Genomic DNA, 52,404 nt, shown 5'->3' on the forward strand with positions numbered 1-52,404 from the left:
GACGGGATGTACCCCCACAGACAGTGGTCTGAAAAGGGGTAAGTTATAAACAGCATGTTTTAGGGTGGCCAAGATTTACTCATGCCAGAGAACACGAAGGCTATGGAGTCTAATACGGTCCCACAGAAGGACTACTGTGACTCAAACTGCACATAATTTTAACACTATTAATGGAGGAACGTGTCACAATGTGTCACTGCATCAAATCTTTCTGTGTATGTGGCTAGGTGTTCACAGGTCAGTCAAAGTGCTCATGCTTACTTCTATCCACTGTTGGAAGCACCTATAATGGTCACACAGGCATGAGAACTGGACATCGGAGCAATGAAAGAAATGTGACTTGTCAAATGAATCTGTCTTCCCCAAGATCATGTGAACCGCTGGACACATGTGCACCTTTACCAGTGGAAGAAATGGAACAAGCATGCACTGTAGGTTGATCCACCTTGCAATGGAAAAATGTTAAAGGATTTGCTGGTAATGTCCTGGTACCCGATATTACAGGACTCGGATGTTTCTCTGATATTTTGGTATCTGAACCCAGCATATTTATTGTCATATTTATTGTCTCATATTTATTGTCACTCTCTAAACCCAGCATGGTTCAAATATATACACCGATCAGCCATAACATTAAAACCACCTCCTTGTTTCTACACTCACTGTCCATTTTATCAGCTCCACTTACCATATAGGAGCACTTTGTAGTTCTACAATTACTGTAGTCCATCTGTTTCTCTGATTGCTTTGTTAGCATCCTTTTATGCTGTTCTTCAATTGTCAGGACCCCACAGGACCACTACAGAGCAGGTATTATTTGGGTGTTGGATCATTCTCAGCACTGCAGTGACACTGACATGGTGGTGGTGTGTTAGTGTGTGTTGTGCTGGTATGAGTGGATTAGACACAGCAATGCTGATGGAGTTTTAAACACCTCACTGTCACTGCTGGACTGAGAATTGGCCACCAACCAAAAACATCCAGCCAACAGCACCCCGTGGGCAGCGTACTGTGACCACTGATGAAGGTCTAGAAGATGACCAACTCAAACAGCAGCAACAGATGAGCGATCGTCTCTGACTTTACATCTACAAGGTGGACCAACTAGGTAGGAGTGTCTAATAGAGTGGACAGTGGGTGGACAGCAGTGCTGCTGTGTCTGATCCACTCATACCAGCACAACACACACTAACATTGTCAGTGTCACTGCAGTGCTGAGAATCATTCACCCAAATAGTACCAGCTTTGTGGTGGTCCTGTGGGGGTCCTGACCATTGAGGAACAGCATGAAAGGGGGCTAACAAAGCATGTAGAGAAATAGGTGGACTACAGTCAGTAATTGTAGAACTACAAAGTGCTCCTATATGGTAAGTGGAGCTGATAAAATGGACAGTGTGTGTAGAAACCAGGAGATGGTTTTAATGTTATGGCTGATCGGTGTATTTTTGGATATATATTCGGATATAGTTCGGATCTCAGTGGTGCTATTGGCCCGCTGGATATCTACACTGGACATGATTGGCTATGTCTGAGAGGGGTGGTCACAGCCCTGCAATAGATTGGCACCCTGTCCAGGGTATCTCTGCCTTGCGTCCAGAGTTTCTTGGTGAATTTTGACCCGCCGTGACCCTGACCAGGATAAAGCAAGCAGTTGTAGCAGGAAATCTAAATGAATTATCTTTTTTAATTTGATGATATTTTGATGATATTTTACTCAACTCGTATTTTACATTTTTAACTACAGTTTCTGTTTTTGTACCCTGAGGTCAGTTTTCCTGCCCGAGGTTAAGGAATGAAGTCGAGACATGCTGTGCCAACAATGCTGCTCCTGCCGGATGTAACGGGACCTGGCACATTTGCACCAAGAATGTCAAGATCTTACTACAGATTTTATTACAGACTGGACTGAATAATAACTCTGTTATTATTTATTTATTCATTTATTGCTAGTTATAACTTTTGATTTGTGTAAATCTTATTCATTTAAAATATCCTCCAGAACACCCAAGAAGGATGGGTCCTGGAAACTGATTATTTTTCATGTGAGTCATTGGAAACCTACTGTGATAAAAAATTACTGCCTGCTGATCTGTAATTAAATAGCCTTTAAGCATATTTTGATGTTATGGAAATACTGTAAGTACACATGCAATCAAATCTCCTTTCAAGAGTGAATGATGACAGGTACTTGAAATCCAAAAAATATATTTAGAGTAATAGCACCCTGGATGTTTTCTTGCATATGAATTGGCATATGCTGTGATTGGCTAATATCACTTATGGAAAGGGATAGGGGATAGGGAGTGATAGGGAAGAGATTGCTGCCATCTAACTCACTCAGACAGCAGGGTCAGCTATTCTCTGCCCAATTTCTGGACATGAATGACTGTGGAATTATTGGAACTAGAACTCACAGCAGACAATAAAAGATTTTTTATCAACCCCAAATCAGAAAAAGTTGGGACAGTATGGAAAAAGCAAATAATAATAATAAAAAAAAACAGGGTTTTTTACATTTACTTTGACTTTTATTTGATTGCAGACAGGATGAACCTGAGATATTTCATGTTTTATCTGCTCAACTTCATTTCATTTATTAATAAAAATCATTTCCTGCATTTCAGACCTGCAACACATTCTAAAAACAGTTGGGACGGTAAAGCATTTACCACTTTGTAATGTTGCCATTCCTTTTCACCACACTTAAAAGACGTTTAGGCACTGAGGGACCAAGTGATTTAGTGTTTCAGCTTTTATTTTGTCTTATTCTTCCTACAAACACGTCTTAAGATTTGCAACAGTACGAGGTTGTCATTGTCGCATTTTTCCTTTTAAAATTCAGAACTGCAGGCAGGCCAGTCCAGTACCCGTACCCTCTTCTTCCGCACCCATGCCTTTGTAATGTGTGCAGCATGTGGTTTTGCATTGTCTTGTTGAAAAATGCATGGACGTCCCTGGAAAAGATGACGTCTTGAAGGCAGCACATGTTGCTCTATGATTTCAATGTACTTTTCTGCATTAATGCTGCCAGCACAGAAGTGTTAATGATCTTTGCCAAGGGCACTGACACGACCCCATACCATGACAGTCCCTGGCTTTTGGACTTGCTGATAACAGTCTGGATGGTCCTTTTTTTCCAAAAAAAATTCCACCTGGAATGCTGATTCATCTGACCACAATACACGTTTCCACTGTGTGACGGTCCATCCTAGATGCCTCAGGGCCCAGAGATGTCGACGCCGCTTCTGGACATGGTTAACATAAGGCTTCTTTTTTGCACAGTAAAGTTTTAAGTTGCATTTGTGCATGTAACTCTGTATTGTAGTGCCTGACAAAGGTTTGCCAAAGTAATCCCTCACCCATGTGGTTATATCAGCTATTGTTGAGTGGCGGTTCTTGATGCAGTGCCGTCTGAGGGATCAAAGATCACGGATGTTCAGCTTAAGCTTGCACCCTTGGCCTTTATGCACTGAAATTCCTCCTGATTCCTTGAATGGTTTAATGATATTATGTTCTATAGAGAGAGAAATATGCAAAACCCTTCAAATCTTTCTTTGAGGTTCATTGTTTTTAAACATTTCAATCATTTTCTCACACATTTGTTGACAAACTGGAGATCTGATCATCTTTGCTCATCAAAGACTCATCCTTTCCTGGATGCTGCTTTTGTACCAAACCATGATTATAATCACCTGTTTAAAATCGCATTAATATTTAGTTTTTTCACCTCCTTACTAGCCCTAAATTGCCTCCGTCCTAACTTTTTTTGGAATGTGTTGCAGGCCTGAATGGATGTTTATTAATAAATGAAATGAAGTTGAGCAGATAAAACATTAAATATCTTGGGTTCGTCCTGCCTGCAATCAAATAAAAGTCAAAGTAAATGTAAAGAACACTGCATTTTTATTTTATTTGCATTTTCCATACTGTCCCAACTTTTTCTGATTTGGGGTTGTAGATTTTTTAAATCATAAAACAAGCTGAATAGAGATCAGAGTGATTTTAATTTCAACTTTTAATCTCAGTTAACATGCTTAATATTTTCTTTATCAATGATAGACCTTTTTCTTACACGAATAAATAAAGACAGGTACTTGATATCCAAGGTACTTTGAAATGGAACACTTAATACTGTCTAGCATGTCAGACTTTGATGTCACTGTACCCAGTATTTTACATCCAGCCTCATTGTTTCCTTGCTGAATTCTTAAATTAGACATCAGCAGCTTGACAGGTTCTGCTGCTCTAGTAGAACGTAAATGGGACTGTGATATCCTATCACACTGAATTTTTGGGTACTCATGCTCAAGAGATGAGCTCTTTGTATCTGGAATAAGAGCCACCCTTTAACCAACACTGAACAAAATGACACACCGCCGCACAATGGCTGAAAATGAAAATCCACACGAGTGAATAAATACTCAGCTTAGCTATTTTAACTTGTCATAATGTAATATATAAGGGCTTTTTTCTTTCACCTTCTCCTTTTTCTCTCTCTATATGATTATGTTGGACTCTTTCATTCTGTGAGACAGATCTACCAGTAAAAGAACTGTGCTTGACATAGCACTAATGTTTTTCCTGAGGCATACAGAGGACATTCTGTTAACCTCTTAAAAGTCCAAAATGAAGAACATTTTTGTTTAGACATCAGATTGCACATACAGTCAAGCTGGAAAGTCTGCACACCCTTTTCACCGTCTCCTTGTTTTATTACCTTACAGACTCATTCTACTGTATAATAGATTATTACTTCATTTTTTGTCAAAATTTCTACACAAAAGAGCCCACAATGACAAAGTAAAAGCAGGTTTATAGACATTTGTGCTAATTTATTAAAAATCTAAATGTAAAATATCATATGTACACAAGTATGCACACCCTTTGATATGACACCCAAAAGTGAGCTGAGGTGCATTTTGTTTTCACTGATACTGTTGAGATGTTTCTACAATTTAATTGGAGTCCACCTGTGCTAAATTCAATTGATTGGACATGATTGGGGATTGCCAACACCTGCCTAAATAAGGTCCCACAGGTGACAGTGCATATTAGAGCAAACTCCAAGCCATGGAGTCAAACGAATGATCTGCAGACCTCAGAAACAGGATTGTGTCAAGGCATAGATCTGGAGAAGGGTACAGAAAAATTGCTGCAACTTTACAGCTCCCAAAGAGCTTCCTAGACCTGGCCGCCTGGCCAAACTGAGCGATCGGGGAAGACAAGCCTTGGCCAGGGAGGTGAGCAGGAACCCGAGGGTCACTCTGACAGAGCTCCAGCATATCCATGTGGAGATGGGAGAATCTATCAGAAGATCAACCATTCAGGCAGAACTCCACAAATCACAAATCACGCCTTTATGGTTGAGTGGCCAGTGTTTTATTAAGTGCATGTCTCCATTTTAAATTTATACATATAATGTATACAAATATGAATAAAGGCAGGTCATCCATGCTGGCTGATTGGCACCCCATACTAGCTGTAATGTGGTCTAGCTGCTGTGAGGCACGGTATATAATCATGTCCAACAGATGGGACACAGGGATGCGAATGATTGATGGTCGATGCCGATGTTAAGCGTTAATTTGCTCCAGGTGAAAAAGTTTCTATTGATCATGGTTTCTCTCTCACAGAGTTGCTGACTGCTTTTTCTCTGGAAGTGTAATGTCAGGCTTTCTGCTGGCATGAGAAGTCAGCATACTTTTTATTTTTTCTGGGAACTCAGCCAGTTGATTGAGTGGAAGTGTGGCTCATATTTCACTGTCCCCGGTTCATTTTAGGGTTCCTTATATTCCTCTTCCTCCAAGAAGTGGTTTGTCACAGAAAGCTGGAGAAGCCTGCAATATTGTCAACCAGTTCTTGGTTCTTCACGATTGGTACTTTTCTGTTCACTTTATCTGTTTCGGGCTGTGAATGCTATTTTGTATTTATGTAATTTGTAATTTTATGTACATTGTCCTTGGTCAATTCTTGCAGGTGCAGGCCTTCACCTCAAGCTTCAGTAGCGAGGCATGACCCACCCAGTTATACTAGCACATGTTCTCTCTGTCATGTCTAAAGCCATAAGGCTCTTCTTTACATCAGCCAGTGGCAGATTCATACATGAAGCCATAACAATCATGGAGAAACATACTATACTCTCGAGTATTTCTCCACCACTCGTACCAGCAGCTCAGCCAGACAGACAGTAGGAGTCAGCGTTGCAGCAGCAGTGAGGTAAAACCCCATCTGACCTTCTCTTCCTTAGACAGAGCAAAATTTGTGGAGTGGCGGGCTGGTGGGCTAGTGTAATAGACTGCCCCAACACCAAAGACAAAAGCCATGTGTGTGAATTTAAAATTGATATATGCACAGAAAGTAAGTTAAATAACAAAAACGAAAACAAAGGTGGTTTATTAATTAATACCCTTTTTACTTTCTCATATACCTGCGGAATCTGAGGAATGTAGTTTGTTACTATAAGGTCAGATGATAAAGATGTCTGTTTTAGGAGTATTTTTGTACAATACATTTCATTTGTAAAATTTGGTGGTGGAGGGTGTGAAGTGGGGGGGAAGAGTATTTAAGTGCTATTACCTTAAATAACAATAGATTAATTCTAATTTCTGCAGCTGAAGAAAGACCCTTGTGCATTTACTCACCTTCTCAAAAAATATTTTTTCAAAATTAATAATTAGTTAATAAGTATTATATTATTTAATGAATGTGTTAATTATTATTAAATAATAAAACCGACATAAAATAAATTATTAAAAAAAATAAAAATGTACTTATTATATTATTTAGAAATATATTTACATTATATTAATATTATATAAAAAAATAAATAAAAAAATCAACGGCACCCAGGTGGTGCAGCGGGATATTCCGCTAGCACACCAGTGCTGAGATTCTGAACTCCTCGGTTCCAAACTCGGTGTTGCCACCGATCGGCTGGGCGCCATCTAGCGGGCATATGTGAATATGTGGGTGGGGTCTTTAAAAGCTGTTTAAGGGCCCTGATTGGCAGATAAAGAGGCACCTGTGCAGAGTGCATAGGTGAAAAAGGGTTCCGTTAAGGGCTGCGCGCGGGTCGGAGGAGGCATGAGCAGAAATATACCCTCCCCAACTGCAAAAAATCAGGGATCCCCCAGCAGCGGAAGACAAACTGACTACGCTACATTGGGAGAAATTGCATAAAATAAAATAGAAAAAAAATTATTATATTAATTAATGAATTTATTAAGTATTATTAATTAATATATTTACATTATATTAATATAATATAATATAACATTTAAACATTTTAAATCGATTGTTTTTAATAACATTTTACTATTAATTGTTTCTAAATAGATGATTAATAACTAACAACATTGACATGAAAAAATAAATTATAAAAATAATAAAGTATTCTTATTTTCCTTATATTCATTAATTCATTAATTCTATTAATACAGTATAATAGGTTATTTAATTTTTTTGTGATTTTGATTGTTTTTTAATAACATTTTACTATTATGTTTCTAAATAGATTATTCATGATTTATAAAATTGACATAAAACAATAAATTATTAAGATAAAAATATTTTCTTAATTTTTTTATTATATTTATATAACAGGTCATTTTAAATGTTTATTACAATTTTTTATTGTTTTTTTGAAAATAACATTTTACTAATATTTTTTTTCTAATTCATTCATGTTTATTTGGCAGAAAGGTGTAAAATGCATGTTCTCTGTGCTGTATGTGATCTACTGTATAATGTGCCCTCAACACAAACTAACATACAGCTTATTGTGTGTAGCACTACTCGTAATCGTAATACTTATGTTTTGTAAATTTAAATTCTGAGCACTCCCTGTCCACATAAATCAACTTCTGATGCTTAAACTGCATTTTGTTTTCCACTTAAAGGAAATAATTGTGCTGCCAAAGTAACATATGAGAGTGAGAACTCCATACCAAAGCAATTAAAGCAGATAGACAGTTTTGACAGTGTGAAAAGCAAATACATTTACATTCATCAGTTATCTGTCATGCAGACATTATATTAAATAAAAGGTTGGAGTTGTAGGAGTTGAAGTGCCACACTCACCCAGGTGCTGAGGTCGGAATTCCCTGTTGTAGCAGTACCACCTCTTTTCCAATCACTAGTTTATGCCCAGCACTCTCTCTTCCTATTATCTGCACTTTTCACTTGTGTATTTGACCATCACTCAGGCATCCTCTGTCTCAGTCCTCTCAGCCTCTCACAACACACTTCTGTTCTGATACTTCTGTGAGCTGTGAGAGACTCTACGTTCTCTCCTTACTCGCTTCCTACCTCCTCTACCTGTCTCATTCTATTTCTCTCTCTCCCACTCTTGTCCATCTCCTGCTTTATATCTTACTTTTCATCCCCCATAAACTGCTCCTGGCTGCTTTTTTCCAGACGTTCACCTCTAATGGAAACCTTGAGTACAATTTGGCAGGAAATGGACCTGTACTACTCATACAATGTCAAGGACGATTTGTACCTGCGTTGTTAATTTTATGAGGATGCAATCTCTGTCCTTTTTTAAAAAGATTGTTTAATTAATTGTGTAATTGTGTAATGACATGATGTTATGGACGAGCAATTAGGCAGTGGCCCCTGGAGCTGCATTGATTAAATCTCCATAGCCCACTCATCATTTAGCAAGAATAGAGTTAAAGTGACCATGGAGCGACTATGATTGCTCCTCATATGAGGATTTGGGGTGATGAGTTTTGGTAATATACTCAGCAGGTATTTTATTATGCATTGTGCAATTACTGTCATTGGGAATTATATACTGTCTTTACCATATTGGTGGGGTAGTTACCTCCTTTCACTCCATCAAAAGTGCACAAATGGTAGAGTGGGCGCATTCAGCAACTTGAGATCTAGGTTTGAGCCTTATTACTTGTCGCTGTTGTTTTGCACATGTCCACATGGATTTCGTCTGGTTACTCTGGTGTGTGTAACGTTTGGTGATTTGTGAAAATAAATGAACTATTCTCAGCACTGCACTGAAACTGCTATGGTAGTAATATGGTGGTCAGAAGTGTAGTGGTGGTCAGATCTAACTTTCTTGATATACACGAAACAGCCAAAAGTACAACCCCAAATCAGAAAAAGTTGGAGTTTCTTACATTTACTTTGACTTTTATTTGATTGCAGACAGGATGATCCTGAGATATTTAATGTTTTGTCTGCTCAACTTTTACCACTTCGTAATGTAATGATGACATTCCTTTTCACCACACTTAAAAGACGTTTTGGCACTGAGGATACCAAGCGATTTAGTATTTCAGATTTTATTTGATCTCATTCTTCCTGCAAACACGTCTTAAGATGTGCAATAGTACGGGGTCATTGTCGCATTTTTCATTTCAAAATTCTCCACACATTCTCTATTGGGGACAGGTCAGGACTGCAGGCAGGCCAGTCCAGTACCCGTACCGTCTTCCTCCACAGCCGTGCCTTTGTAATGTGCAATACGTGGTTTTGCATTGTCTTGTTGAAGAATGCATGGATCTCAAGATCTCAATGTACTTTTCTGCATTAATGCTGCCATCACAGAAGTGTTAATGACCTTTGCCAAGGGCACTGACACAACCCCATACCATGTTAGACCATGGCTTTTGGACTTGTTACTGATAACAGTTTGGATGGTCCTTTTCGTCTTTGGTCCGGAGCACATGTGCTGTTATCCCAGTGACTAAACGTTTCAGTAAAGTGTTCTTTAAACTAAAGCTGATCAAAACCCAGCTCAGAAATAATTTAGAGAAAGAAGACTCTGCTGCTGCGGATATTGAGTGGGACATCCCAACTGACCATAATGAGGTCACTGACATTTACAGTGGATATAGAAAGTCTACACAACAAGTTAAAATGTCAGCTTTTTGTGATGTAAATAAATCAGAACATGATGAATAATTTAAGAACTTTTCCATCTTTAATGTGACCTATCATCTGGGGAGAAGATAAAAAGACTTACAATAATGTGGTTGCATAATTATGTACACCCTTAAACTAATACTTTGTTAAAGCACCTTTTGATTTTATGGCATTTATTTTGGGTAGGATTCTATCAGCATAATCTTTACCCACTCTTCCTTGCATAAGAGCTCCAAATCTGTCATATCGTGAGGGCATCTCCTGTGCACAGCCCTCTTCAGGTCACCCCAGGTTTTCAACTGGATTCAGGTCTGAGCTCTGGGTGGGCCATTCCAAAACTTTGATCTTCTTCTGGTGAATCTATTTTTGTTGATGTAGAGGTATGCTTTGGGTTGTCATGCTGAGAAGAGAAATTGTTTATTCATAATAACAATAAACAAGACACACTAACACATTAACTATGCTAACCGCTATGCTAAATGCTAATCGAAACACATGAAACATGACTCTAAACTATCCTAAACCCTAAGCTAAGCTATACTTTGCAAGCTAACACAAAACATGAACTAGGCCAGGGTTTTTCAAAATGAGGCACAGAAAAAAATAAGAAGAAATAAACTAATTTTAAAAGGTACATAAAAACAAAATAAGCTTGTACACGACCGCCCCCTTGTGAAGGCTTTAAGTTACATCGTTTAAACCACAGTGGGACCAGATTGCCACCATTTTCTTTAATTAAGTATATTTTGTTTTGTGTTTTGTATTGATACATTGTTTGTGTAGCCTAATTTGAGGTAAAAAAATAATAAAGAAAACATGGTTTGCTTAAAAAATGTTTTGAAAATCCTGAACTAGGCTACAACATTAGACAAGGCATGATTCTCTAAATAAAGCCAAGATACCTAATGTAAACTACAATGCATGATTTTTAAAGCAAGATACCAAACATCATAACTACCAAGTATCATTAACCACATGAACAGAGTAACAGTCAAAATAGCCACTCCTGAATGACCCACAGCACCTTCCGTAAATGCCTTGAGCATTTATCCTGCAATGAGGTTCAGCTGTGCATCGTCAGCTGTTGTCCAGTAATCATGAGGGGCGTCAACTTGAAACTATGAACAAAAGCTGCGTCCGAAATCGCATACTTCCATACTCAATAGTACGCGAAATGAGGATGCGAGAGCAGTTAGCATGTCCGAATACATAGTATACACAAAGAGGTACGCGAGAAGTACCCAGATGACCTACTTATTGGGCAGCCATGTTTGAGTATGCAAACGATGCACACTTGCGGTCCACTAATGTATCCCATAATGCAACTGGAGCTGCGTAGGTGTTCGAAGCGTAATAAGAAACAAGAAAGATAGCGGCCCTCTGATTCCTCTGTTTACAAGTGTAAGTAAGATAAATAAAATTAAATTTTTAAAGACGAATAAATAACAAAAAGACGATAAATATCCAAAATTTTGGAGAGTGGTGTTTGTAATGAGTCTGTAACTAGGGTGATATTACATCATCACGTCCCCACGTCATCATTTGACATTGGAAAGATGGCGGATGTAGTACATAGCGGTGTTGTGTGCATACTGCATACTTCTGTACTGAAAGTATGTACTTTTTTACCGGCAGAGTAGTGCATACTTCCTCCAATCTAGTACGTACTCTCTAAGTATGCGATTTCGGACGCAGCTAAAGTCTTCCCAATCATGTCCTCCCAGAAACAGGGACATGGCACAAACATGAAACATGAGCTCCGGAATTCTCTTATGAAGTTTGGTTATGACAGTTCAGTAATGAAGATGGTGAAGTGGTGAACCATGATCCATTTTTGCTTGTGTAGGCTGAGCCTTACCCAATTGTGATACCCTCCCTACCAATTCACCTGCCTAATGTGGAATGTAACTAGTATATGAACTTTTTACTTTTATTTTGTGCCTGTCCAAACTTTTTTGTTTGGCAGGAATCACATTTAAAATGTACAAAGAAGTGATCATTAATTAATTACCAGACACACACACCCATTTACCTATAGGGCAGTTCAGTGTCTCCAATTAACCTGACTCCCAAAGGAAACCCACGAAGACACGGGGAGAACATACAAACTCTGCACAGAAAAGACCCAGACCACCCCACCTGGGGATCGAACCCAGGACCTTCTTGCTGTGAGGTGACAGTGCTACCCACTGAGCCACTGATACAAGTGACGGGAAATCCAAAGCTGGCCAGTTAGACAAACTGCTATGTGGTCACTACCTGATGTATAATGTTGTTTGGCTAGAATTATAAACATTAATAATGGTTTAAAATAGATACATTAGGGACAGTTCTGGCTCAGCTGTTAAGACACTTGATTGACTTCACAAAGCTGCAACTGTTGAGCCCTCAGGAAAGGCCCCACTATCAACTAAATCAACTAAATATAAATGTCATTATGACTTCAATGTATTGTTATGTGTTGGATGCGCTAAAAGGGAGAAAAAGGGGATAAAATGCATTGGTTTGTTTATGCATTTTATCCCCTTTTTCTCCCTTTTAGCGCGTCCAATTGCCCGACTGCGTCATGCTTTCTCTCTACCAATGCCGATCCCCGCTCTGATTGGGGAGAACAAAGCTAACCCATACCCCCTCCGACACATGGGCAGCATGCCGTATGCATCTTATGACACACCCTGACAGCACTTTTTTCTCATCTCTGTGCAGGCGCCATCAATCAGCCAGCAGAGCTCGTAATTGCATTAGTTATGACAGAGTCCCTATCTGGCTTTTTAATATCCCACCCCATCTGAAAAACAGGCCAAACGTTGTACATGTGGCTGCTCAGCCCAGCTGGCAGGCACAGCTGAGACTCAATACAATGTATTCGAGATCCCAGCTCTGGTTCTAGTGTGTGTTTTTACCACTGCGCCACCCGAGCGGCCGACTTCAATGTATTCTAAATGGAGAGGTTTAACTTGCAGTCTGTGGACTATTTATAGCTTGCGGCATATGCAGATGCAGCCCCCACTTCTCTACTTGTGGGCTATTATGTATTTACTTACATAATTGTGTGAGTTTTGGCCCACTGTTGTGTCTTAACTGACAAAAAGTTTGTAAACCCCATTTTGGGTAATCCTAAATAAATTGCAGATCATTTTATGGAACACAAGACTCAATTATGACCTTTAGCTAGAGATAAAGGCATCAAGCAATTATTCTACACAGATTATTTTAATGGTGTAAAATTAACACCTTAGACACACTTCAGAACTGTAGGAAAGTCGAAACTCAAAGACATAGAAGAATTTTGCATTAACCTTACTGCACTGAAGCTGTGTGTGGTCTCAGAATGCACATTAGATTATTAATATTATTAATGGTTTCTGTTTAGTTGATGAGCTATTTGGGTGTCTATAGATAAGTGGTATTTGTTGCCAGCTCTCAGCCCCACTTCACTGCACACTAAATTGTTTTTACCCTATATCGCAATTGAGTCTACTTATCCACATATTACCAAACCCTCAGCGAGCTCCCTGAGATTACATTAACAAATCAAGAGGTTCACTTGAGATTTTTGTATGCAGGACTGGTAGCACTGTTGCTACAATAATACTGAAGGGAAGTGTTATTAAGTCCAGTTCACTTCACTAAACAAATGACTAAAGTTTATTGGATTTATTGCATGATATAATAATAATAATAATAATAAAATTTTATTTGAAAAGTGCCTTTCATGACACCCAAGGACACTGCACAATATAAATAAAGAACATCTAAGAAAAATTATAAATAAAATACACATTTACAAATATAGAAACATTAAACATGTGGCACAGTTCTGGGTCACCCAAAAGCCAGCTGGAAAAGATGGGTTTTGAGACTGGTTTTGAACATGGCTGCAGATGAGCAGGCACGTAGCTCAAGAGGGAGACTATTCCACAACTTGGAGCCAGCGACACTGAATGCCCTGTCACCAAATGTATGCTCCCAGGATCTAGTATGGGTTAGTATGGGTCCTCGCAGCTGAATTTTGCACATACTGCAGCCTGATATACGTATATATTTCTAGCTAATACTCTGTTAAAGAGTTTATATTGTGTCTTCACCTTGCTTTAAATAGCCAGAGCAACGAAACAAACATGAGTATTTTGCAATTCCTATTTAAGAAAAATCCATTTGTCAAACTTCACCAGACTTCAAACCTCATGAGACGGTATAATTTGCAGTAATTATGTTCTGTAATTGCAAAACAAATTATATTTGGGTCTGAAATGATCATTTCAAACCTATGTAGAGCAAAAACGGGCTAGAAAAATATCTACATCTTTCCCCTTAGAGTGCTGGTTAGCTGACGGTCATAATTTTAATATTTTTAATATTAATATTTTAATAATGCTGATCGTCCCCTCCGGCACGTACAGTCAGTACAGACTGCATTTTTCACCTGCACGAGTCGAGTTCATACACCGACGGGCACTGTGTACGGAGGGCCACACCCCCATCAGCATTATTCCTCAGTCCTGTGCAGGCGCCATCAGTCAGCCAGCAGGGGCCACAGTTGCACCAGTCATGAGGACCTATGATCCGACTTTTTACCCCTAACCCTATAAACAACAGCCAATCGTTGTTCATGCAGCCGCCCAGCCCAGTCGGAAGGCAGAGCTGAGACACAACTCTGGTGTGCTAGCGTACTTTACCGCTGCACCACCTGAGCAGCCTATTTCCTAAGAATTTATACATTAGTAGGCAAAATGTCACAATTATCAAAGATGTTCATAATTTTAGTGGTACTTTAAAATGAAATTGAATACATTAACATTATGTTTTACTCTTTTTTTCTTTTTCTCTCAAGCAATTTAAGAAGTGAAAAATCTTTAATCAGGGCTGTGCAGTTGTGAATTAATTAAAAGCTTTGCCTAGGGGCTCAAGAGAGTTTATTATTATGCTTCTTAATTAATCATGGAGATGCTTGATCTTAGAATACTGTATTCTGTTCAGTAAAGGCGCATTCACATGAGAAGCGGCACAATAGCTTTTGCACTGACTGTGCCGTTATTTCCCATATGGAGAGTCTAATAATTAAGAGAGGTTTAGTGTTCCTGTGTCGTTCTTTTAATACATTGGGTCCCGTTAAGCTAAATGTGTGTTTATATAAAGCATATGATACAAACCACCATTAATATCTTTGCTTTATTAAGTCAGTAACACAAGATACTCGTTTTTAATAACAATACAATTTACAAACTCAACATTTAAAAGACAACTAAGACATTAAATAAAGGAACATACACTGATCAGCCATAACATTGAAACCACCTCCTTGTTTCTACACTCACTGTCCATTTTATCAGCTCCACTTACCATATAGGAGCACTTCGTAGTTCTACAATTACTGACTGTCCCTATCCGGCTCCCACCCTGTATGAACATCTGTTTCTCTGCATACTTTTTTTTAGCCGGTATCACCCTGTTCTTCAAAGGTCAGGACTCTCCACAGAGCAGGTATTATTTGGGTGGTGGATCATTCTCAGCACTGCAGTGACACTGACATGGTGGTGGTGTGTTAGTGTGTGTTGTGCTGGTATGAATGGATAAGACACAGCAGCGCTGATGGAGTTTTTAAACACCTCACTGTCACTGCTGGACTGAGAATAGTTCACCAACCAAAAACATCCAGCCAACAGTGCTTCATGGGTAGCGTCCTGTGACCACTGATGAAGATCTCAAAGATGTCCAACTCAAACAGCAGCAATAAATGAGTGATCTTCTCTGACTTTACATCTACAAGGTGGACCAACTGGGTAGGAGTGTCTGATAGAATGGACAGTAAGTGGACACGGTATTTAAAAACTCCAGCAGCATTGCTGTGTCTGATCCACTTATACCAGCACAACACAAACTAACACACCACCACCATGTCAGTCTCACTGCAGTGCTGAGAATTATCCACCACCTAAATAATACCTGCTCTGTGGTGGTCCTGTGGGGGTCCTGATCACTACAGAACAGGGTGATACCAGCTAACAAAGCATGCAGAGAAACAGATGGACTACAGTCAGTAATTGTAGAACTACAAAGTGCTTCTATATGGTAAGTGGAGCTGATAAAATGGACAGTGAGTGTAGAAACAAGGAGGTGGTTTTAATGTTAAAAGTATATACAGTAGTATAATATGTATTAAACACATACAAAACTGACTTCTTCAATTCTTTGACAAGAGACTTAATAAAAAGAGCTGCCCTAAAGCTTATAATTAAATATTACAACAGAATTATTTAAATTAACAACACACTCAAACACATACACAATTAAAGGGGTTCTTTAATATGACCTGCACCTACCCTTTGATATTCAGCTTGCAACAGTTTGCAAAGCAGCTTTTCATACTGCTGCTTTTAAGATAAAACATTCCATCATCTCTGAGTAAGCTGTCTGCTCAGATTCATTAGGTTCATTAATATTCTGTATACCCTCACAAGGAAGCATATGTCATTAAAAGTAAATTTTAAAAGCATTTAACAACAACTTGACTTCTTTTACTTCTCATTTTCTACTTTTATCCCCTTAATTTAGTCATATCTTTTGATTGAAATATTTCTCCTGTTGATGTAGCCCCTCACACCCAATCAAATAGGGCCAGTGACTGTCGTGCACCCCATCTGTCAGCCTACGATTGCTTTTTTTCACCTGACATAGCCAGGGTCTCACAGAGTGCAGGATCGTGCTTGGTGAGCCATCTGCGATTACCCACCCCCTGTACAGACGCCTCGACCTGCCAACAGAGGCCGTACTTGCAGTAGTAATAAAGAACCCCTGCTTGACCAATTACCTTTCTCCTTACAGACAAACAAACAACTGAATCTGTATAGACAACTGTACAGTACATCTGTACATAGTACAACTGTGTCTGTATAGACTCCTAGCCAGTCAAAAGCACAGCTGAGACCAAGATGTGCCACCTAGATGTGCCACTGGAGCACCCGCCTGTTTCCTTTTAACATTTTAACATTCTTCGTCTTAAATTGCCCTAGTTCCAACTTTTTGGAATGTGTTTCAGGCATTAATTTCAGAGTAAGTGTATATTTACTAAGTTAACACAATAAAAGTCGTGTCCTTGTACTGTTTTTGTTTGAATACAAAGTGGATTTGCAAATCATTGCCTTCTGTTCTTGTTTCTACCTATATGCTGAATTTGTATGTCTGAATTGGAAGTACTGATGTGCATTAATTTTTTACAATCCAATTCAACTCGACTCTGTACAGGTCACCTGACAGTTATCCATCTTATCTGGCATAAACAAACAAAAAACACAGCACAGCAGTATTAGAAAGAAGCTTGACAGACTTGACAGAAGAATGCCGAATGCGAGCACCGTGGTCCCGTAAACCACAGAGAGGTCAGCCAGGCTGCAGACAAAGTCACATTGAAGGTCTAGGTGCTTCAGATGTGCGACTCCCCTGTATTTTGGATGCTCTTGGAAGCCTGCGGATCCAGCAAAAACACTTGTTATTCAAAGCACCATGCAGGTCATTCAGTTCTGTAGAACATCTTTCACTACAAGAATTTGCTCATTTATTATTTGTCATTTTGAAACTGAACACGCATTAGATGGAACTGTTAAGGAATTCATAATTGAGTCTTGATTGATAAGCTGTCAAAGCTGAAAGATAATATCAAGTAATAGCTAGCTATAAAATGAAATTGTCATTTTAAACTGGTTATTAGACTACATTTTATTACAGCCATACTTAAGGATCAGCTGTTGGACAAATGGGGAGACCTAAGGGGGAATTGTAAATTAGGGGAGAAGATTGGACAATAAATACATAAATGCAGGCCATTTGGGGGATTTATTATGACTGTCCGGATTTAGAAGCACTATTAAATAAAACATAAAGTGCCCTGCTTTGACCTGTTGAATATAACTGATGGAACAGTGGGGCCAAAAAGTATTTAGTCAGCCACTGATTGTGCAAGTTCTCCTACTTAGAAAGATGAGAGAGGTCTGTAATTTTCATCATAGGTACACTTCAACTATGAGAGACAAAATGAGAAAATAAAATCCAGGAAATCCCATTGTAGGATTTTTAAAGAATTTATTTGTAAATTATGGTGGAAAATAAGTATTTGGTCATTTATTAACCAACAGGCACATAGGGGCCATGGAGCACAACCAGTCTAACTACTGGATAATTTGGGTGTTGGGAGGAAACTAGATTACCTGAATTCAACCAACAAAAGGACCTAAAGAACATAAACTCTTCCTAACCAGAGACTGCACTTGGAGTTTGAACCCAGATCTGTGTCAGAAGCCCCATGAATCTGTGACACCTTTGCTACCTGATGCTCCATCATGCTCTCATTAATTAATTCATCTATTACAATCATTCATTTACCTTCAATATTGACTGTATATAATCAAGTATGGTTGATCCTAAGCTTATGCCACACAAGGAGTAAAAACACCCAAAATGCAAATGAGTATAAATTAGGGCTGTTGTTAATCGTGTTAATTAATGCGATTAATGCATTACAATTTTAAGTGTGATTAAAAAAATAATCGATTTAATCAAACGATTTTTATTGGACTATTTTTGTGCCACTTTAAACATACGTCACTGTGGTAATTTGCGCTGCTTTAACACAGCAACATTGTGTTAATACTGTATAGCGATAACACAGGTCTTTCTCCAGTTTGCGGTCGTGAGTTACAAATTACTGGAGCTGCTGCTGCTGCTGCTACATATTGGGAAATACAGGTTATTTTAAATAATCATTTTTGTTTTCACATGGACTGTACACATCGTGGGAACATTACAAACACTAGTGTTAAATGGATCACAATGGACTGTAGACACTTTAACATAGTTAACAATGTGGGTCGCCATGACGTTATACGTGTTGCATCTAGAAATGGTTCATTGTTGTTCACTGAGTGCCTGTTTCCAATGAACAGACTTGTCATTTTAAATAACTGGCTGAAAGATGGGTAGCTGTTAACAACTCTGTGAAGGCATTGGCTGGCTTTCTAAAAATAATTTAGATTTAATACATTTATCATAATTTTTTTTATTGGTAAACATGTTCTTGCAATAAAAATGTGCATAACTTCAAATTTTGCTTAGTTATTTTTGCAGTCGATTAATCACGATTAAAATTTTTAATTTTAATCTTTAATCTACCTAGTATAAATCCATCACAGTGACTGGAGATATGTTTTAACCCAGATTAGCAGCACTAGCAGAGCAGACTGCCATGCTTTCATTTATTTTTTATTTATTTTTATTTCATATATATATATATTTTCTCCCCTTTTTCTCACGACTTTAAGCACATCCAATTACCCAATTGCATTATGCTTCCTCTCTACTGATGCCGATCACTGCCCTGATTGAGGAGAGCGAGACTGACACACACACCCTACGACACGTGTGCAGTAGCCGACTGCATCTTTTACCTGCACGAGGCGAGTTCATATGTGGATCAGCCTTGTGTACAGAGAGCCACACCCGATCAACACATGATCCCACGACTCTGTGCAGGTGCCATCAATCAGCCAGCAGAGGTCGTAATTGCCTAAGTTATGAGAAGTCCCTATCCGGCTCCCACCCTGTATGAAAAACAGCCAATAGCTGTCCATGTAGCCACCCAGCCCAGTTCGAAATGTCAGCTCTGGTGTGCTAGCGTGTTTTACCACTGTGCCACCTGAGCGCCATTTATTTGTTTATTTATTTATTTCTGGTAGCATTTTATTTGGTCAGGTAACACCATGAACACGACTTAAAATTAATCACATGGGTCATTTAAACATTTACTTTTAGGCCAATTTGGAATAGCCAGTCAACTTACTGGCACACAAGTACCCACTTGGAAGTAGATACATGGAAACTGTGCCAAACTTCACACAGACTGCACAGAGCCAACGGGAAGAAAAAAATCGAAATCCCAGAGCTGTTGGACACCAATACTGTTTGCTTTACCACTGACTTTAGATTAGACATAACTAAGGCCCTACCTAATTCATGGACCGTGAAATGAGACAATTCCCAATTAACATGCAATTTGCTGTGAAGTTCAAACTTTAAGGTTTGTGTTTAGTGATTTAACATTTTTCATTTGTGTAGCATTAAAGTGCCTCATGTTTACTGGTTAATCTGAGGTGGTCCTAGCAATCCTACGGCACTTCAGTTAGCAAATGCTTCATCAAAAAGTCTAAAGCAGCTAAAAACACTACTCTGGTTACTGAGTTTGGAAAACTCCCAACCAGGTCTGTGAACCTGTGAACCAGGTCTGGGATGGGGGTGTCAAGACACGGACGAGTGTTTTTGAGACGAAATGGATTTACAGTCAATCGTTCTAGGTTTACAGTCAACCATTAAGGTAGGCTGTGCTAGAATCTATTGATTCTATCATTCAATTTATGAGTGTAATTTAATGACGGTCTGTGAAATTAAGCATATTTTCCCGTGAATTTAGTAGGGCCCTAGACATAACCAAAGCCGTAGTACCCATACAGAAATGTCCATAGACTGCAGGCATACAGCATCAAACAGTGAAAAAACATGCAATTGGACATGTACCAATAAACTAAAGCACTATTTTATCAAAAGCCATGTTTATATCATATCACCTTCTTCTGAACCTGTAGCATAAAACACTGGAAGGGTATCAACTGACATAAATGCTGATTTTACCTGAGATTTGCTGGACTGGTTCGTGCTGAACTCAGAGTATTTCCTCTTCTGTGGTGTACACATGCTGCACAGGAAACGTGAATACTCTTCTCTCACCTGAAGGGAAAATTATATCACGACAGTTGTGAGAATTGTGTTGTAGCAGTCAGTAAAATGAAAGTAGAACCCTAACCATGAGCTTGTTAGACATCCCATTTCAAAACCATGAGTGTTAATATGGAGTTCCACTGCCATTGCAACTATAACAGCCTCCACTCTTCCAAAAAAGACTTTTACAAGAGTTTAGTGTCTGTTCAGACATTTAGAACCAATCAGTCAAAAGTGCATCAGTCAAACAGTGATGTTAGAGGAGAAGGCACGGATGACTGACACCTTTATCTCCAGAGACCCCACATAGGAATCCACACTGGACACAAGCTGAGTTAGTTGGTGGAGTCACTATTTCGCTTTCTCTACACTTTTCTAGCCAGTTCCATCTCCTTATTTATTTATTTATTTAGAGAACTTGTTACACACTGGTGGATCGAGCAGGCGTATACACTATATTGCCAAAAGTATTTGCTCGTCTGCCTTCACACGTATATGAGATTGAGTGACATAATATGATGTTGGCCCACCCTTTGCAGCTATAACAGCCTTTTGTCTTGAGTCCAAAGGCACTGCATCTGACACTTGGCATTGTGCTTGGTGATGTAAGGCTTGCATGCAGATAATTAAATGAAAGCACCCACAGACTGATGAGCAGCTAAAGTCTCATATTAAGCAAGAAAGCAGGAAAATTTCACTTGCAAAGCACTTGCAACAATTAGTGTCCTTAGTTCCCAAACGATAAGTCTCATTAATAGAAAAGCTAATGGAACACAGTACTGATTACACCTCCCATTTTTTCCCCCAGGAATACAATAAAATACAATAAATTTGATCAGTAAAAGATTTGATTTAACAGATCACAGAATCTTCTTGTGTTTTACAAAACGTCCCAACTTTTCTAGAAATGGGGTATTTCCAAATTGCATATTTAATTGTATTAAGACAGCCTGGTCTATTAAGTTTAAATGCGTATAGCGGGTCTCATGACATTGTATTAGTTTATCTAGCACAAATCTAAACTATGCAAATCTGCGTGCAGGTTTACTTGTATCAACTGTAGACGTTCAGCTATAACTAGGGATGTCCCGATCACGTTTTTTTGTTCCCGATATATAAAGACCATGTTAAATTAACAGCTCAGTGGATTGATCCAGACTTTAAACTACGAAGCGCCAACCATCACATCACCATTCATCAACCATCGTACAGAAACCACAGTGAAAGCTCTTCATGACCTAAAATAACATAATTAACGTTGTGCATCATACATACGATGTAATTTTGCTGATTGTAATATTTACTTTAAAAAGATAATTCAACCCGGTCACATCTGAGTCGATTCTATCAGCACGTTATATAAACTCATGGTTCACTTTGGTAAATCGTAAGCGGTTCTTACTTGTGATGTAGATGAGAACAGAAGACGTTACAGAGCCAATCAGAGGCAAAAGTTTATTCATTAGCAAATTTGTTAGTTCAGGATCATCTGCTGAACTTTTAGGATCAGAAAACTTTTAGCTCCTTAGACGGAACGAGTCTGACTCGGTTACAGATCTGTGGTAATAGCAGTTTAATTAAGCTTTTTAATTAAGCTTTTTAATGTAAGAGAGTCACACAAAATGTTCTGTAGTAGCTGGTGTTTATTTAAAACCACGACATTTAATTAATAACAGTAAACATGGAGAGATAACTGAGAAGAGAAACTTACGCTTCACATAAAACGAATCAACTCATGAATCAATGAATCACTTATAGTGATACTGTGAACAAAGCGTCTCTTCTAAAGGCACAAACACACACGCGCGCTGCTCTGGTTTATCTTCACTGTGAGGCTCTTTTTAAGTTTATTTATTTTATTTACTGCAGTAAAACCTGAATACCAAAATAAAATGGAAAGGCTCTTTTGTTATGAAGGAAAGCCAGTTCTTAAAGTGCTTGTATTGTGACAATGGTTTGATGGACGTTTGTACACGAAGTGAGTGTATTTTGACCCTTTAGGCCTTCCATAGAACATGAAATAGCGTGCTTGACTCAACTGTCGGCTATTCGGTACCGTAACAGAAGAAGTTAATAAATTGTTCTGCTCCCGACAATATGTGAATATACTGTGTATTTATTTCTTTATTAAACGAGTGCATCACTATGTTGTTTTGTAAACCGGAGTGATCCTTAACTCACACACACTCTCACACATGAACGCAGCTCTGCTCCCACCGCCTCGTGAAACGCTCACACTGCAGACGTTACACTTCACTGCTGGACTTGTTTTACTTTTCAATTTAAAGTATTTCCACACAGCGGACATGCTGACGTAACACAAAAGATCGGGATTAAGATTGTGTTTAGTAAAGCCGATTCCGATCAATTAAAAAATGCCTTGATCGGCCCCGATCCCGATCTTTGAGATCGGATCGGGACATCCCTAGCTATAACATGTTAAGTCACCAGTTTCCAAACAGTCTTTAAATTGACTCTGTCCTGTCCTGGTTTGGTTTGTCAGTTTTCCTGTTTGCTTTTGCTTGTGACTCTGTTGGTTCGGTTCAGTTCTGTTTTGTTTTGTTCACTCCTGTTAGTCAGTAGGGGTGGGCGATATGGCCTTTAAATAATATCACGATATTTTGGGATATTTTTGCGATAACGATATTCACTAGTGATATATAAGAACACGTTTTCTTAAAAACACAAAACATTGTAGTTCTGATAAATTCATAAGTATAAAATCATAACCGCTGCTTACCTTGGAGGCCATCTTGTATATTTCCAGAATATTTCCAGAATATAAAAACCCATATTTAACTGAGTTTATCCAGCTAACTAATGAAAACCATCTTAGATCATTTACCCTAATTTATTATCTTGACTCGCGGTTGAAAGCTGAAACTGGTAATTCGTTCACTTATCTGTCAATTATACAGCAACCAATGAAGAGAGAGATTCCGCCCAAAATTTTAATTAGGAAGCTCTGATTGGTTTATACATCTGAATCTCTTGACTCAGAGTTGTTTTGCCCACAGAGTGAGAAAAACAAATGAATCTTTACCATAGATAAGAGCACAGTTTTCTAATTCGATTCCAATGAATAATTCATCTGAAAAGAGTCGTTTCTGACTCATTGACTCAGTGATTTAGTTCCATGCTCATACACAAAGGAAAGCATTCCACTTAGCGCTTTTGTGTTTAAACGTTCTCAGATGGTAACCTGTGCATTCTATGTTCATTAACTGACACAGTTTTTGGCCTCAGTGACTGACACTCCTCGTACTCACGCGGGTGCTTTTGCTTTAGGTGGTGAAATAAATTTGATGTGTTGCCACCTTTTGTCGTCACAGTATTTTTGCACGTTTCGCAAATTACAGTTGTTTGTTTGGAGTCTGACCTTCTGTATGCGAAAAACTTCCACACTAGTGATGTAGCTCTGCTTTTAGGGACTAGTTCATCCTCAGTGCTATATCGCGATATGGCAAAAATCATATCGAATTTACAACTATACCGGTATTATCGTGAACGATATTATATGGCCCATCCCTATTAGTCAGTTCATGTTCTGTTTCTCTTAGTCTTGTTCTTGTTTAGTCTTGATTCTGTTTCTCTTATTCGTGTTTAGTTTAGGATTCATGTATAGCTTTAGCATTGCTTGTGTGTTTGTATGTCCTGTTCTCTCCTGTCTTGATTACAACCTTGTCTTGTCTTTTGTTATTATTAAATACTTTTGTTTGAACCATCTCTGTGTGTGTGTCCATCCCTCTTGTCTTGTCTAGCCCAGCGTTACATCACCACATTATTAGCATTATTTTGCACTGCAGTTTAGAGGTAAGCACAGCTACGGTCTCACATTGAAGTATACTTTAAAAACCCTTTTAAATTTGGCCTAATGCAAGAAGGTCCTGGGTTCGATCCCCAGGTGGGCCGGTCCGGGTCCTTTCTGTGTGGAGTTTGCATGTTCTCCCCGTGTCTGCGTGGGTTTACTCCGGGTGCTCCGGTTTCCTCCCACAGTCCAAAGACATGCAAGTGAGATGAATTGGAGATACAAAATTGTTTAACTGTGTTCAATATAACCTTGTGAACTAATTAACCTTGTGTAATGAGTAACTACCATTTCTGTCATGAATGTAACCAAAAGTGTAAAACATGACGTTAAAATCCTAATAAACAAACAAACTTGTCCTAATAAATAGACAAATAAATAGTTAGTTCCACTGTTATGACCAGACACAGTTAATTGTCCTTAATAGCACATTTAAAGCTGCATTGCAGTGCAGTGATGCAATTTCAGATGGTTCTAACAGAAAGTCTTAGCACATGCTTTGCACACAGAAAGCAAAAGTAAACCAGTTTAATTCTTATTTCAATCATAGGACCTGCTCAGTTAATTTCAACCATTTTTGTCCTATCCCACCATTAGCTATTGTGTTCCACAAAGATCTCTAATAGAGCCTGTCATTAGATGTGCTCTCCCTGCATCATTTCTTTCAGCTTTGTTGATTACACTCAGGACTATCTCAGTTTAAAGCCATCTGTGCTCATTGTGTCTGAATTGGTGTCTTAAGGACACATCACCTAGGAGACCAGGAGTTTCCTCATTCTAAACAAAAACAAATCTAACCTCATTCTTTCAGGCTTACCACAATTCTATAAGAATTTCTTGCTATAAGAAGCATTTACACTGATCAGCCATAACATTAAAACCACCTCCTTGTTTCTACACTTACTGTCCATTTGATCAGCTCCACTTAGAATATAGGAGCACTTTGTAGTTCTACAATTACTAACTGTAGTCCATCTGTTACTCTGCATGCTTTTTTTTTACCTGCTTTCACCCTGTTCGTCAATGGTCAGGACCCCCACAGGACCACTACAGAGCAGGTATTATTTGGGTGGTGGATCATTCTCAGCACTGCAGTGACACTGACATGGTGGTGGTGTGTTAGTGTGTGTTAGTGTGTGTTGTGCTGGTATGAGTGGATCAGACTCAGCAGCGCTGCTGGAGTTTTTAAATACTGTGTCCACTCACTGTCCACTCTATTAGACACTCCTAACTAGTTGGTTCCCCTTGTAGATGTAAAGTCAGAGACGATAGCTCATCTATTGCTGCTGTTTGAATTGGTCATCTTCTAGACCTTCATCAGTGATCACAGGACGCTGCCCAGAGGGCACTGTTGGCTGAATGTATTTGGTTGGTGGACTATTCTCAGGCCAGTAGGGACAGTGAGGTGTTTAAAAACTCCAGCAGTGCTGCTGTGTCTGATCCACTCATACCAGCACAACACATACTAACACACCACCACCATGTCAGTGTCACAGCAGTGCTAAGAATGATCCACCACCTAAATAATACCTGCTCTGTGGTGGTCCTGGAACAGTCCTGACCATTAAAAAACAGCATGAAAGGGTGCTAACAAAGCATGAAAGTGCTTCTATATAGTAAGTGGAGCTGATAAAATGGACAGTGAGTGTAGAAACAAGGAGGTGGTTTTAATGTTATGGTTGATCAGTGTATTTTTTAAGAATTTTTTAGAACTTGACATTGTCAGTTGTCAAGATGGCAAAGATATTGATCCTCAATCAAATCAAACCTAAGCACTCTAATTTTTATTACATAAAAACAATGATTTGGAGAAGACATTACGAGAAGAACCAATCAATTGGAAAAAACAATAATGCCTGAAAGAGCTGAAGGTAAAATATGGAGGAGAGGACAGCCAGCAGAATGGATACAGTTCAAGGAATAATGAACAATCCATTAAAATGCCTGAACCCAAACAGAGAACAGGATGTTCTAAAGCAAAACACTATCCATGTGGGTGCCAGGAGTCAGAATCGACTTGATGGCACTCCATTATATAATAATAATAAGTTGCATTGTTATGGCAATTGTTATGCATTGTTTGACATAGTGAATTGATTTTTTGTAGTTTTTAATATTTCTATTCTGCATTAAATGTGCATATATGAAATGTTAAACAAAAACATTGGCCCATCTGAATTATTTATATTTTGTAAAATATGCTGTCTTCTCTGTCACGCTTAGTTGCATAAATAATGACAGATGATCTGCACCCGTAATTTTGAGAGTCGTCACAGTGGGTCATTTAATTCTACATACATGATTTGGCACCATTCTGATACAGGATGCCCTTCGTGACACAACATCCATTTTTTATCTGAACTTGGGACTGGCGCTGAGAGCATTAGGGTTTAGATTGTTGCAATTTTCTTCTCACTGGATGCTCTGGTAGATCTACAAACAAGCTCAGATGGGTTTGGAATGCATCAGCTTCAGTGCTAACTACAAATACAAAGTTTGATATATTTCTCAATCTTCAAAACTAGATTACAAACCTACTTATTTACTCAGGCTTTTGGTTAGTCTTTGAAAAGCAGGAGTGTGTGGTCCTAGTTCTGGGGTCTGATTCATTCTGCTGCTCTCATGGTCTGTCCCACAGGCTGGCCCAGTATTAAAGTTGTTGGGTCATTGGACTGTGCTGAGTTTTGGCAGTCCAGAGTCGGTGTTGTCCACCCCCGCCTTAGACAGAGGTGCACAGCTTGGGGGTTCATGGTCATAGAGATTGGTGTTGATCAGGAATGTTATGTTTCTGTCATTCAGCCTCTCACAAACAAAAACACTGGTTTGTTGATGCTGATGTTTTTAGGTCTCTTTTAGATATGCTGTTTTAATCAAGGGCAATGGTAGCTCAGTGGTTAGGGTAATAGACTAGTATATGGAAGGTTGCTGGTTTAACCCTTGTGTTGTCTTGCGGGTCAAAAGTGACCCACTACCATGTTTATCTGTAGAAAAAATACCTTAAACTATCTTTTTCCAACTTGAAATTTTATGACTTTTCCTAAACGGACCCCATCATTAGAAAAAGTGATACTTTGTTTTTGTTTATGTTTCCATGTGAGCTGTACACCACTAGGGTACAAAGATTGTCTTATGGGTCATTTTTGACCCGTGAATTATAAAAGCATTTAAACACCAGAAAAAAAAGTTCAAAGGCCACACACAAACTCTCTCTAATACACACACACACACACACACACACACACCTACACACATACACACACACACACACACACCCCATCAAAGAAACTGGATCGATGTATGAATTGAACTTGCATTTGACCTGCACCTGTACTCTTGATCTGCAGCTAACCCCTCACATCACAAAAGCTCCCAAACAAAACAAAAAACAATCTCAGACATAATAAAAACAAATTCAATATAGAGGATATAAAGGGACCCTGCATCAAAGTACCCCTAGTTGGTTCCTTGCTGAAGCCATGAATAGACGTTTCAGTGCCCAACAGGTGCTGGATGAGATATTTTCAGGAGCTCTGGAGGAACAAGAGGATGAAGATTTATCTGAAGAGGAAGATGGGGAGGAATGCAACCCAGAGGATGATGCATCTTCAGATGAAGAAGAAGAAGAGGAAATCCCTCAAGCTGACAGAGAGACTTTTTTGTCAAAGAACGGCAAAATTGCATGGTCCTCATCAAATTCAGACAGCAACCAGGGAAGAACAGCAGCATCAAACATCATAAGGATGACTCCAGGGCCAACAAGGTATTCGGCTGCCCATGTCCAGGACGTTTCATCCACCTTTGTCCTGTTCATCACACCAGCCATCGAAAAAATCATCCTGGAGAATACAAATTTGGAGGTTTTCCGGAAATATGGAGAAAACTGGAAAAATATGGATGAGATTGACCTGCGTGGCTACATAGGGCTTTTGATATTAGCAGGTGTATATAGGTCCCGTGGCGAGGCTACATATAGTCTCTGGGATGCAGAGAGTGGAAGGGCAATTTTTCGTGCCACAATGCCACTGAAAATCTTTCACACTTTCTCAAGAATGCTGAGATTTGAAAACCGTGAGTCAAGACCAGCAAGGCGTGTGACAAACAAACTGGCAGCCATCAGAGAGGTCTGGGACAAGTGGGTTGAGCATCTGCCATACCTCTACAACCCTGGGCCTGAAGTCACAGTAGATGAGCAGTTGGTTCCATTCAAAGGTAATCTTTTATTTTCATATATGCAATGTTACTTACCTGAAATATTTTTTATTTTATTGTGATGTAACATCCTTGATTCATGCAGTTTTCTGTGACACTCACACTCAGTGATTGTAATCTCTTTTTTTTATCAACAGGTCGCTGTCCTTTCCGGCAGTATATGCCAAGCAAGCCAGAAAAATATGGCATCAAAATATGGGTGGCCTGTGATGCAAAATCCAACTATGCATGGAATATGCAAGTGTACACAGGGAAGCTGCCGAGTGGAGCACCAGAGAAGAACCAGGGGATGCGGGTTGTGCTTGAATTGACAGTTGGACTGAGGGGGCACATGTGACAATTTTTTTACCTCCTATGAACTCGGCCAGCAGCTCCTGAAAAGGAAGATGACCATGGTTGGCACTGTTCGGAAGAATAAGCCTGAACTCCCCCCTGCACTCCTCGCAACAAGAGGCAGAGTGGTCTTCTCATCAAAGTTTGCCTTCACTCCCACCACCACTCTTGTTTCTTATCTTCCAAAAAGGAACAAGAACGTGGCCCTGCTGAGCACACTGCACAAGACGGCTGAAATCAGTGATCGTGAGGACAGGAAGCCAGCCATCATCCTCGACTATAACTGCAATAAAGGAGGCGTGGACAACCTCGACAAGGTTATTGGAACGTACAGCTGCAGAAGGATGACTGCACGCTGGCCCCTGGTCATCTTCCATAACATCATTGATGTGTCCTCATATAATGCCTTTGTGATATGGCAGGAGATCAACCCAACCTGGATGTCAGGGAAGAAAAACAAGAGAAGGATGTTCCTTGAGCAGTTGGGAAAGGCTCTTGTCACCCCGTGCATTGAGAGAAGGGAGCGCCTGCCTCGCACAGAAGCCTCTGCAGCCATTGTGGAAGCTGTTCAGGGAGTTGTATCTTGTCCTGATCCACCTGAGGATGCAGCTGGGTCAGTCAAAAGAAAAAGGTGCCAGTTCTGCCCCTGGAAGAAGGACTGCAAGACAAAAGCTGTGTGCTGCACATGTGAAAAATACATCTGCAAAGCCCATTCTCACGTTCGCACATACTGTCCTACATGTGCTAAACAGAGTTGATGTTGAAAATTGTTCACAAAATCAAGCAACATTTTGTTGTTTTGTTAGTGTTATGAGAGAAGTATTTTTATAATTCACTTCCTAAAAAATATAAAAGAATAAACTGTTGACAAAAAAGTTCCAGATTGTTGACTGTTTTTTTCCCTTTCAATATAATTAATGGAGTGTCTATTTGCACCCGGGTACACATAGCATTCCCCACACAGTACAGCTATTCGTACCCCAAAAAGAAAAAGAGCAAACAAACTCAACTGTGCATGTCTACCAACGACTGAGGGCGGTGTTGCAGAAAAAGCGCCACTTTAAAAGTTTGAACACTTCCAACAAAAGCTCTTTGGAATTATCAGTGTCACCACTGCTAATTTAAATGTACTTTTCATGTGTGACAAGCCTCATTGTCACAAAGCAGCTTAACAGAAATAAGGGTTCAAGCAAAAGGATAGCTAAAAAGCTTAGTCTTATTATTAGACAGTTACACAAAGGTGTGAATGGTATATATTTCTCTTTATATTAGGGTACAAACAAATACATCACTTTTTACACATGGATGTATAAATTGCTGTTTGCTTCAGGTTGTATATTTTTCAGTTTCACACCAGTATATAAACACTATACATGGACATGCTAAAGGTCACGAGATAGCAGTAAATTGATCATGAAGTGGCGTTACCTGGGGACGACTTGGGAATGCCCAAGTTGTGAGGTATTATCTTGTAAGTAAGGCTGACCACTGGCCAGTGTACTCATGGCAAGGCGATGCGAATTAATGGAGTTTGAGTGAGGCAAGATTGTGGGTACCAGACGGGTGGTAGGTCCCAGTGTCACATGTACTGGTAATATGTCATAGAGGGACCAGAGATCCTGCACCTACAAATACTGACCTGTGGGTGGCTATCCAGATGGCACGGGTCAACACCCCTTTAGATATTTCCGTCCACTTGTGGAACCAATGCCTGCTGCACTTAGCCAGGCTAAAGGAGTACCTAACATGATACTAGTTCCTGTACCAAGACTTTTTTTACATTTACATTTACATTTACACTTTTGGCATGTCAGTATATATTGCTATTTTACACCTAGTGTAGATAATGTATAATGTAAATAATACAATCTGAAAATATTACACAATCTGAAAATAATATAAAAAATTGCAAAATTATTTGTAATCTTGTGATATTTACACCTGGGTGTAAATAGTATAAATTGCTGTTTACACCAGGGTGCAAATTGTACACTTTGCTGCTTACACCAGGGGTGCAAATAGCATCTGCCTATAATTAATTCAGAAGTAATTACTTCACATTTATATAATAGCAATAATAAACCTCTACTGTGTAAAAGAAAACTGTTATGGCAATGTAATACTGTTCACTGGTGATCGTCTTCTTGTATTGTGTAATACGCTTTGGTAGGGCGGGTCATTTTTGACCCGTAGGACAAGGGGAGTAAACAGAATGTTAAGATCGCACAAGGGTTAAGCCCTACCTGTGCCAGGTTGCCAATGTTGAGCCCTTGAGCAAGACTTTTAACCCTCACTTGCTTGGATTGTACACTGATCAACCATAACATTAAAACCAACTCCTTGTTTCTACACTCATTGTCCATTTTATCAGCTCCACTTACCATATAGAAGCACTTTGGTGGGTAATTCTAAGCACTGCAGTGACACTGACATGGTTGTGGTGTGTTAGTGTGTGTTGTGCTGGTATGAGTGGATAAGACACAGCAATGCTGATGGAGTTGTTAAATACCTCACTGTCACTGCTGGACTGAGAATAGTCCACCAACTACAAATATCCAGCCAACAGCTCCCCGTGGGCAGCGTCCTGTGACCACTGATGAAGGTCTAGAAGATGACCAACTCAAACAGCAGCAATAGATGAGCGATTGTCTCTGACTTTACATCTACAAGGTTGACCAACTAGGTAGGAGTGTCTAATAGAGTGGACAGTGAGTGGACTCACTCCAGTAGTGCTGCTGTGTCTGATCCACTCATACCAGCACAACACCCCACCACCATGTCAGTGTCACTGCAGTGCTGAGAATGATCCACCACCTAAATCATATCTACTCTGTGGTGGTCATGTGGGGGTCCTGACCATTGAAGAACAGCATGAAAGCAGGCTAAAAAAAAAGTATGTAGAGAAAAAGAACTACAAAGTGCTTCTATATGGTAAGTGGAGCTGATAAAATGGACAGTGAGTGTAGAAACAAGGAGGTGGTTTTAATGTTATGGCTGAACGGTGTAGATGTCAGGATAGTAAATTACTTTTGATAAAAGCGTCTGCTAATTGGCCTAAATGTAAATGTTGTGTTTAGGGATGTCCCGATCACGTTTTTTTGTTCCCGATCCCGATCTTTAATTTTGATCCCGATCCGATACCGATTCTCAAACCGATACTTGTATTTTCTAGATATTGTCTAGATAAGAACTAGATAACACTGTTTACACAGTGCACACTTCAAGTACATTACAGTTATTCAAATTAATCTAATGTACATGTTTAACAACTGAATAGCTCTGCAGTGCTGTAGGAAAAAAATTGCCTGCATCCAAGCTATTGCTTAATGTTCTTTTACAAAATAAAAGTAAACAAACCTAGTGCAGCATTGTAGTAAAAATGAAGTGAGATAATTACAGTTTCACTTTGAACTTTATATTCAAAGAACATAATTCTGTTTAATGCAGTGATACACTAAAAATGAACAAAAATCTCCACTCACAAGTAATGTAGCAGCTTAACTTGAATATAAAAAAACAAATAAGTTACTTAACAGCATTACAGTAAAACCTGAATACCAAAATAAAATGGAAAGTCACTCTTTTGTTATGAAGGAAAGCCAGTTCTTAAAGTGCTTGTATTGTGACAATGGTTTGATGGACGGGTCTACGCAAAGTGAGTGTGTTTTGACCCTTTGGGGCTTCCATAGCGCATGGGATAGCGTGCTCGGCTCTGGCTGTCCGCTATTCGGAACAGAATAAGTTAATAAAGTGTTTTGCTCCCGACAATTTGTGAATATAGCGTGTATTTATTTATTTATTTATTAAGCGAGTGCATCACTACGACGCTCGGTTACATAATTAAGCCAATCAGAGTGCTTGATACTGAGATGTCGTTCAGTCTTGTAACACGTAAACTTGTAAAAGCTGTATGTTATGGTCCTGAAGTTTTCATACTCGGATTAAAAGTTATTGTTTTGTAAACCGGAGTGATCCTCGACTCACACACCATATAAACAGTAAAATTCTACAGTAATGAACGCAGCTCTGCTCCTACCGCCTCATGAAACGCTCGCATTACAGACATTACACCGCTGTTGAACACGTTTCACTTTCCAATTTAAAGTATTTCCACACAGCGGACATGCTGACGTAAAACAAAAGATCGGGTTATGATCGGCATTAGTAAAGCCGATTTCCGATCAGTTAAAAATGCCTTGATTGGCCCCGATCCCGATCTGTGAGATCGGATCGGGACATCCCTAGTTGTGTTATAGTCTGCACAACTTAGTTATTATTTAGTTCTTATCATTTTTAACTACATATTCTATTTTTTACACCCTAAAGGGTTACAATGTGTACCTTTCACTTATATTAGGCCGACTTCTGTGACATGCTAGTAATGCCATTTCTGCTAGACTACTGGATGTAATGGGAATCTGAAGTAACTGCACTCAAAATGTCCAAAAAGACATTACAGGACTCGACTTTATTCCACTCCATATTGAACTGTAGAAAAATAAATGCTTTTTACTTTGATTATGTCTCTCATTTGTGATTAGTTTGTTTCAATTTTCTTTTATCAACATAAAATCTGTTTCCTTATCCCTAATTTAATTAAACCTTTTAACTTCCCAAGAAGGATGGGTCCCTTTTTGAGTCATGTTTTTCCTCAATGTTTCTTCCATATAATATTCAAAGAGTTTTTGTCCTTGTCCCTACTGCCCATTATAGAATTTTTGGACCTGGAGTTTTGTAAAGTTGCTTTGAGACCATGTTAGTTGTATGCAACTAACCAGGCATGTACTTTACGTGGAGTATATTTTGGTAGGATGAGGACGTACATACAGAAACAAACAACATATATGAATAAATGAATGAGTGAATTGACCTGTTTTGAAAGCAGACAGTGCATGATGAACACCAGCACTCCTTGCAGGCTATTGAAGATAGTAAAAAGGTAGGACATGGCAAGTGTGCTTTCGTCAAACTGAAAACAGCCAAAGATCCACATGGTTCCAAGCACACACAGCTGTGCAATAGCAGTGATGGTGAATGTCCTGTAGAGGGCAACAGATGTAAAAAAAAAATGCTTTAGCAGTTACTGCAGATTGTGTGAGTGAGAAAGACTGTAACAAAGAATAATTCAGATGCCTACATCAATTTACATTTGTCATTTATTTAATAATAGAGTTTACTTTATTTAATAATCTTCCTGTGGTGGTCTAGCAAAATCATAGTTTTAGACAAAATACACAAGTATGGTCATTGTGCCTAACAGTCAAAAATATGGCTGCCAGTACATGTTGCATAAGAGAGGTACCTTCATTAAGCTGGACATATGTAACATGAAAAGAACTTAGAGTGCAGAGTTAGAGTACAGAGTTTCTGAGCTTTTTTTAATTAAGTGGTTCAGATATATTCAAAGGATGACCATGGGCTATACACTGATCAGCTATAACATTAAAACCACCTCCTTGTTTCTACACACACTGTCCATTTTATCAGCTCCACTTAGAAGTACTTTGTAGTTCTACAATTACTGACTGTAATCTGTTGTTAGCCCCCTTTCATGCTGTTCTTCAATGGTCAGGACTCCCAGGACCACTACAGAGCAGGTATTATTTGGGTGGTGGGTCATTCTCATCACTGTAGTGACACTGACATGGTGGTGGTGTGTTAGTGTGTGTTGTGCTGGTCTGATTGGATAAGACACCTCACTGTCACTGCTGGACTAAGAATAGTCCACCAACCAAAAATATCCAACCAACAGAACCCCGTGGGCAGCGTCCTGTGACCACTGATGAAGGTCTAGAAGATGACCAACTCAAACAGCAGCAATAAATGGGTGATTGTCTCTGACTTTACATCTACAATGTGAACCAACTAGGTAGGAGTGTCTAATAGAGTGGACACGGTATTTAAAAACTCCAGCAGCGCTGCTGTGTCTGATCCACTCACACCAGAACCATGTCAGTGTCACTGCAGTGCTGAGAATCATCCACCACCTAAATAATACCTGCTCTGTGAGGGTCCTGACCATTGAAGAACAGAGTGAAAGTAGGCTAAAAAGCATGCAGAGAAACAGATGGACTACAGTCAGTAATTGTAGAACTACGAAGTGCTCCTATATGGTAAGTGGAGCTGATAAAATGGACAGTGAGTGTAGAAACAAGGAGGTGGTTGTAATGTCATGGTTGATCGGTGTATCCCACAGCTGGAATGAAAAGAGAAAGTGAAAGTGAAATCTGGGATTGACAAATTTGGACTGATCTTCTCAGTCTGCTGCCAATGCAACACTCATTAGAAATAGAGGACAAAATATTAGATGAAAATACGTTCTCCAGACTGTCCCATAAAGGTTATACTATGTATAAATGTATGAATCTGGTAAGTGAGAAGGCCAGGTTAGGTGCTCAGATTTATTCTGGTAATCATTAAACCACTGTTAGTGGTATGCATAATAAGGAATTCATGCAATTCAACCTACAGAATTTTACTAGTAAAAATAAATGTAAAAAATAGGTTTATTTCCTCAATATGTATATTGCTTGTACCTGATTTTGCGCAGCATGCCTAGGTCAGGGTTAAGGGATGACAATTTCTGTGCCAGTTTCCATACAGTAATGAGAAAGAAGAATGCATTCACCTGAAAGAAGTGGTAAAGTAAACATAATGAGACAATCACTTTTCAAAATGAGTGAAATCAGTTCACATGTCTGTGGCTGTACTTACAGCAATTATGACACAAACGGGACCAAAGAAACTCCAGATGAAGCCCTTCTCCAGGTTGAGCCAGCAGCTACAAGCAGACAAGCAATGTTCGTCAAACAAAAATGCAAACAATAGAAAATGTAACTCCAGTGTTTCATTCCAGATGATGTGCCTGACATCAAATAGATTTGGCTTGAAGCAAGTTTGTGAACTATTTAACTTGACTTTAAGGATCTGGTCTGAGTGTCCCAAAAGCATCATAGCACAACAATCATCATTAAATAGTAAATGTTGCATATCATTAAACACTCTCTTTACCAGCTTATTCATGATGCTTTAAAAAAATCAGACCCAGACAAGCCTGTGTAAACTTACTGGTGCTTGGTGCCATATCCTCCAGCATTAACAACAGCTGATATGGCGACAATGAGGGCAGGAACTCCATAACCAGCAGCCATCAGGTAGTAAGAATTTACCGAGGTGTTAAAGACAAGCACCACCATGCGGAACAGCTGCACGCCCTCCAGACACATCCAGCAGAAAGCTGCCAGAAAGAAGAAATGCAGCATGGCTGCCACGAACGCACAGCCCACCTACAGTATAAACAGATAAGTGACAGTAATGGGTTTCATTTAGAAAATTGATCAATTTAAATGTAACATAATGCATAAGGTTATTATGACAATGTGCTAGAGTTAAAATATACATACTGCAATTTAGGATGATATATTTAGTGGTGTAGAATTAAATTAAATCCACGGGGAATTCTGCTTAGTTTCACAGACCTTGTTTTTCAAAAATCACAGATTTCACTCATAAATCGAATGACAGAATAAATTAAAGCTACAATTCACAGCACAGCCTACCTTACTAGTTAAAAGACGTAAATACTTGTCCATGTTCATCTTGGACATTTTGTCTAACCGATTGCTAGTGTAAAATTGACATTGACAAATTATTGTGTGCATAATACTTTACTGGCTTGTTATTTTGAGCACAGAGTACACAGAGATAATCACATGTGTAGAGAAGCACACTTTTCCTTTGATTATGGAATCCCCAAAAGGACAAAATGCACTCATTATGTAAACACATGAAACAAACATTGCCAGCACACTACACCAGAGAAAAGTCTGTTACACTAATGTAATTGCATCTCATATTTCATATCCTATGCGAAAAATGTTTAAACACAAAGCTTAAATTTTGAATTCCACAGCAAATTGAGTATCTCACAGGAAAACACTCATTTCACGGTCCGTGATGTGATTTTCATGGCCGTGAATTAGGTAGGGCCTTAGTCATAGCCTCCTAATTCATTGTTGCCAATTAATAAAGATAGTTTGTCTGCGCCAACTACAAAGAAGGCCTACGTAATATTTTTTAAATATATTTTCTTTATGCATTTTCTCCCATTTTCATCCCTTTTTTAGAGCGTCCAGTTGCCCCATTGCATCATGCTTCCTCTTCACCAATACTGATCCCTGCTCTGATTGAGGAGAACAAAGCTAACCCACGCCCCTCCGACACGTGGGCAGCATGTCGTATGTATCTTATCACTTACACTTTAAGGAGTGCAGTGCAACCTAGCTGCATGTACGAAGGGACACACCCTAAGAGCACTCTTTTCCTCATCTCTGTGCAGGCGCCATCAATCAGCCAGTAGAGGTCATAATTGCACCAGTCATGAGAGAGAGACCCTATCCGGCTTAGTCCCACCCATATGAACAACAGGCCAATCGTTACTCATGTGGCTGCTCAGCCTCAGCCGGCAGGCAGACCTGAGATTCAATACTATGTATTCGAGATCCCAGCTCTGGTTCCAGCGTGTGTTTTTACCGCTGCGCCTCCTCAGCGGCCGGCCTACGTAATCTTTTGCCAAGGTTCAACAGAAAACGAAAGCTGACACTTTATGCTATGGGAAAATTTAAATGGGTAAATCATCAAATTAAATTTTTTAACCATTTGCCATGAATACGAAGCTGATGATACACCAATAACACTGAATGTGAGAAAGAATCTGCTGCTCCAAAATCAGCAACTGATTTATATTTGATGATGATCACATAGACAAAGAAAAAGCTGAAGTGAGGGCTTCTTTATTGCTTGCCACTTCTTGGCTGAGCTGTTGTTGCTCCTGGAAATTTGTATTTCACACTAACAGAACCTACAGTTGACCATGGTAGCTCATACAAGGCAGAAATTGGTTAAAAAGAGTGCAAAAATTATTTAGTATGACACATTCTACTCCTAATCCTAGCATTGCAGGATTTAACTGGTCAATAAGAAAACATATTTAGCAATGAAGATGCATGATAACTGTACCAAAATGTTACAGATCATATGGTGAGTAATAATGTACCTTGTTTTGGGTTTGGCTGATTCCAGCAAGAAAGATAAGGTCAGCAATGAAGAGACTGATGCAGAGGTGCATGTGGATGGTGGTGCGAGCGCTCTTAATGGCACGAACAAGGCGGAAAGTCAGTATGCAGATGAGCAGGCAGATCAGCGATAGCGAAAGTCCAATCCAGGTGATTAGTTGCAATTCAAACACATTCTGCCATGAAGAAGAGACAGATATAAGGATATGATAATTTATAATTACAAAAACATTACTTTCACAAAAAAACATTGTGACTTAAACATACAACTTGGTAGAAACAAGAACTCAATCACTTTTGTTTTAATAATTTAATATACAGTGGGTTAATAAAGTATTCAGACCCCTTTAATTTTGCACACTTTTAGTAGATTGTTGGGTCATTACAATTTATTACAACAGTTTTAATGCACCTTGACATTAAAGTCTCTGCAACTGTGTGTTTTGATGGTGAAAGGCACTGTGTAACATGTAACTATGTCTAATAAATTATTTTACAACAGATGCAACAGATTTACCCACTTACTGACAATGACTAATCTGGCCATACCAGTCAAACAATAAACCGATACCATCTTGATAAAAAAGTTAACTAGACCCTCTTTTCATTTTTAGACATGCCATAAAGCATGTTAGGATCTTTAGGTGTTAGTAACTCAATAGTATCATGATAGTATTTATATTTATTTAGTTTTTTTTTTTATTAAAAAAATGATAGAACGTAAGAAGCCAGTACCTCCTGCTCATATAGGGCCATTAATACAGCAAAGCTGCTGAGATGTGTGCAGGAACAGACTGTATGATTGGTACTGAACTGGACCACGGTGCAGCCGCTGCTGGACCATGCTCCACCTTCTAAAGTTGAGTTCCAAAACACACAAATCAAATTCCCCTCTTTAGGCTGTAAAATTGAAAAAGAAAGTCAGACAGTTAGATAATGTAGACATAGTTCAGTAGTTCGAATACACAAAAGTAAATACACAAATTAAATGAACAACAATGAGTAGCTCTTTCTAAATCAGACAATTACCACTAAACACTGTTCACTGATTCTTAAGACTTAAGATTTTTAAACAACCAAAGCTGTAACAAACCCATCAGGAAAGGTAGACAAGTGTATTTAGTGCCAATTTAAAGTGAGGAGGATGGGCAGAGGGGCAAAACGTTTGTAAGAATTAAGTTTAAAGATTTGATAAATACTCACATCTCAAGTCTTCAAATGTACAGTACAATAGGACTATATGGAAGTTGTGTCAGAATAAAAGCTTTATTAAATCTAACTACAAATCTAAGCATCTAGAGTTTGCTAGATGCTACTGATACAATCAATTCATAATCAAATAAAACATTAATTCTTTATTTTGGCACCAAACAATAGTAAAAAGCATGATACTCAATACTTACAGTAAAATATAATGGACAATTTGTGATGTTTTACAATTTGTACTTGATTATATCAGAGTTCATGAAAAACCAGGAAAATCAAGATTAAACGTTGCTGCCTCAGACAAAAATCTAAAACTGGGTTGTGGATATATTACCAGAAGGTTACGATCCAAAACATCCAAACTGGGAAAGGGCAAGTACCTTTTTAACAGCACTGTATGTTCAAATACACCCACAAAAACCTCGGCGAGCCCAGTCCCTTAAACTAAACCCTGATAAAACATTGTGATGACTCCACTGATGTGTCTGTTTACTTTAAATCCTGAAGCTCTGCAATTAAAATATTAAGATTCTATTTTTATTTCCAGTTAATATATTTGTACCTGCAGGTGAGAGAAGGTGAGTGTTACTGGCTTCTGCAAATAAGATGTGTGAGGGTTAGTGACGGCCACAGTCACAACTTCTGAGTTGATCTGGAGCTTTTGGTCTTCTGGATTCTCTATCCAATCAAAAAAGTTGTTGACTGAATTGTGCATGCTCTTGTAGCTGAGCAGAGCTGCTGCTGCAAAACCTGTTTAATGGAACACACCATTAGAACTACGGTTAAAGTATGGGGCGTGTGTATATTGATAGTCTTGGAATTAAGCTGATATCTGCAAGCTATTTTTCTGTTTAAACTCATCTTTCTATTATAAAAATACTTTATTTAGAGTCAAATGGAAAGCTCTATAACTTATTATCTTCAGTCTAAAAAAGCTTTATAAGCTCTATAACCTTTGATCTGTCTATTCTAAAAAAGCTCTATAACTTATTATCTTCAGTCTAAAAAAGCTTTATAAGCTCTATAACTTCTGATCTGTCTATTTAAAAAAAGCTCTATAAGCTCTATAACTTCTCATCTGTCTTTTCTAAAAAAAAAAGCTCTATAAGCTCTATGACTTCTCATCTATCTATTCTAATAAGCTCTATAACTTCTCATGTCTTCTCTAAAAAAGCTCTATAAGCTCTATGACTTCTCATCTATCTATTCTAATACGCTCTATAAGCTCTATAACTTCTCATGTCTTCTCTAAAAAAGCTCTATAAGATCTATGACTTCTCATCTATCTATTCTAATATGCTCTATAAGCTCTATAACTTCTCATGTCTTCTCTAAAAAAGCTCTATAAGCTCTATGACTTCTTATCTATCTATTCTAAAAAGTTCTATAAGCTCTACGACTTCTCATCTGTCTACTCTAAAAAGCAATATAAGCTCTATAACTTCTCGTCTGTCTATTTTGAAAAAGCTCTATAAGCTCTATATGGTCTATAACTTCTCCACTATCTATTCCAAAAAGCTCTATATGATCTATAACTTCTCATCGATCTATTCTAAAGAGCTCTATAAGCTCTGCTCTATATGCTCTATAACTTCTCATTTGTCTATTCTAAAAAGCTCTGTAAGCTCTATGACGTCATATCTGTATATTCTCAAAAAAAGCTCAATAAGCTTTACGACTTCATATCTGTCTATTCTTAAAAAAAGCTCAATAAGCTCTGTAACTTTCCCTCTGTTTAATTTGAAAAAGCTCTATAAGCTCTGCTCTATATGCTCTATAACTTCTCATTTGTCTATTCTAAAAAGCTTAATAAGCTCTATGAACTCTATATCTTCTTGTCTGTCTATTCTAAAAAGCTACATAAGCTCTATAATTTCTCACCTATCTATTATATTAAAGCTCTATAAGCTCTATGACTTCATATTTGTCTTTTCTAAAAAAAAAAAGCTGGTCTATATGGTCTCTAATTTTTTCATTTATCTATTCTAAAAAGCTCTATAAGCTCTATAACTTCTCAAATGTCTACTCTAAAAAAGCTTCATAAGCTCAATAAGCACTATATTTACTCATCTATATATTCTAAAAATCTATATAAGCTTTATAGCTATTTTTAAACCCTTATTTTGACCTTTATGAGAAAACAACATAAATTCATGTTGACAAGTGTTGTTTAGTTTTAGTTTAGTTTTTTACCCAGGTTTGTGTTTCCTGCTGCAGTTTCCCAGTGAGATTTGAGTTGCACACTATTGGTGGACATGGTTAGTGGAACCTGTGGGATGGCTGCACCTCTACTGACCAACATCTGGACCTCTGCAGACCAAATATTACCATGCAGTATATTAAATTATTGATACAGCCTGGTTTTATTGTTAATCATTTATAGACAACAATGATATATCCAGAACAGTGATGTAATAACTTCTCTTACGTGTTTGATTAGATTCTTTGCTAATATTTCTCGTCATCAGAGGTCCCAGTGATTTCAGTGCTGTTTCCACTATTTCCAAAATGGCTGTAACTTTCTTGTTATCTTTTAGGGGTTGATCAAAAGGAAGAGTATCTATAGCATCTAGAAGCATCTGTGGACATAGAGAGCAAGTAATTAATAACAGAACTGTTATGCTGTGCATATCTAAACAAAAAGCATAGGTTTGGTTTCAGCACTGTTAGTACGGCTTGGTTGTAGCCTGTTTGCCCCTAAGAGAGAAGGGTCACTGCAGTTTGTACACTGATGGAAGCAGTTGATTTTAATATTATGGTGCCCTTTACCAGACAGTATGGAGAATCACTGAATAGTTTAATAAAGTAAAATTAAAGTAAAACAGTAAAAATAAAATAAAAGTATGATCCTCACTTTCAAAGATCGCAAGCCAGTTAAACACCTTTGGGATGTTTTAAAGTGGCATGTCTAACACTGCTCTTGACTACAATTATCAAAAGAGAGGATAAATCATTTGGAAAAACATGTTTTACCCATCCAATAGAGATAAAAAAGACTTGTAGAATATACATCGATGAGGCATAACATTATGACATAATATTGTGTCTTCATTTTGCTCCCAAAACAGCCCTGACCCGTCGAGGCATGAACTCCACTAGACCCCTGAAGGGGTGCTGTGGTATCTGGCACCAATATGTTAGCAGCAGATCCTTTAACTCCTGTAAGTTGTGAGATGGGGTCTCCATTAATCAGACTAGTTTGTCCAGCACATCCCACAGATGCTCGATTGGATTGAGATCTGGGGAATTAGGAGGCCAAGTCAACACCTCAAACTCGTTGTTGTGCTCCTCAAACCATTCCTGAACCATTTTTGCTTTGTGGCAGGGCGCATTATCCTGCTGAAAGAGGTCACAGCCATCAGGGAATACTGTTTCCGTGACAGGGTGTACATGGTCTGCAACAATGCTTAGGTAGGTGTTACGAGTCAAAGTAACATCCACATGTAATGCAGGATCCAAGGCTGAGGATCCAAGGTTTCCCAGTAAACCATTGTCCAAAACATCACACTGCCTCCCCTGAGATTCAGATTCTCTGAATCTTTGAATAATATTATAGACTATAGACTGTGAAAACCAACATTTCTAGACATTGTGTGTAGAAAAATAATAAACAACTAAGTATTTGTTGTTAATGTTTCCTTTCTACTAACATAACAGCATCAGCTTTAAATTTTGGTATTAATTTGCCCCATTCACTGTTTTCTAAATTTGCTGCAGAAACTAATTAGGAATTTGGTGAGGTAAAACGCACAGACAGGGCATCAATGCAGGTCACCATCATGCAACTTATGTACTTACAATAGTACAATAGTACATGGAGGTAAAATAGTACATGGAGGAAACACATGGTGCAGGAAAAACATGAATATTTCATATGGACAGCGTCAGGAAGCAAGGGTTAAAGCCAGGTCCCAGAGAAAATGATTCACATTCAACAAATGTGTTTGCAGTGGATCTATTACTGTTAGCAACAGCTTTATGTACAGTTACCTGTAACAGTTTCTCTCCATTCGCTTCTTGCTCTGCTGTACCAGTATCAGGTTTACTTTCTCTTAACATCTCATAGGTACTCTGCAATTTCTCCATAACATTTTTTAGCTCTTTAGGGGTCTGAAAGAACAACAAAGGAAGTAAACAGTGGACCATTAGTTTTATAGTTCTACTCTCATACTGTTTGCTGGTATACGTGCCACAGGTATTTCCAATGTGTATTAAAGTGCTCAAATGCTTTAATCAGCAAATATGATGTATTACTTATTTTGTTTGTGTTAGGCCTTGTGGCGTCAGGAGAATGCACCATCTCTCCCTGACGCCACAGGCCTTACAGAGCCACAAACGAGCTGGCTGTAAATACCCGGCCAGCTCGTTAGGTGCGAACGCGCTGCAGCTGTGCCTCCCCTTATTTAAGGGCAAGGCACAAAGCTGCAGGCGTCGCACCTTCTGTTTTCACTGGCTGTTTGTTTTTTCTTTCTTTGAGTTTGTTTGGCACTGCGGTGTCCTTTTATGTTTCTTTATTTTCAGTTGGGCTGCACGCACCAGCCAATTTACTTTACTTAGTTTTCTCGGTACCCTCCAGGCGCCGTATGGTGGTTGGAGGTGTAGGGTCTGGAGGCCCGAGGTAACTATGTTTAGGTCTTTTGTTTCTGGTGTGATCCTGTTTTGCCCACGCACTACGGTGCCTTTTTATTTTATTTTCTGACTCCGTGTTAGGCCGCCGCCGTTGTGCTGCCGCCGCCGAGCCGCCGCCGCCGTGCCGCCGCTGCCGGTCGCCGCCACAGTGCCGCCACCAGGCCGCCGCCGCCGAGCCGCCGCCGCAGAGCCGCCGCTGCCGTGCCGCCGCCGCCGTGAGTCCAGTCCACGCGTCCAGAGGGACGCGACCCCCTCCCAGCAGGAAGCGCTGGTGACAGCGTCGCATCTCCCCAGTCTGGAGCGCTACTTCTAACGGCCACTTCCCAGCCACACTGGCTGGTGACAGCGCCGTGAACTTTATTCTTTTCATTTATTAAACAGCTCGCACTCGGTAATGGCACGGTGGTCTCCAGCACTTTGCTGGCGACCGTGCCACACTGAGTTGCATATTGCCAGTGTCCCCCTTCCTCTGCGTTCATTAGCGCGAGGTGTTCTACCTCGCGAACCCACTCTGCCTCTTCATTGCCAGGAGTGAGCCTGCCATTAGCGCTGCTGTGGCAGGCTGCTAGAGCTCCCGGTCTGGAGGCAAGAGACCTGGGTTCGAGCCTCGCGCTTCCCCTTTCTTTGTGTTTCTTTTTGTTCTCTATTTGTTTTATTGTGTATTATGTTTATTATTTGTTAAATAAAAGCATTTTTTCTGTTAAGTCCTCTGCATCCTTGGGTCCTTCCCCCCGAATCATAACAGTTTGTAGAACTTATTATTTATTTTTCTTTTTTAAAATGACTTACAGTAGACCCTTGACTTACAAATTTAATTGGTTCCAAAGGGCTGTTCTTAAGTCAAAATGTTTGTTAGTTAAACCTATTTTTCCCATAAGATATAATGTAAATAGAATTAATCCATGCCAGACCTCCCAAACCACCCCCTAACCCAACCTTTCTAATGTCTTAAATGGTCTTTTTTGTTATAAATACAAGTATATTTTCCCTTAATCTTAAATTATAGAATAGACATTCCTGTAATAAACAATAATAAACAACAATACACAGTAGTACTGTACTGTACATAAAAACACACCACATTTCAGTACAGTACGTGTGCTGTACCATACACCATAATACATTTCCTTCTTTTTATATAAAATGTATCTGGCAGAAACAACAATAACTCTCATATTTCTCTATTATTTCCTTCTTTATTTCAGTAGTGTTGTATTTTGTAGGTGTAATTGCACGAAAGAAAGAATACTTCTCGATTTCCTTCTTCTCTCTCACTCACTGTCCCCTCTGTCTGATACACAGTGACTGTGCAGGAGTAATTATACAACAACAAATAGTGGTTTTGGTTTTTTTTCTCACCACTACGCTTTCTCTGCACCTTCTTTGGGGACATTTTAATATTGAATTTTACAAAATATAAAGAAAATGCTGGATAAACACTGTCCGCTTTCCGAATGTTCGCTCACTGTATATATTTAGAGAGAGAGAGACGGTTGGAGTGAACTTGTTCGTGACGTCACGTGTTTCGCGAATTTTTGTTCGTAATCCATAATCCAATTTGCTCATACGTTAAGTTGAAAAAGATCGTTCGTAACCCAAAATGTTTGTATGGTAAACCATTCATAACTCAAGGGTCTACTGTATTTAGTTGTGAAAACAGACAATAACTCATTCTGCCCTAGTGGTGAATCATAAGTTTCAGTTACAATGGTGCCATAGCTATCAGTGGTCAAAAGTCCACAAGAAGACTACAGATTTAAAGGGTGTGTGCCAAACATTTATGACCATGCAGACACACCTCTACTATATACAGTAGCTATACAGTATTTAAAGCAGTACTGTGCTGTTCTGTGCTGTATCTAAATGTCGCCATCTGTGGTTTGTTTGCACTGTTACTGTCAGGGGGAAAAGTTTTAGCTTTTTCCTGAAAAATTGAGTTTTTCATCAGACAGCGACGAAATGCAAGACTAGTATTTGAATCTTGGTTATCTGTGGCTTTCACCATGAAACTGCACTGTCTATACATTTTTCCTGTTTCATTTTAATGATTTCATTTCAATTCAATTATGAAAAATGAATCTTATCTCACACAACTGAGGCATGCAGTTTCTTTAATATTCTGGGATTGTTTGTGACCTTTAGATTTGTCTGTAATTAAGACAGGTTGCACCTAATCAAAAAATATAATTATCAATTAAATTTGGTTAGTTAGTTAATAAGGTGACTAAAAGGGTGCTACTTTTTTACAAGGCAGGTTGATGTTAGATTTTTTTAATTGAATTAAATTATCATTAAAAATTAAATTGTATGGTTTGTACAAATATTAGGACATTATACATTGTTTATAGAAATAGTTTATATTTAGCCATACCTGTTCAGGGCTGTTTTCACTCAGAAGTCCAGTATATTGCAGTTCTAAACAAATACAAAAACATAAACCACATTTTAAATTTACAGCAGACATGTTTATACAGTAATAATCTATAGTAAGTGTACACCGGTTAAAGTCTCACCTGTGCAGCTCGTGTTTTCAAATCCATAGCTGGTGAATCCTGCTTTGCAAACACATTTGTAGCCACTTGTGGTTCTCTGGCAGGGATTTCCTTTCCCACATAGAGAGACGCACACATCTATAGAAAAACCAATATCAGAATATAAACTGCACATGCAAATGTTAAACAGATTAAATGCATTTGTTGTTTTAAATCTTACAAAAAGTATCTTTAGATGAGATGATGCATGTTGCTGCATTATGGGGTTTAACATAGTCAGAATTACGCAGTAAAAGAATACAAAGCATACAAACATGTATTCTGAGTACAAAACATACACATACTGTATAACATCTCTCTTTTTTGTGGGGGATTAAACTAATTTTAGTTTAAGAGTAGGCTGTAACACTTCACTAGGGGTGCCAATAACTGTGGACTGTACATGTCTCTTAAAATAAATGTTCTGACTTCAACAAAGACAACATGTGGTTTTGATAAAAGATAAAAGATAATGATTTCTTGAGGAGGTTTTTTTTTTCAGAATTAATTTAGTTCAGTTAAAGATTAATTTCTCTTATTTTTTTCAGTGTGAGCAAATTTACTAAACAGTGAATTTCTATTTCCTCCGACCCACGCACAGCCCTTTGCGGAACCCTTTTTCACCTATGCACTCTGCACAGGCACCTCTATATCTGCCAATCACGGTCCTTACAAAGCGTTTGAAGACCCCACCCACATAGTCCGGTCATCCCACCCTAGCAAAACCACATCTGTTGCAGGGACTGCCAATTATGCCCGCTAGATGGCACCCAGCCGACCGGTGGCTACACTGAGTTTCGAACCGAGGAGTTCAGAATCTCGGTGCTGGTGTACTTGTGGAATATCCCGCTGTGCCACCTGGGCACTAAAATAAATGTTTTGACTTTAACAGACACAAGTGTGACAGCAAACACTGTCTTCTATTCAACATGTAATTCACTCCTCACCTGTGCATGTAACCCCTTGGCTTGCATTAAAAATCTGCTTTTTGTTGCTGGTCTCAAAACCAGAAGCACACGTGCAATAATAAAAAATTAGAATTGTTTTCACAGAGGCTTCGGTTTTTACACTCATCGACATCTTCAAGAGAAAATAAAAATACCAGTAAAATTTTAGGTTCATTTTCTCTTCATGAATACTGTAAACATATTGTTTACCTCTGAACCCAAAACCACATAGCACATCACAGTTTGGAGGTCCATTTTAAAATCACTGACATTAGGAATGAATTATAAGAGGCTGTCAGAACCTCTACTTTTCTGTAAAGGCTTTTTACAATATTCCAAACAGGGGTAAACGTGACTTACTTTTAATGGGAAACCTGAGCCTGGGATGATGCACACAACCACCCTATTCTGGCAGGGATGGATGAGAGGCAGACACGGAGCTCCTGGTCCAGAGCCCCCAGTCGCTCCCTGTACTTGTTCTTGATGTAAGTTACGCTCGAAAAGCTCAGTTTGCGCCATGAACTAATCAGATTTAACATAATTAAACAAGTTTATAGTTTATTTCTCAATTATTTGTCATTATACTAAGAGCAGAGCTTCTTTTCTGCATGTTCTCTCTGTAGCTCGGTTACGGCTCTCTCAACTCAAAAGAAGCTTTATTGGCATGACAAATAAGGACATTCGTATTGCCAAAGCAAGTTACAGAGAAATAATAAAAATAAGAAAGAACAAATTTATACAAAAGTTACATGTGCAAAAAAATATAAAATATAATAAAATATTAATAAAAACGGTGCAAAATAATAACAATAAAAATTATAATATTTACATTAATGAGGTAATAACGATCAGTTTGTGTGTGTGTGTGTATGTGTGTGTGTGTGTGCGTGTCTCTGTCTTTTGTGCGTGTGTGTGCACGTCTCTGTGTTTGTGTGTGTGCGTGTCTCTCTGTCTTTTGTGCGTGTGTGTGCACGTCTCTGTGTTTGTGTGTGTGCGTGTCTCTATGTCTTTTGTGCGTGTGTGTGCACGTCTCTGTGTTTGTGTGTGTGCGTGTCTCTCTTTTGTGCGTGTGTGTGTGCGTGTCTCTCTCTCTCTGTGTTTGTGTGTGTGCGTTTCTCTCTCTTTTGTGCGTGTGTGTGCGTGTCTCTCTCTCTTTTGTGCGTGTGTGTGCACGTCTCTGTGTTTGTGTGTGTGCGTGTCTCTCTGTCTTTTGTGCGTGTGTGTGCACGTCTCTGTGTTTGTGTGTGTGCGTGTCTCTATGTCTTTTGTGCGTGTGTGTGCACGTCTCTGTGTTTGTGTGTGTGCGTGTCTCTCTGTCTTTTGTGCGTGTGTGTGCACGTCTCTGTGTTTGTGTGTGTGCGTGTCTCTCTGTCTTTTGTGCGTGTGTGTGCACGTCTCTGTGTTTGTGTGTGTGCGTGTCTCTATGTCTTTTGTGCGTGTGTGTGCACGTCTCTGTGTTTGTGTGTGTGCGTGTCTCTCTTTTGTGCGTGTGTGTGTGCGTGTCTCTCTCTCTCTGTGTTTGTGTGTGTGCGTTTCTCTCTCTTTTGTGCGTGTGTGTGCGTGTCTCTCTCTCTTTTGTGCGTGTGTGTGCACGTCTCTGTGTTTGTGTGTGTGCGTGTCTCTCTGTCTTTTGTGCGTGTGTGTGCACGTCTCTGTGTTTGTGTGTGTGCGTGTCTCTATGTCTTTTGTGCGTGTGTGTGCACGTCTCTGTGTTTGTGTGTGTGCGTGTCTCTCTGTCTTTTGTGCGTGTGTGTGCACGTCTCTGTGTTTGTGTGTGTGCGTGTCTCTCTGTCTTTTGTGCGTGTGTGTGCACGTCTCTGTGTTTGTGTGTGTGCGTGTCTCTATGTCTTTTGTGCGTGTGTGTGCACGTCTCTGTGTTTGTGTGTGTGCGTGTCTCTCTTTTGTGCGTGTGTGTGTGTGCGTGTCTCTCTCTCTCTGTGTTTGTGTGTGTGCGTTTCTCTCTCTTTTGTGCGTGTGTGTGTGCGTGTCTCTCTCTCTTTTGTGCGTGTGTGTGTGCACGTCTCTCTCTCTCTGTGTTTGTGTGTGCGTGTCTCTCTCTTTTGTGCGTGTGTGTGTGCGTGTCTCTCTCTCTCTGTGTTTGTGTGTGTGCGTGTCTCTCTCTCTTTTGTGCGTGTGTGTGTGTGTGCGTGTCTCTCTCTTTTGTGTGTTTGTGTGTGTCGTTCGCTCTGTGTGTGTGTCTTTATATATTAATAATTTAAATATTAAATTATTAATATTTTATTCTATTTTATATTTTTTGCACATGTAACTGTTTTGGATAGTTTTGTTCTTTCTTATTTTTATTATTTCTCTGTAACTTGCTTTGGCAATACGAATGTCCTCATTTGTCATGCCAATAAAGCTTCTATTAAGTTTAAGTGTTTCTCTCTCTCGCGCTCTGCGTGTGTGTGTGTGTGTGTGTGTGTGTGTGTGTGTGTGTGTGTTGTGTGTGTGTTTGTGTGTGCGTGCGTGCGTGCGTGCGTGTGTGTTGGTATGTATGACTTATGGGGACAATATTCCTGAATACATACCAGCATTACGGGGACTCTGGGTTTATAAGGACACTTTTGGTGTCCCTGTAAATCCTGAATGTTTAATGCTGTTTTTTTAAGCCTATAATGATTTTCACTTTGTAAAAGTAGACTGGATCTGTAGGTAGTTCTGAGACACAACTACTACAGTAGTTAGATATTATAAATGATAAACGGTTCCATGGCTGCTGGTTTATTTATAAATGGTCCCGGTAAACCGCAGACCGGTTTTGTGTAAGCGCTTGTGTATCGACAAAATCATGAGTTTGAGCGTCAGCTGGATACACACTCCCGCCAAATTATACACAACTGCCGCGCGCCCGTAGGAGCCTACACATTTACAGAGGAGTCCCAGAGAAGTACCTCAGGAACTGAATCTCTTCATATTCCTTCACCTGGTATGTGTTTGTTTCTTCAATATAATATCTAAAAACACATGTATTTGTAAAAATGATACAGATTAATTAGTTTGGAATGTGGTGATGTAAATATGTATGTATACAGTGTCGATTATTTAATAGGTGAGTTAGCTAAGCTAAATAGCTGGAGATAAAGTGGCAGTTCGTGAACATAAGCCTATTATCTTGGACCTAGTGCTAACACACATTTTTACAATATTCAATGTATATATGTGTATATATATTTACAATAGATATGATAGAATGACTTAAGAAATGTTCCTTAATCATACTATACAAAAATAATCGGCTTAGCCTTTTGAGTTGGCTGAGCAGTAGTTAGTTGTGGGTACGCTACTTCCATTTTAACCCTTAAGATGAAAAATTTGAATCAAACTATTTTTATTGGGCTTTTTGTGCCATGTAAATATGTGTTTCTGTGGTAATTTGCGTTCCTTAAAAGTGCCTGAAGCAGAACGCTGATTAACAGAACAAAATGAACACAGCCAGGGAACTGTGTCATTTCAGAGACCTTCCCTACACACTCGTTCCCTGCGCCCTATAGTAGTTAGAATGTTCCCTTAACATTCTTAAAGGGCCAGACTATATTTGTAATTCACATTACATGACAGGTAAGACGTTAGAAAAATCTTTTTTCTTACAATAGCCCTTGTTTTAAGGAAAAATACATACACATTACATACATTATGTATATATATATATATATATATATATATATATATATACATATATATATATATATATATATATATATATATACACACAGTACCAGTCAAAAGTTTGGACACACCAGTCAAAAGTTTGGACACACCTTCTCTTCAATGTTTTTTCTTGATTATTTTTATTTTCTACATTGTAGATTAATACTGAAGACATCCAAACTATGAAGAATTATGTAGTAAACCAAAAAGTGTTAAACAAACCAGAATATGTTTTATATTTTACCAAATCTACCTCTGCACAACACAACTGATGGTCTCAAACACATTAAAAAAGCAACAAATTCCAGAAATTCACTCTAGACAAGGCACAAACATTCATTGAAAACCATTCCAGGTGGAAACCTAATAAAGCTGGTTGAGAAAATTTCAAAGAGTGTGCAAATCTGTCATTAAAGCAAAAGATGGCTACTTTGAAGAATCTAAAATATAAAACATATTCTGGTTTGTTTAACACTTTTTAGTTCACTACATAATTCCATGGGGGGGGGGGGGGGGGGGGGGGTTAGCAGTAAATAAAATAAATAAACTTAAAAAGAGCCGGAAGATAAACCGGAGCAGCACGTGTGCGTGTGTGTGTGTTTGTGCCTTTAGAAGAGACGCTTTGTTCACAGTATCGCTATAAGTGATTCATTGATTCACGAGTCATTTTTCGCGAAGCGTAAGTTTCTCTTCTCAGTTATCTCTCCGTGTTTACTGTTATTAATTAAATGTCGTGGTTTTAAATAAACACCAACTAATACAGAACATTTTGTGTGACTCTCTTACATTAAAAAGCTTCATTAAAAAGCTTAATTAAACTGCTATTACCACAGATCTGTAACCGACCGTCAGACTCGTTCCGTCTAAGGAGCTAAAAGTTCAGCAGATGATCCTGAACTAACGAATTTGGTAATGAATAAACTTTTGCCTCTGATTGGCTCTGTAACGTTTTCTGTTCTCATCTACATCACAAGTAAGAACCGCTCACGATTTACTAAAGTGAACCAGGAGTTTATATAACGTGCTGATAGAATCCACTCAGATGTGACCGGGTTGAATGATCTTTTTAAAGTAAATATTACAATCAGCAAAATTACATCGTATGTATGATGCACAACGTTAATGATGTTATTTTAGGTCATGAAGAGCTTTCACTGTGGTTTCTGTAGGATGGTTGATGAATGGTGATGTGATGGTTGGTGCTTTGTAGCTCAAAGTCTGGATCAATCCACTGAGCTGTTAAGCTTAACGTGATCTTTATATATCACACCATCGGCTCGGCTACTTTTAGGAAATATCGCCGATCGCCGATAGCATATTTTGATTAAAAATCGGCCGATACCGATTCATAGCCGATCGATCGTCCC

At 38.9% G+C, this 52,404-nt stretch overlaps 1 protein-coding gene and 1 pseudogene across 1 annotated transcript; one reads left to right on the forward strand and one right to left on the reverse strand.

Annotated features, from left to right (window-relative positions):
• Nucleotides 1-17,250: 17,250 nt before the first annotated feature.
• LOC134301581 (adhesion G protein-coupled receptor E5) lies at nucleotides 17,251-41,536 on the reverse strand. The gene is made up of 10 exons (XM_062986362.1): nucleotides 41,473-41,536; nucleotides 39,842-40,029; nucleotides 38,809-38,973; nucleotides 38,055-38,249; nucleotides 36,068-36,285; nucleotides 35,714-35,780; nucleotides 35,536-35,627; nucleotides 33,870-34,038; nucleotides 20,563-20,658; nucleotides 17,251-17,350 (listed from the first exon to the last, which is right to left on the reverse strand). Exons 1-10 carry the CDS (start codon nucleotides 41,534-41,536, stop codon nucleotides 17,309-17,311), a joined length of 1,296 nt encoding a protein of 431 aa, XP_062842432.1. The 3' UTR covers nucleotides 17,251-17,308.
• On the forward strand, nucleotides 27,934-29,757 carry LOC134300382 (piggyBac transposable element-derived protein 4-like; annotated as a pseudogene).
• Nucleotides 41,537-52,404: the final 10,868 nt, after the last annotated feature.

Source organism: Trichomycterus rosablanca, chromosome 2, assembly GCF_030014385.1.
Source record: "Trichomycterus rosablanca isolate fTriRos1 chromosome 2, fTriRos1.hap1, whole genome shotgun sequence".
In the NCBI taxonomy this organism is placed as follows: Eukaryota; Metazoa; Chordata; class Actinopteri; order Siluriformes; family Trichomycteridae; genus Trichomycterus; species Trichomycterus rosablanca.

Coding starts and splice junctions, on each gene's coding strand:
- LOC134301581 (XM_062986362.1), bottom strand. CDS start 41,536: ATGTCCACCAATAGTGTGCAACTCAAATCTCACTGGGAAACTGCAGCA. Junction 38,250..38,808: donor TGGCCCTATATGAGCAGGAG/GTACTGGCTTCT, acceptor TCTTCATGGCAG/AATGTGTTTGAATTGCAACT. Junction 35,628..35,713: donor CCGTTTGTGTCATAATTGCT/GTAAGTACAGCC, acceptor CACTTCTTTCAG/GTGAATGCATTCTTCTTTCT.